Source organism: Moschus berezovskii, chromosome 11 (assembly GCF_049115385.1).
Source record: "Moschus berezovskii isolate FMDL1 chromosome 11, NW_MosBer_1.0, whole genome shotgun sequence".
In the NCBI taxonomy this organism is placed as follows: Eukaryota; Metazoa; Chordata; class Mammalia; order Artiodactyla; family Moschidae; genus Moschus; species Moschus berezovskii.
The window spans coordinates 101684596-101756684 of NC_142470.1; the positions used below are offsets into that span (position 1 = coordinate 101684596).

At 44.0% G+C, this 72089-nt stretch overlaps 1 protein-coding gene across 1 annotated transcript; it reads right to left on the minus strand.

Annotated features, from left to right (window-relative positions):
• Nucleotides 1-3707: 3707 nt before the first annotated feature.
• On the minus strand, nucleotides 3708-35094 carry IL36R (interleukin 36 receptor). The gene is made up of 11 exons (XM_088841601.1): nucleotides 34793-35094; nucleotides 34344-34412; nucleotides 33092-33323; nucleotides 29493-29688; nucleotides 25063-25222; nucleotides 22319-22393; nucleotides 20427-20556; nucleotides 19386-19522; nucleotides 12869-13012; nucleotides 8660-8821; nucleotides 3708-5682 (listed from the first exon to the last, which is right to left on the minus strand). Exons 2-11 carry the CDS (start codon nucleotides 34399-34401, stop codon nucleotides 5321-5323), a joined length of 1656 nt encoding a protein of 551 aa, XP_088697727.1. The 5' UTR covers nucleotides 34402-34412; nucleotides 34793-35094; the 3' UTR covers nucleotides 3708-5320.
• Nucleotides 35095-72089: the final 36995 nt, after the last annotated feature.

A 72089-nucleotide genomic window follows, 5' to 3' on the forward strand; every position in this document is an offset into this window, starting at 1 on the left:
CTCTCACCCCATCCAGCTCTCCTCTGTGGCAGAGCCCAGGCGGGTCTAAGAATCGCACCCCTAGCCCCTCCTGCAGCAGGAACCTGGAGGCAGTTAGAGAAGGGGAGACAGAGCACACAGTAGCATGAGCCATCCCGTGAAGCACCTTTGTGCCACCTGTTTCAGCTGACGCAAGCACGCCCCTGTCCCCCATGGCCCCATTCTGGACCTGCATTCAGAAAAGACGCGCTTTCTCCTCTTCCCAGGGGCTGGGAGCTGGGGGCTGGACGCCTCCTGATAAAGGCAAGAAAACCACCTGAGGTCCAGTCATCTGCTGGCGTCTCCCTGTGGCTTCCATTCTCCTGCTCTCCCGTCTCCTTCAGTAAAGTCGCTGTGGTCCTTGCAGATCAACATCTGCTGTGCTCCTAGGAATAGTCAGATCAGAGCATCAGAGGCGGGGGGGTGGCAGTTGTTAATAAGAGAGCCTCTGATCAAGACAGTTTAAAATGCAAACCCTCCCAAAGTAGTCGAGAAAGGCAGGGAAAACCAAACAACTGCTTGCCATATTAAAGCAGCTTGTTTATATCCTGCCAAAGTAGCAAAAAGCTAATTTTTTTGTTTTGTCAGACTGTTACTGAAAGGTTTGGGGTGGGTCTGACTGCTCGATACCCAGAAGCCGATAAACAGGCCAAGTTGATGGAAAGGAAAGTTTGCTTCATTTCAGATGCCAGCAACTTGGGGGTAAGGGCAGACATCTGTCCAAAAGCCAACTCCCCCACAGAACTTTTATAGGCTGGGGTTGAGAGAGGGGGCGGGCTACATGCAGAACCGCACAGTCAGCTTGATGGTCATCTTCTGATTGTCACTGGTGGCCTGACCAGTGTCATCTTGACTGTTTCAGGTACAGTTAATCTTCATCTCCAGGGTCCGTTGATCCCCATTTCTCTGAGGCCAGTTCTTGGGTTTGTGGCAGCTTATGTCCTCTGTACAATCTTTGCATCATGTCGTTAACTTCTCCCATCTGGTGTCTTAGTATCTATACAATAGCTCACAGGACACAGCTGAGAATATTATCTATAGCCCTTGACAAGAAACTAAAGGTCCTTGACTGTGCTGAACGACTGCATCATTATTATTTGATCTCCTCTGACTGTTTCCCCTTGTTTCTGCATTTCTCATTTCTCTGATGAAACTTATTCTTTGACTAAAGTTTTCCACGGACAAAGGGGAGGCAGAGGACCTGCTGGGGGAAGGATCATAAGGTCCTGCTCTGTTTCAAGAGTTTGAGTCAATGGTAGGCCAGAACCAACAGATTATTTAGGGGAAAGCAGACACATTCCTGAAAAACCTACCTAAACAGATTGACAAATGTGCAGGTTTTGGAATCTGTGTTTCCCTTTACAACTCACAGGCAGGAACTGTACTGGCTTTCTCCATTTTGTGGATTTGATTTTAAAAATAAGAAGAATAAAGAACCTCTGGGGAGAGGTAACTCACAAGGGCAAGAGCCAGGGCTCAAGGTCTGATTGCCCCTTCCTCTAGGAGGAAGAAGAGGAGGGTGAGGTTTCAGTTTCACTGCAACAAACACCAGCATCCCTTAAGGGCTGCCTGGGCTTGGCAGGGGAAGAGGGACAGAGGCACAGAGCTTCCATCCTCTGTCACTCGAGGGCCCCAGAAGAATTCCATTCCAGACCTGTGGCCTCCAGGGCTTCGTCCCAACGTCCTGCAACTCTGAGGGCTCCCCAACCCCCATCATTTATTCCAAATGTCATGGTCTCGTCATCTGTAGAGAAGTCTCTAAGAAGGAAACCAAGGAGGAATTTTCCACTTTCTGAACTTTGCACACACACACACCCCTGGATAAATCAACCACAGGAGTGAGCGTGGAAGGAAAGTTTATAACTGTGAAGTGGGGTGGAGTGCTGGGGAAAGGTCAGCTGCCTGGGGCCAGCAGGAAGCCTCTGAGTCACTGTTGTGGGCAGGGGGATGGAGGAGGCACCGAGGAACCGGCCCTGCCGCCCACTCCCTGTTGGTCAGACAGCTCCTCCTCAGACCTCGGAGCGTGCCAAGCACTTTCACGTGTGTATCTGCATCTCAGTCTTTTGGGGAAAGACCAGCCCTCTCTGGACCCTTTGTTTGACATGACTCAGCCTTGAGGCTGCCCTTTCTCGGGGACAGATACATGGTGTTCCTGGGGAGAGACCAAAGGAAGTGGGGTTTGTGGGCAACTCCGTCATTATAAGAATACACCAGAAGCGAGAAGGGCGTAGCAGCTGTGTGTCACCTTGACTGAGCTCTTCACCTTTCACTGTCAGCGAGCAGGACCCCGGGGGCCTTCCCCCGTGCCTGCTGCTTGACCTCTTTGCTGAAGCACCTGGATGACAGTATTTGGTGCACATTTCCTGAGGGTTTTTGTAGATAAAAATCTCCCTCTTCAACAAATGGAAAATGTTAACTACTTGACGACCATGAGCACACAGCCCCAGGCGTCTTGGAGCCTAAGGACTGATAATGTTTTGTTTTTAAATATTTATTTTTCTGCTCCAGGTTTTAAGTTGCAGTGGCACATGGAATTCAGTTCCCTGACCAGGGCTTGAACCCTGGGCCCCTGCCCTGGGACTGATGATGCTTGTCCCTATGACATCACCTGCTGCCTCACCATTAGCCAATCAGAATCATTGGCTGACCACACATCTGTGACCCTCCTCTCTCATCAGGCTTTTAAAAGGGTTTTGTTGAAACCCTCTGGGAGTTCAGGGCTTCTTAGGGCGTGAGCCACCCATTTTCCTTGCACGGCCCTGAAATAAACCTTTCTCTGGCCCAGCCTCTGATGTTTCAGTTTGTTTGACCTCACTGTACACCAGGCATATGACCTTGTGTTAACATCACCCCTACCGCCTGACCAGCTTCTGTCCCCTGAGGTTCGCCCAGGTGACATGGGACACAGCTCCTTTCACCTCACCAAGCCCAGCTGCTGAAATGAGCGAATGAACCAGTGGTGGCCTTCAGCTCTCCTACAACCTGCCTTTTTGTCCACTTCCTTGGCACTTAAACTTTCTGTTTTATGCACGTTGAGTGTGAGCCCTTGTCAGCTGAGTTGCTTCTCTGGTGGCTCAGTGTTAAAGAATCCATCTGCAAGGCATGGTTCAATCCCTGAGTTAGGGAGAACCCCTGGAGTAGGAAATGGGAACCCGCTTCAGTATTCTTACCAGGGAAATCCCATGGACAGAGGACTGGAGGCTACAGTCCATGGGGTCGCAGAGTCGACATGACTGAGTGACTACATACACCCACACGCACACCTGCTGACAAATGAACATTCTCAGCCCTTACCGGCCAACCTACATTTCAGTGGCAAAGCCAGTCTAACTGAATTATTTGTCTTTTCGTGTTATTGCTTTGCTATGATTTCATTAAAAAATGAGTGGAAATTTAAAATGAAGGTTCTGCAACTGCTAGTAATAAAATAGAGAATGATTTGAGAATTTTTGGGTATTCACAATGGGAAATATTTCACTTGAGGTTTACACTTTGTGATCTTTAGCGACTTAGAGATGTGTTCATTTGCTGAGATAAAATATTAAAGGATGCCCCCAAACTAGTGAAAATGCACATGTTAAGGATTGCCCACAGGCCGACCCCCTCCAGCCTCTATGATGCTTCATTAGGGACATACTCTAGTCTGCTTGGCTGCCGTAACAAAATACTATAGGCTGGGAGGCTTATAAGCAACAGAAAATTTATTTCTCAGTGTTCTAGAAGCTGGGAGTCTTAGACCAGGGTGCCAGCATGGCCGGGTTGGGGTGTCCCCTTTCCAGGTGGCAGATTATATTCTCACATGGCAGAAGGGGCAAGGGAGCTGTCTGGTGTCTCTTTTACAAGAGCACTGATTCTACCCACCAAGGCTCCTCCCTCAGGACACAGTCACCTCTCAAATGCCCCACCTCCTAAAACTATGATGCCAGGAGTTGCTGATTTTCAATCGCTCAGTCATGTCCGAGTCTTTACAAGCTCATGGACTGCAGCACCCCAGACTTCCCTGTCCTTCATTATCTCCTAGAGCTTGCTCAAACCCATGTCCATCGAGTCGGTGATGCCATCCAACCAGGTTGTCCTCTGTTGCCCCCTTCTCCTCCTGCCCTCAATCTTTCCCAGCATCATTTCCAATGAGTTGGTTCTTCTCATCAGGTGGCCAAAGTACTGGAGCTTCAGCTTTAGCATCAGTCCTTCCAATGAATATTCAGGGTTGGTTTCCTTTAGGATGGACTGGTTTAATGTCCTTGCCATCCAAGGGACTCTCAAGAGTCTTCTCCAACACCGCAGTTCAGGTGTTAGCATTCAAATATATGATTTTGGGGGACAGGAACTCTCCGAGCACAGCAGCCACCTTTGCAGGCTGCTGTTATCAACCCCAGAATAAGAGCTGGACTGTATCTAAGCTCCTCCATGTCGGGGTTTGAAAGTACTGATAAGACTATAGCCTATTTTAATGTCGACGATCCTTCTGAGTTGTTCAATCATGAACTGACCTGTGAAGAAGGCACGCTGGCTGGATGACTTTGCCTGCTCAAAAAAGAACTCCATCATCTTGGTGTGGTGACTGTGTCTACCACGGGTGGCTCAGAATTCTGGCTGCCAGAGGCCAACTGGGAAAAATAAGGTCCTTCTGACTTGTTTTGGTTGGACAGGCAAAGCAGGAGGCCTACCATCAGGGGGGTTTCATGGGCAACCAGAGTTGGTCCCCACAGGTCTAGGTGACTTCCAAGTTGCTTCCAGTGTCAAGGTGCCCAGACTGCAGTGTCACAACTGTTTATTTGCACGAGAGGAGTGAGAGGGGCTGAGAGACGCGGTCAATGCTCCCTGAGGACAGGGTCCTGGCACGCTGGTCAGGCATGACCTCTGCCAGCCCTCCCCAAGCCCACAGTATCCTCCTGTGGATCTGACCAGCCAGGTTCCCGTCTCCAGCCCCACAGGGGTCACACCATGTGCCAAACCTCCTGACAGCTGAACCACGACTCTCAAACCCTCCATGGCTCCTCCCCAGGGGCTCAAAGGCTAATCCTCCTTTTTCACAAGTCTTCATGAGTGTTCAGAGCCAGTCAGTTAATGAGGGGTTCTCGAGAGGTGCTGTCTTCCCCTAAAGAAGTAGTTCTGAGCAAAGGCAGCAGATAAACCCAGGTCTTTCCATAAGGACACAACAAGAAACAGTAAGCTTCAAGCAAACAGCCCAGATGCAATGCTTCCTTGTCTAACTGTGCACAACCCTTGGGATGATATTCTTTCCATCAGGGGAGGTGAACCCTGTGCGTGCCTCCCACTTGCTGGCTGTGAGGTCAAAGGGCTAGTGCTTCAGCAGCTGGACAGGAGGAGAAGGTGGCCACCTCTTGGGAGGCATGCGATATCTCACTTTTTTCCAGAACTCGGTCTTCGCGCACTGGGACTGTTCTGTGAGGTCGCCACTCCACTGGATGGCCCCATGCTTCTGTTTGATATACTGAATGGACTCCGGCAAGGCCGTGTAGTCCTTGACCTTCCCCAGTTCAATCAGGATGACCTTTATCCCGTCCTGGATGAGGGCACTGTAGACTGCAATTTGTTCTTCTGACAGATTCTTTAATAGGTCAAAGCTTAGCTCGTCGGGATCGATAATGATGATCAATCTTCTGCACAGCCTAATATTTTCATCAATGACATTGACCACAGCTGGAAATTAAGAAAGAAGATGTAAAACAGCTCACAATGGAAACAGCCCCACAGGGACTTCCCTGGTGGTCCCGTGATTAAAAGTCTGCTTTGCAATGAGGGGACATGGGTTCAATGCCTGGTCGGGGAACTAAGATCCTAAATGCCTGGAGCAACGAGGTCCATGAGCCACAACTCGAGAGTCTGTGCGCTTTAACACATGGCCAAAAAGCCAAATCAATGCATTTTAAAAATAATGATAAAATAATAAATGGAAAAAAAAGCCACTGGTTATGAACTACGCAGAACAAGGATCTTATTATGTCTAAACTTTTCTTTTTTTTTAAGGTTTCTGTCTTTTTTATTTTCCCAAAACAGCATTCCTATGGGAAGTACAGGGCTTCTAGAATTTTCTCCACCTGAATAAATAAATTTTTAGTAAAGTGTTTTCTTTATTGACTAAGATCCATAATATCTAGAATCCACTGTCTGAATTAACTATTCTGGTGAAAAGTCTATTATTGTCTGTTTTATAGTAAACCATTGGGATCTTTAAATTTTTCTGGATTAATGCAAAACTTATTAAGCTCATAGTATATAATTTACTTGCATATGTATAAATATTCAGTATTTGTTATAATTCCCATTTTTATCATGTCTAACTTTGTATATTAAAACTTAGCTAAGGAAAGTTATGACCAACCTTGATAATATATTAAAAAGCAGAGACATTACTTTGCCAACCAAGGTCCATCTAGTCAAGGCTATGGTTTTTCCTGTGGTCATGTATGGATGTGAGAGTTGGACTGTGAAGAAAGCTGATCGCCGAAGAATTGATGCTTTTGAACTGTGGTGCTGGAGAAGACTCTTGAGAGTCCCTTGGACTGCAAGGAGATCCAACCAGTCCATTCTAAGGGAGATCGATCCTGGGTGTTCATTGGAAGGACTGATGCTAAAGCTGAAACTGCAATACTTTGGCCATCTCATGCGATGAGTTGACTCACTGGAAAAGACTCTGATGCTGGGAAAGGTTGGGGGCGGGAGGAGAAGGGGACGACCGAGAATGAGATGGCTGGATGGCATCACCGACTCTGTGGACATGAGTTTGAGTGAACTCCGGGAGTTGGTGATGGACAGGGAGGCCTGGCGTGCTGTGATTCATGGGGTCGCGGAGAGTTGGACACGACTGAGCGACTGAACTGAACTGAACTGAACTGAACGGTCTGGTATATATTGGAGGATAAATGCTTTTCTTTTTTTAAATAACAGACTTTTAAAGGATAAGACACATGTACTCAGTTCAAATGTACTAATCTTATTTGTGTTTCCCTTTTGTGATTCATGGCTATTTAAATGACCAGGACTTACAGGACTAACCGGAAACCAAATAACATACTCTGCTGACTTGGGGGAAGGGAGATAAACTTGGTGTCTTTTAGAAATAAAGACCAAGTTTTATATCATCCTTATCCTCAGGATATAAGAACAGCCTGCAGCCGCCCCAAGAGCACGTCCTTCTTCTTTTGGTTTAATATTTCTAGTGTCCACAACATTGCCTGGCACATAGCAGGGCTCAATAAATACTTGTTGAAGGAGTGAGTGAATGAACCATTATGGAAACACACGCTCTTCTGCATGTTTGTAACAAGCCCTGCATCACACTTTCACTTCTTCATGGAGAAGGATTTCATAACTTGGTGTGATAAGCTATGGATAGGAGCAGCCTACAAAACCAAGGGACTTGGAAACCTTGTATTTATTTATTTAAATTCTATTATATATCTTTGGCTGTGCTAGGTCTTTATTGCTGCACGGGTTCTTCTCTAGTTGCAGCAAGTGGGGGCTACTGTCTAGTTGCGGGGCATGGGCTTCTCATTTCGGGGGCTTCCCTTATTGCGGAGCACGGGCACTGGGGCACAGGCTCAGTGGTTGTGGCACATGGGCATAGCTGCTCGGTGGCATCTGGAATCTTCCCCGACCAGGGACTGAACTGTGTCTCCTACATTGGCAGGTGGATTCTTTTACCCCTCAGCCAACAGGGAAGCCCTGTTAATTTTTTATCAATTTATTTATTTATTTGGCTGTGCCAGGTCTTAGCTGTGGCACATCGGATATTTGATATTTGTTCTCACATGCAGGAGAGACAAACTATTTGATCCTAAAGGAAATCAACCCTGAATATTCATCGAAAAGACTGTTGCTGAAGCTGAAGCTCCAATACTCTGGCCACCTGATGTGAAGAGCCAACTCATTAGAAAAGACCCTGATGCTGGGAAAGATTGAAGGCAAAAGGAGAAAAGGGCAGCGGAGGATGAGATGGTTAGATGGCATCACCGACTCAGTGGACATACATCTGAGCAAACTCTGAAAGATAGTGGAGGATGGAGGACCCTGGTGTGATACAGCCCGTGGGGCCACAGAGCTGAACACAACTTACTGGCTGAATGACAACAACGAGGGGAGGGCTGGAGGGGACTGAAGCTCATAAAAACCAGCTTTAAACATGTGCTAATTCACATATTCAAACCAGCAGAAAATACTCAGTGATTAGTCTCAAGGATTCCACAGCCAATGACCAGTTGTCTGTTTTGGGTTTCTTGGTCAAGGCTAGGTTTCTGATTGACCGACTGGTCATACAAATGGGCCAGCCATATCCGTATCTAACCAAGAATCACAGTTATCCTGTCACAGGAATGAACCTAAAGAGAGAGGAGAGATTGATCCTAACCTCTTCAGTTTGGCGGCTGTGGGCAGAGGGGATGAAGGGTTCCCTGCGGAAGGCAAGCATACTTCCCACCATTTGTAAAGTGAAGGAAGAGAGAGGTCCCTTTCCATTTCCTTTTTTTGATTGAGTCTCAGCATGAGGGATCTTAGTTCCTGGACCAGGGATCTAACCCATGCCCCCTTGCAGTGGAAGTAAGGGATTCTAACCACTAGGGAATTCTTGTTCCTTTTCATTTTCTTAATTTCTTATTTTTATACCTCACTGAAAACATACCTTGTCCAGGAAACTCATCCCTGCCAAATATAAATAACTTGTATCCACACTGCTTCTCCAGCACCTCAGGAAGAATTTTCAACACCAGTGTGTCCACATCATGACTCTGACTTTCTCTCTGAGGCTTGGGATATAAAACATAAGCATCGTACAGCTTCCCATCTGAAAAGGAAACGGGGCAAGCTCATGAAATTATTCCTACCAAATTGTGTGTGTGTGAGTCGCTCAGTCGTGTCCAACTCTTTGTGATCCCATGGACTATAGCCCACCAGCCTCTTCTGTCCATGGAATTCTCCAGGCAATACTGGAGTGGGTTGCCATTTTCTCCTCCAGGGAATCATCCTGACCCAGGGATAAAACCCCTGTCTCCTGCATCAGCAGGCAGGTTCTTTACCACTGAGCCACCTGGGATGCCTCCCTAATGCAAGCAGCTCCTCAAAGACATAAAATATTGATAGATGACTAATGAGAACCTACTGTATGGCACAGGGAACTCAACTCAATGCTCTGTGGTGACCTTAACGGGAAGGAAATCCAAAAATCTCCTTGCAGGAGGCCCTTTGGTCCTGTCACTCAGCAAAGCTATATTTCAATTTAACCTTTACATCAGGTGCCTCCATCCTTAACTCATCTCTGTCTGAAGCACATCTTTCAGATCTTTTGATCACATAATACCTTGCTTAACCTGTTGACTCCTTTCTTAGATTAAAGGAGCTAAAATGAAGAATAAATAATTCGAGATGACCAGATCTCTTCCCCAGCTTCCCCTTCAGTCAGCTCACAAGCTGATTGTGTGAACAAGAGAGTTTCTAAAGAAAGATCCCAAGGAGTCCTCTGCCTGCAGTGGGAGATGGCAACCAGCCTGGCCCCCATCTCAATGATTAACTAAAATTACTTCTCCTTTTCCCTTTAAAAACATTCATGGCCAAGCAGAATCTTAGGAGGTAGTTCTGGGACATTAGTCCACCCTCTCCCAGGTTGCCGGCCTCCTGAACAAAGTAGCCTTTCGTTTTCCAACCAATCCCAATCTCTCGAGCTTTTGAGAGGTGAGCAGTTGGACCTGAGTTTGGTAACATGTATGCTACTAGGGCTTCTCTGGTGGCTGAGACAGTAAAGAATCTGCCTGCAGTGCAGCAGACCCAGGTTCAATCCCTAGATTGGGAAGACCCCCTGGAGAAGGGAATGGCTACCCACTCCAGTATTCTTGCCTGGAGAATTCTAAGGACAGAGGAGCCTGGAGGGCTACAGTCCCTGGGGTCACAAAGAGTCAGACATGACTGAGCAATTAACACAATAACACGCTACCAGTCACAAGTCCAGAGTGTTATCTTTACTCCTGACCACCCAGCTATAAACTGGAGATTCCCATGACCCCCGCCTTGGGTTCGATTATTTTGCTAGAATAACTCACAGACTCAGAGAAACATGCTACCATTTATAGCTAGATCACTGATTTATTATAAAAGGATTTTTAAAGGATGTGAATCAAAAGGCAGATGAGAAGATGCACAGGGCAAGGGATGCAGAGGCTCAATGCCCTCTCCAGGGCCCCGTTCTCCCTAGACTCTACCTGGTCACCAGCCCAGAAGCTCTCCAAACCCTGTCCTTTAGTGTTTGTATGGAGGTTTTGTTACATAGACTCGTTTGATGAAATTAGGAAAAGGAAGCTTCACAAAGTTCATCCCTGAGTCATTATGGGCAACTGGGTCAGACTGTATTTTCCAAAAATAGCCCCAGAAGTATTTCCAGTCCCACAGGCTCTTTCCAAACTTCGCCACACCCATAAAGAGGAGGATTCAATGTCCCCTCCCTTAGCATTGGGTAAGACTTTGCAGCTGCTTTGATGCATGAACGTGGTAGAACTGACACTAGAAATCCAACGTCTGAGTCATTTTAAAAACTATGTGGGTGAGAGGGGAGGACTTCCCTGGTGGTCCAGTGGTTAAGAATCTGCCTGCTGATGCAGGAGACATGGGTTCAATCCCTGGTCCAGGAATATTCCACGTGCTGTGGGGCACCTACACCTGTGTGCCTTGGGCCACAGCTACTGCGCCCCTGCTCCCTTACAACAGAAGCCACGGCAGTGAGAAGCCTGCGCACTGCCGTGCTCACTCCAGCATCTTGCTGGGAAAATCCCACAGACAGAGGGGCCTGGTGGGCTAGAGTTCATGGGGTTGCAAAGAATCAGACACAACTGAAATGACTGAGCAGGCATGCATAAAATATTGATGGATAACTAATGAGAACCTACTGTACCACACAGGGGCCTCTACTCAATGCTCTGTGGTGACCTAAATGGGAAGGAAATCTGAAAAAGCGGGGATGTCTGTATACGTATAGCTGATTAGCTTTGCTGTGCAGTAGAAACTAACACAACGTTGTGAGCAACTATACGCCAAAAAAAAATTTTTATTTTAATAGACAACACATAGAACTTATGGACTTTAGCCAAGACTGTCCAGAACTACTTAATAAAACTGTGAATTAGACACACCTCACTATGAATCACTTCTGCAGCTTGACTAATCTGGTTGGAATAAACTTATCAGGAGAAGGACACACTTTCTCTTCTTCACTGGTATTTGCTGCCGCTGACTCCGCATGTTCCCAAATAACCAGAGAATGTCCTCAAAGGACACAAAGCTGAGAACAGCATCTGGGTTCACCTCAAGAGTCTCATCACTCACTGACTGTTGAAGTCACACTCAGAGGGGAATCAGCGAGTGAGCTGGAGGAAATGTAGTCACAAAGGACGCACGCACTTTGCTGACTTAGAGAAGAGAACCCCTGGCTGACTGTCGGTTCCCGCCTCAAGTCCTCAGCCCACTGGCTCCGATCGTGGTCAGCAGCCTGGTCTGAGCAGAGGGCGGGGCTCCCTGAGTCGCTTGTCTGTCCAGCTTCCGCCGCTCGGGATGAGACGCCACACAATCCCTTTTCCTCTTCTTGCTACATCTGACTTCACCCACGGCAGCTTCCCCATGCACTCTGCACTCACGCTCCCTGGAATCCCAGTGAGTCAGAGAGACGGAGCTCTGGGGGACACCCCAACAGCCCCCTGTCCGTCAGGGCATGAAGCAGCTCTATGTCAGGAAGGACAAACAGCTGTGCTGCCCTGAAGCCTCTTCTCAAACGGATGCAGGAGGATCACGGGCAGAGATGGGCTGATCACGGAACAGGCTCTCCAGGGACCACAGCCCAGCTTAGCCCAGCCCACTGCCCACAGCACTAAAAGAGTTTCAGGGCAGACATAGAGAACAGACTTGTGCACAGTGCCGGGGAAGGAGAGGGTGGGATGAACATGGAAACATATACGTTACCATGTGTAAAACAGATAGCCAGTGGGAAACTGCTGTGTGACACAGGAAGCTCAACCCAGTGCCCTATGACAACCTCGAGGGATGGAATGGAGTAAGAGGTGGGAGGGAGGTTCATGAGGGAGGGGATGTATGTCTCCCTATGGCTGATTCATGCTAATGTATGGCAGAAAACAACACAATATTGTAAAGCAATTAACCGCCAATGAAAAATAATTTTTTAAAAAAATCTTAAGAAAAAAGAGCTTCAGGTTGACTGGTCACACACAGCCAATTTCCACAAGTGAATTTTACTATCGAAAAAGAATTCATTGTTTCCCAGGTTGTTCAATGGCTGCTGATTTTAAATTCTGAAATTTCATTTAAACTCCAAGTTAGGACACCTATGCTTTATCAAACATGTGTAAAAGCATGTGTTTTTTTCTATGCAAAGGCAAACACTTCGTGTGAATATCACCCTTCTGTGCAACAAGGATTCTTAACGCGTGCCTGGACCCCCCACTCCCCTGAGTTCCCATCAGCATTGCAAGTCTGTGGACCTGAAAGTGATGCCCCTGTGGATCTCCATGCAGAATGCTGCACAGGCAGACCTCTCTTAGCCATGTTTGCCTTTTTCTATCCAATTAAGAGATATTAAAGCAGATTTAATGATGATGAAGCTGAAGCTCCAATATTTTGGCCACTTGACGGCCCTGATGCTGGGAAAGATTGAAGGCAAAAGGAGAAGCAGGCAGTAGAGGATGAGATGGTTGGATGGCATCACCGACTCAATGGACATAAGTTTGAGCAAACTCTGGGAGACAGCGAAGAACAGGGAAGCCTGGCGTGCTGCAGTCCATGCGGTTGCAAAGAATCGGACATTACTTGGCAACTGAACAACAGCAAGTACACTCACCTTCTATGGGCCCTGCAGAATGGAAGGAACTTCGATACCAAAGTACAATGTCAATCTTAAAAATGTTGTAGATACACAGGGCAGACACCACTGCACCAGTCAAGATGAGAAGCCCTCCTATCAAGTAAGCTCGAAAATCTGGAACTACAAATGACAGCAAAAATGAATTAATAATACTACAAAGAGTCAATTATACACATATGGATCCCATTACACATGCCAAATAGAAATGTATTAAATGTTAATGAGAATAACACAAAGACTTCTTTACAGTTAAATAATAGGTTTTTGTTGTTGCTGTTTAGTCACTTGTCATGCCTGACTCTCTGCGACCCATGGGCTTGACTGTAGCCCACCAGGCTCCGCTGTCCATGGCATTTCCCAGGCAAGGACACTGGAGTGAGTTGCCATTTCCTCCTCCAGAGGATCTTCCCAAGTGAGGGATCAAGCCCAGGTCTCCTGCATTGGCAGGAAGATTCTTTACCACTGAGCCACCTGGGAAGCCCCAAAATCTCTTCACAGTTAAATAACAGGTGTGGGGAGTAGATTAATTTGGTATTGGCCATGAATCTGAGGAAGAAATGTGCTCTTGGGAACTCAAAGAGGGAAACTCTGTAGACACCTAGCTCCAGATGGTAGATGCGATACGGCTCTGGCTGCAGAAGACTGCCCACCTGTCAAAGCACACCTGGCCAGCTAACTCCTTACTCGTCGCTAGACTCTCCAGAGGCAGAGCCTGAGCACATTTATTGGCAACGTTCTCCAGGTGATTCTGTGGCACAATTTTTTTTTTAAATAGAAAATGATTTTTTTTTAATGTGAACTATCTTTAAAGTTGTTATTGAATTTGTTACAGCATTACTTCTGTTTTATGCGTTGGTTCTTTGGCTGCAAGGCAAGTGGGATTTTAGCTCCCCAACCAGGGGTAGAACCCCCACGTCCTGTGCTAGAAGGCAAAGTCTTAGCCACTGACCGCCAGGGACATCCCCTGTTGCACATTCTTCATTATTATTTTCTCTTTCAGCTGCTATTGACAAACTTTACTTATTGCTTTTTAATTTAACTTTTTATTTTACATTGGAGCATAGTTGATCATTGGGCTTCCCAGGTGAAAAACAGGAAAACCTGACGTGCTGCCATTCATGGGGTCAGAAAGAGTCAGACACCCCTTAGCAGCTGAACCACAACAGGTGGCGCTAGTGGGAAAGGATCTGCCTGCCAATGCAGAAGACACAAGTGACACGGGTTCGATCCTGGGTGGGAAATGCCCTGGGGCAGGAAATGGCAGCCCACTCTAGTAATCTTGCCTGGAAAATCCCATGGACAGAAAAGCCTGGTCATTTACCGTCCATGAGGCAGCAGAGAGTCAGGCAACACTGAGCACGTCTCTCTCTCCCTACAGCTGATGAACAATGCTGTATTAGCTTCAGGTGTACAGCAAAAGGATTCGGCTACACACACACACGTATCTACCCTTCTTCATATTCTCTCCCCATTTAGGTTGCTACGTAATGTTGAGCACACTCTTGATTCTGTTATATTACTGTTATAATCACCTTCCCAGTGACTCAGAATTGAGCAGCAGGACCCCCATCGTGGGGCTTCCCAGGTGGCACTAGTGGTAAAGAACTCGCCTGCAATGCAGGAGACATAAGAGATGCGAGTTCGATCCCTGGTCGGGAAGATCCCCTGTAGAAGGACATGGTAACCCACTCCAGTATTCTTGCCTGAAGAATCCCACAGACAGAGGAGCCTGATCGGCTACAGTCCACAGGGTAGCACAGAGCCGGACACGACTGAAGTGACTTAGCATGCATGCACACGCCCCCACCATAGATAAAGAACCACCAGTTGCCACCCCTGGAAGCCATCCCCATGGCTGCACAAGACTGGCCAAGGGCCCAACTCCAGCCTCATCTGCCCTGTTCGCCAGCAGCAGCCAGGGCGGCACCTGTCTGCAAGACACCAGCTCAGGAAGGTTGTTTACACCTGGTTGTGTTTAGTGAGCAACTTGCTGAGCAATTAAGGTAAAAAGCAGTGGGCAGATGTCCAAGGAGCAGAACCAGTTTCTCTGGAACTCCAAGTGCCTGAAAACATGCTTCCACATATCTGAGAAGAGGAACAGCCCACAGCTTTCTGCCTTACCATGGCCCAAAGCTATGCTGCCAAAGAAGGAGGCTCCAAGAGGGAAAGAATCAGAAAAGAGGAATTAGGAGAGGGGAAGGGAAATTCTGTCCATTCTTAGAATCCGCCGCATGTCCACCACTTCCTTCACCCTCCCTGGGCGTCTGAGCCCCACTGGACAGTGTGCGTGGGCAGGGAGTAGGGGGCAGTGCTTACTAAAGAGCCAATCACAGCCTGCCACACCATGTGGCAAACGTTTTGAAAGAAATCCTTATGCACACTTGTATGTCTTCAAATACATGGCACAATAAAGCATGATAAATAAAAACACCTTCTGTACCCTAAACTCAATCCACTGATGAAGTCCCAGCCCCGCCAAGTGGAGCTGCTCTGCACTCTGGTGCTATTGGTCCTGACCTCTCGTCTGAGCCTCTAGCTCCTAACTATTCGATGGAGTCTCCTCCACCTCCCTCCCACCACCCCCGATTTTTTCACCCTTTACCAGCTCTTGGACCAACGGTACCACCTGTCTCTTTAGGAACACTGCGTCTGGGGACCTGTACATGTCAGGGATACTGGCATTATAAACGATCATGATAAAGAGATCATGCCCACAATATTTATTAGATTCAAAACGCCCCCGGTTAAGTAGATAGGAGTGATGGCCTGAAATTCTTGGGTTGATCATTCACTGCATTCAGGAGTGTTGACTCCCTCTGCTCTATAAATGAGCTAAAAGACGATGACATTCAAAACAGGAAACTAATGAATAAGTTCAAAGGGAGTATTGGCTTTAAAACTGAAATAAGTGGGAAACTCTGTTGAGACATCAGGTATCCGAGTGAAAACTCTATTTAAACTGGGCTCTCTCATTTGGGTCCACATGGCCGCCACCAGCATTAAGCTGAGGTTGTAAGCCAAGAACAAGTGATTAAAATAAATTTATATAAGGGCACACCCAATCCAAACAACGCTCTAGAGATAGATCCTGCTTCTGAGAAATGAAATCAGATTCACACCAATAGGTGTCTTCAAGAAAAATCAGGAAGCCTAATGGAGAAGCTGTGATCTTACTTCTGCTTTCAAGTAAACCAAGATGAGGCATAACTTTAAGTTCCTAAGAATTTAGGGAAAACAAAACAGACTGCAACTGTCCAGAAATACATTGCATGTGAGATGTGAAATAAGCATTAACGGGAACAGTGATGAATTCAGTAAGTGTAGGGTTCTTCAGTTCAGTTCAGTCCCTCAGTCGTGTCCGACTCTTTGCAACCCCATGAATCACAGCATGCCAGGCCTCCCTGTCCATCACCAACTCCCGGAGTTCACTCAAGTTCATGTCCATCGAGTCGGTGATGCCATCCAGCCATCTCACTCTCTGTTGTCCCCTTCTCCTCCTGCCCCCAATCCCTCCCAGCATCAGAGTCTTTTCCAGTGAGTCAACTCTTCGCATGAGGTGGCCAAAGTACTGCAGTTTCAGCTTCAGCATCAGTCCCTCCAATGAACACCCAGGATTGATCTCCTTTAGAATGGACTGGTTGGATCTCCTTGCAGTCCAAGGGACTCTCAAGAGTCTTCTCCAGCACCACAGTTCAAAAGCATCAATCCTTTGTTGATCAGCTTTCTTCACAGTCCAACTCTCACATCCATACATGACCACTCGAAAAACCATAGCCTTGACTAGATGGACCTTGGTTGGCAAAGTAATGTCTCTGCTTTTTAATATACTATCTAGGTTGGTCATAACTTTCTTCCAAGGAGTAAGCGTCTTTTAATTTCCTGGCTGCAATCAGCATCTGCAGTGATTTTGGAGCCCAAAAAAATAAAATCGGACACTGTTTCCACTGTTTCCCCATCTATTTCCCATGAAGTGATGGGACCAGATGCCATGATCTTTGTTTTCTGAATGTTGAGCTTGAAGCCAAACTTTTCACTCTCCTCACTTTCATCAAGAGGCTTTTTAGTTCCTCTTCACTCTCTGCCATAAGGGTGGTGTCATCTGCATATCTGAGGTTATTCTCACGGCAATCTTGATTCCAGCTTGTGCTTCTTCCAGTCCAGCGTTTCTCATGATGTACTCTGCATATAAGTTAAATAAGCAGGATGACAATATACAACCTTGACGTACTCCTTTTCCTATTTGGAACCAGTCTGTTGTTCCATGTCCAATTCTAACTGTTGCTTCCTGACCTGCATACAGGTTTCTCAAGAGGCAGGTGAGGTGGTCTGGTATTCCCATCTCTTTCAGAATGTTCCACAGTTTATTGTGATCCACACAGTCAGAGGCTTTGGCATAGTCAATGAAGCAGAAATAGATGTTTTTCTGGAACTCTCTTGCTTTCTCCATGATCCAGCGGATGTTGGCAATTTTATCTCTGGTTCCTCTGCCTTTTCTAAAGCCTGCTTGAACATCTGGAAGTTCACGGCTCACATATTGCTGAGGCCTGGCTTGGAGAATTTTGAGCATGACTTTACTAGCGTGTGAGATGAGTGCAATTGTGCAGTAGTTTGAGCATTCTTTGGCATTGCCTTTCTTTGGGATTGGAATGAAGACTGACCTTTTCCAGTCCTGTGGCCACTGCTGAGTTTTCCAAATTTGCTGGCATATTGAATGAAGCACTTTCACAGCATCATCTTTCAGGATTTGAAATAGCTCAACTGGAATTCCATCACCACCACTAGCTTTGTTCATAGTGATGCTTTCTAAGGCCCACTTGACTTCATATTGAAAGATGTCTGGCTCTAGGTGAGTGATCACGCCATCGTGATTATCTTGGTCGTGAAGATTTTTTTTGTACAGTTCTTCTGTGTATTCTTGCCACCTCGTCTTAATATTTTCTGCTTCTGTTAGGTCCATACCATTTCTGTCCTTTATCGAGCCCATCTTTGCAAGAAATGTTCCCTTGGAATCTCTAATTTTCTTAAAGAGATCTCTTGTTTTTCCTATTCTGTTGTTTTCCTCTATTTCTTTGCCTTGATTGCTGAGGAAGGCTTTCTTATCTCTCCTTGCTATTCTTTGGAACTCTGCATTCAGATGCTTATATCTTTCCTTTTCTCCTTTGCTTTTCGCCTCTCTTCTTTTCACAGCTATTTGTAAGGCCTCCTCAGACAGCCATTTTGCTTTTTGAGTTTCTTTTCCATGGGGATGGTCTCAGTCCCTGTCTCCTGTACGATGTCACGAACCTCCGTCCAGAGTTCATCAGGCACTCTGTCTATCAGATCTAGTCCCTTAAATCTATTTCTCACTCCCACTGTATAATCATAAGGGATTTGATTTAGGTCATATCTGAACGGTCTAGTGTTAACTAACCTAAAACAAAGCAGACAGAGGACACTTTCCTTCTCCTGGATGATCAAGCAGGAGTTCACCGCTAGCACCATTCATTTGTTTTGAGCCTCACAATCCTTCTGAACACAGTGCTTCCATGTAGTCAGTATCTATAAGTCAGTATTGACACAGAAATCTCACTGCTCATCCTCAGTCTAGTTGAGGCCGATTTCAATCATAGCCATTTCAGGTCTTGTGCGAGCTCCAAGGTTCAGTCAGATTCCCCTCTTTCCTCTGGGCTGGACTCTGAGGTACACTGTCCAGCAATTCTACTCCTGATGATGAATGCTTCTACACGAGTACTGTTGGCAAATCAAAGCCTTCTCTCTTGTGTGAGGTGATCCAAAAACTAGAGTTGATATTAATAGAATTATTTAAAAAAAAAAAGCTGTCTTGGTAAACCTCAAGCCAGTCTCCTACCAGGTACTTCAAACCCTTCCCCTGACTTTTCTCCAGATGCTGTCATCCTTCACTATCTACTCTCTGGTTCCATCGCCTCCATTAGGCAATGAGCACACTCTGTACAGTGCTGAGTGCACTATCTGCACACACACATGGAGGCAAAGTCCAGGCTCCAAGCAGCTAATGATGTTAGCAATTCACCCCTGCTGATGACACAGAGAAGAGAAGGGTCCTTCCTGCTCGAATACCTGAATTTAGCCTCTAGCGATAATTTTACAAAGCTACATGATAACAACATACACTGGCATTTTATATCACATGACTTCTAATAAACAACCAAAAAGCTGAAAATCACAATCACATGATTTTAAAAGTTGAGCAAATCAGGTGTAATAAAGAAATACCTCTGCTTCCTGCAGTGTTGATGCATAAAATCTCAATGTATGTTCAGAAGGAGCTTTCTAAGGACACTGCAGTGAAAAAACAGCCTGAACCCAAGAGCATATTCAGAGAGGGTATCAGTTTTTAATTAGATTTCATATTGAGCTTCCTTACTCAAAACCACTCTGCTATCTCACAGCAAGCATTTAATGCTCTTTCCTGTGTGTTCCCTTGCCGTCATCTGGACCTCTCTGAGCAGTGCACACCCCAGCAGGACATTACCTGGGAGCTTTAGTATAAAGTAAGCAGCAGACACTCCAGCATGACACATGAAAGGGTGACCATAATCTTCCATTTTCACTTCCAAGAAGGTTATGTTCACTGTGTAAAAAATATGTTCTGGAAAAATAGTATAGTTTCTATAAAAGAAAAGAGCCCATCATTAATACGTACATGAGCTGTCTTTACCTACCAGGTTTTTATGAACTTTTGTCTGGAGAATGAAGTTCTTTCTTGGAGTACACTTGGAACAGTTATTTTATCCTGAGAATACCCCGCTAGCTCAATGAGGCAATGGATTATATAGCTCCAAATGTAATGTGCATTTTCTTTCAGACAGTGACATAAAAGTGTGCTCCTTCTCATTAGAGGCCCCGTCCTCAGCCCTAAGGGGTCCTCCCCTGTCCCTCTCCACCCATTCTAGCTTATCTAAACTGCAACACCCAACACACATCTGTCCTCTGACTTCATTCGCCTTCTTCTCTACCACTCAACTTAAACCATCATCAGTTGGGTTTGTACCACTCCATTAGCTAATGATCACACACCATCTCCCCCAAGAATCCCCATGCCACTGTCCACTTCACTGTCTAAGCCTTGAAGGCCCATGGCTCATGATATAACTAAGTAGGAATGAGACTGATTATAAGGCCTAGCTGAGGATGCTTGCAGCCATACTTGATTGTTTTGCCTCCTTTCTCTAAGATGGAAGCAGGATTGGTAGCATGAGCATCATTTTTAAAAATTATTTTTACTACTGATTGATTGATTGGCAGCACTGTGGGACACGAGGGATCTTAGTTCCCTGACCAGGGATGGACCCCGTGCCCCCTTTGGTGGAAGCTTGGAGTCTTAACCACTGGACAACCAGCAAAGTCTCTGAGCATCTTCTCTGACCCAGACACTTGGTTTCTGAAACATACCACCAAAAGGAGTGAGGGAGAGGCTGCGAGAGTCACCTAATAAGCAGTACCAGCACCAATGTTATTTAGATGGAGAAATTCTTGCTAGGTTTTAGAGAAGCCAGGAAAGCAAGACACCCACTCAATTCCTTCCTGAATGCGCTTGGATTCCCCGTAGTAGTCATCCACCAGGGTATTGTTGACCCTCCAGCAGCGTGGGTTTGTGTTGTCCCGCGTGTCTGTGATGTTGCAGTTGACAATGAGCGTGGAGCCTGTACAATCAAATTCAGAAACACTCAGTGAGATCCCAACCAAGGTGACCTGCTTCACAAAGACACCTTGCTTCTGAACCTTGGCTAGCTTTCAATTACCAAAAATATCCTCCCTGAGGTCAACATCCATCTACTTTATTCTCTCCCTGGACAGAGATGAGGAGGACATGAGGCCGTGCAGGATGTGTACTGCACAGGGACAAGAATAAACGGCCAAACATCACCAGGTTGGGACCAGTGTTTGTCACAACGTCAGGGGCACAAACACTACTTCTACTCTTAGCAAAATTAGCCAAGAACATTACACTTTAAAAAGTGTTTCACACATGTTGTGGTCTTCATCTCTAAAACACTCCTACAGAGCAGAAAAGGAGTGGTGCTATTATCCCCATCTTACAGATGAGAACCTTGAGGTCCAGATAGATCAAGTGACTTGCTCAAGGTCACACATTAGAGGAAGGAACGAGACGTGAGCTCTGGTTTTCTAATTCCAAATCCAGTCAGATTGAGCACATTCCGTTTCATTTCTAATTTCAAAATTTTTTAATTTTTATTTTATTTTAATTTATTTTTTTAATTTTTATTTTATTTTAATTTAATTTTTTAATTTTAATTTTATTTTAATTTAATTTTTTAATTTTTATTTTTAAATAATGAATTCCTAGTTCAAGTTTTCTAAATGACTTTTTGGTATCTATGCAGTAAGTGTATCATTTTTTTTTTCTCCTTAAGCTTGTTTATGCAAAAGATGAATTATCTAATATTAAACAAGTTTGCATTGCTCCATGTAACCCCAGTTTTGCCCTTTATGTACACTGTTAAAATAAATTTGCCTGCAATTTGCTTTACATTTTTCATCTGTGTTTATGAATGATTTGGTCTGGAATTTTCCTTTGTAATAATGTCCTTGTTGGGTTTGGGTGTCAAGGTTTTCCTGACCCTATGAAATGAGATAAGGATTATTTCCTCTTTTTCTTCTCTTTTAAACAATTTGTTGAAAATTGGTATTAATTCTTTATTAAATGTTTTTTAGAATTCACCAGGAAAGCCAAATAAACCCAGATTTCTGTTTGTGGGAAGATTTTAAATTAATTTATATGACTGTCTCGCTCTTCGAAGGCTTATCTTTTCTCTCTTAATTATCTAAGCACAATGACTAGAATTTTCAAAGACAGGAGAGGGGAACAAAGTTAACTGAGAGTTAATAACAGGTATGCTTACCTTGTCTAGGTGTTTATGAAATCCACAAGAGTATTCACATGGTGAGTGATTTGTAAACAAATATCCTAATTGTTATTATTCTTATTGAACTTTCTTTGAAAATTCAAAAGAACTAAAGAACTCCCCTTAAAACATGTGGGTCCAGAGACTTTTAAGCAGATGGGCTTCTCTGGTGACTCAGATGGTAAACAATGTGCCTGCAGTGCAAGAGACCTCGGTTTGATTCCTGGGTTGGGAAGATCCCCTGGTGAAGGGAATGGCAAACCACTCCAGTATTCTTGCCTGGAGAATCCCAAGGACAGAGGAACCTGGTGGGCTATAGTCCATGGGGTCACAAGGACTCAGATATGACTGAGAGCACACACACATCTGATTTCCTATTTTGCTTTATAAGCTTTCTCATCTCTGTCTTTAATGTTTGAGTTTCTCTGCATTTGAGAGATTCAGTTTGCTTGCTTCCTCTCCCTTTTTTATTCTGCCCCGTTCCTGCCCCAACCCTTCAGCCCTTAGTAATTTCAGAGTCTCCGATAAGTTTACTCACCAAGTTTTACTTCAATTGAATTGTTTTTTGGATAAATGATCTTAGGGATTCTTCCTCCATTTGCCACTTTTTCTGCTAAAAAATCATAACACATGAGATTGTGTCAGAAACATACTCAACTACTTGAATGCAATCATACTATAAAACATGGTACCAAGCAGACTTCCAATAAACATTGGTCAAGAAAAAACAAAACTCATGGTGCGACAAAATATCACTCCATAAATGCATATTTTTCAACCAGGTTATAATTGAATTGCTAAGGGAAAAATCTGAAGGCTGGGCTACCAAGAGAAGCCATGTCACTGTTATATATATGACATAAATATAAACGGACGAGATTGTGTGATAAATTCTCACTGCCTGGCCATCCAATATACTTCCCAAGCAGCGGCAGTAAGTGAAGCTCTGACCTGAGTCCTAGACAGAGAGAAATAGTAACCCTAGCGGTCTATCGCCAATTCCATTCTTCCATTCTCCAAGTCTGCCCTTCTGTACTCTTCACGCCCTCCGTCTCCTGTTGCCCTTCCCCTCTCCCTCTCGTTATAACTGTCTTCCTCGTGTTGACTCCCCAGTGCTCTGACTCTCTCCATGTCTTCCCTTCTCCATTTGTCTACCAATATTTAGCGATTGGGTGTCCCAGGTGGCTCAGTGGTAAAGAATTCACCTGCTGAGGTAGGACACATGGGCTCGATCCAGGTCCAGGAAAATCCCACATGCCATGGAGCAACTAAGGCAGGGCATCACAACCGCTGGGCCTGTGCTCTCGCAGCCGTAACTACCAAAGCCTGCACATCCTAGAGCCTGTGCTCCGCAACAAGAGAAGCCACTGCAATGAGAAGCCTGCACACCACACCTACAGAGTCGTCCCACTCCCCACAACTGGAGAAAAGCCCACGCAGCAACGAAGCCCCAGCACAGCCAAAATTAAATAAGTGAAAAAATTACCCATCTCATTTGTGAACCATCTGATTCATCTCTGCCTCTTTTCCGCTCAGACTTCAGGGCTCCATCAGAGCAGCGGCCACGGGTCTTATCATCATGATCTCCCTGACCGGCACAGGACCTGACCTTGATAACCTTATGGACCCCAGTAAAGGGTCCATACATGACTGCCTGAAGAACAGTCTCCTACCATTTGCAGCAAAGTGCAGATGATCACACCCAGAAGATGCTACAGCAGCTTCCTAAGTGGTCTCCAGATCTCAAGACCCTCTTCAACTCCTGCTTGAACCATCTCAGAACTGATCTCGTCCATCACGAGTGCAGCCTTGGGGCTCTGCACTTGCATGCATTCAAGGACTCCTCAGTGGCAACTTGGTAAAGCCAGTGTATAATTGGCCCCCTTGACCTTGCGCCTCTTTAACTCCACGACCTCAACTCCCATCACTCCTCAGCTCACACTTCTATATGCCCTAACAAGATTACTCTTAAAGCCAACATGAACTATGATGGTACACATTTCTATGCATTGTCTGAGGCTCTTTTCTCTGCCTTCCTCCCTCTTCTTTACTTCTGTAAATCCTGCTTATCCTTCAAACTTCAGTTGAGAAGATGCTTCTTCTTGGAAGCCTTCCAAGACCATTTATTTATTTGCCACCCATACATCTACTTTTTATTTTTTCCTGCTCCCCCAGACCCTGTCTATAACTCTCTCTGTCTTAACATAATGTTAAGACAATCCATTTATATCTTTAGCTCTACTACAACTGGGCTGATAGCTCCTCAGTAGAAGAAAGAATTTAAAAATTTTTCTTATTATCACATTTTAACAAGTTTTGGCACATAATAGGTTACAAGTAAACGTTTATTGCAAAGATGTGACATATAGATGATTGGACTCAACGATTCCTTAAGGTATTCTTCATTTGCCTTTGAAATTTCACCTTATAAAGAACTCCCAATGTAATACTAAAGCATAAGAGTAGTCAATCATTCAGTTCATCAATAGATTTGTGTGTAGTCTAAGTCAGGCTCTGGAGTACGTGTCAGGAATTCAGTGCTGAATAAGACAAGGATGGTGCCTTGTTCTGGGGAGACATATTGTTGCTGTTGTTGAGCTGCTGTCATGTCCCACTCTTTAAGACCCTGTGGACTGCAGCATACCAGCCTTCCCTGTCCGTCACTATCTCTCTGAGTTTGCTCAAACTCATGTTCATTGAGTCGGTGACGCCATCCATACATCTGATCCTCTGCTGCCCCCTTCTCCTCTTGCTTTCAATCTTTCCCAGCAACAGGGTCTTTTCTAATGAGTTGGTTCTTCACATCATGTGGCCAAAGTATTGAAGCTTCAGCATCAGTCCTTCCAATGAATATTTAGGGTTTGTTTCCTTAAGGATTGACTGGTTTGATCTTCTTATTGTCCAAGAGACTCTCAAGAGTGTTCTTCAGCACCACAGCTCGAAAGCATCAAAACTTTGGCACTCTGCCTTCTCCACGGTCCAACTCTCACCTTTACTGAATATCTATACTTTTTCAGGCACCCCATGAGCTTCTCTATAGACACAGTCTCACTTAATTTTCATGCATAAACCAGGAGTTTTGAGTCTTCTATCTTTTCAGGTGAGAAAATTAAACTGCTTATGCCCTTTCACCCCACTATTCCTAACTTCTGAAACTAATAAAGACATATTTGAGAGCCTGTTAATCCTCAGGAAGATCAGGATGGGGAAACCCTTCTGCCCAAAACCACTCATCTCGAGCAAACCCAAGAGCAGTCAAGGTGAAGGGTAACGAGTACTTACTGAGAGTCACAGAGATGCTATTGAAAACAGTGTGCTGTTTCTTTGCATGTGTGAGGCTGGCTTGACATTCATAGTTCCCTCTGTCCTCCACTGAGACATTCTTCACTAAAAGCTTTTTTCCCCGAGAAATAAACCGTTCTCCTTCTATCTCTATACAGTCCTAAAAAAAACAACAACAACAAACAACACTTTAGTATCTTAGTCCATGAACCATGGGGAGACAAGAAATCTATGTGATCTCTAGACCTTAGGTAATTTATAATCTAATTGAAGACATATATATTTATATAATGACGTAGCTCAGTCGTGTCTGACTCTTTCTGAACCCATGGACTGTATAGCCTACCAGGCTTCTCTGTCCATGGAATTTTCCAGGCAAGAGTACTGGAGTGGGTTGCCATTTCCTTCTCCAGGGATCTTCCCAACACAGGGATCAAACCTGGGTCTCCTGCCTTGGAGGCAGACAGACATTTTATTGTCTGAGCCACCAGAGAAGCTCAGACTTCTCTGAGCTTATACTAATACATAAATACAAATGTATATTTATATAAGATATCAGACTTTATTTTGGGGGGCTCCAAAATCACTGTGGATGCTGACTGCAGCCATTAAATTAAAAGACGCTTACTCCTTGGAAGGAAAGTTATGACCAACCTAGATAGCATATTAAAAAGCAGAGACATTACTTTACCAAAAAAGGTCCATCTAGTCAAGGCTATGGTTTTTCCAGTGGTCATGTATGGATGTGAGGGTTGGACTGTGAAGAAAGCTGAATGCCGAAGAACCGATGCTTTTGAACTGTGGTGTTGGAGAAGACTCTTGAGAGTCCCTTGGACTGCAAGGAGATCCAACCAGTCCATTCTGAAGGAGATCAGTCCTGGGTGTTCTTTGGAAGGACTGATGCTAAAGCTGAAGCTCCAATACTTTGGCCACCTCATGTGACAAGTTGACTCACTGGAAAAGGCTCTGATGCTGGGGGGGTTGGGGGCAGAAGGAGAAGGGGACGACAGAGAATGAGATGGCTGGATGGCATCACCAACTCGATGGACATGAGTTTGAGTGAACTCTGAGAGTTGGTGATGGACAGGGAGGCCTGGCGTGCTGTGATTCATGGGGTTGCAAAGAGTCGGACACCACTGAGCGACTGAACTGAACTGAATTGAACTGAAGATACATATATATCATCTCCTGGAGAAGGAAATGGCAACCCACTCCAGTATTCTTGCCTGAAAAATTCCATGGACTGAGAAGCCTGGTGAGTTACAGTCCATGAGGTCACAAAGAGTTGGACATGATTGAGCACACCAGTATATATATATATATAACATATATCCCCAGAAAATTTGACAAATAGTATTCTATAGGCTAGAGTGAGTGCTATAAATATGAGTTGAGAGAAGAGAAGCCTGTGTAGACAGGAAGGAAGACTTCATGGGGAAGGATTACACCTGCTCCATAAAGGAGTTCGGCAGGAGGATGTGATCAAGCAAGAATGTCCTCCACCCACAAGAGCCCAAGCCCACCAATGCACTGCTATCCAATGGCACCAAGTAAGGCTGCAAGCCCAGGTGAGTAAGGAATGCCCCCTCATTCCATCCATTCTACCTCACATGCTATCTTGATGATCCGCACTTCCTAACTCAATTTCTCAAACAGCCTAAAGAGCAACATGGCACAGAACTCAAGTCCTTCTGATTAATTCACCAAGTGAGGACTTGACTGAAAAAAACAGGCATCAACAAATTAATGGATAAAGGAGATCTGAGGTATATATCTGCACCTATATATCTATGTTTCAATATTAGTCATAAAAAAGAATGAAATAATGCCATCTGAAGCAACATGGATGGACCTAGAGATTATCATACTGAGTGAAGTGAGTCAGACAGAGAAAGACAAATATCATAGGTATGACTTATATATGGAATCTAAAACACGATACAACTACTTATTTACAAAAACAGACTCAAGATATATGACTGTCAAAGGAAGCGATGGAGGAATAAAGTAGGAGTTTGGGACTAGCAGATATAAACTACCACATAAAAAGCAAACAACAAAGACCTACCGTACAGCATTGGGAACTAGAGTCAACATTTTGTAAGAAACCATAATGGAAAAGAAAGAATAAAATAAAAGGCAGGGAAAAGGACATTCATTGCCACATTGCTGTGAGAGAAGAAAACAGAGACAGACTAAATGAATGTAAAACATATAACAGAGATGACCAACAAAGGTGAAGACTGGTTCTTTGAAAGGAGTAACAGAACTGATAAATCTCTTACGAGACTGAATAAGACAGAGAGTGTGTGTGGGACAGACAGACATACAAAGAAACACATTGTAGTAGGGAGTAAAGGTAAACCTTACCATGGAAGGAGACATTAAAAGCAGAGCATTGACATTGTTTAGCATTTTCATGCGGAGAAGGCAATGGCAAGCCACTCCAGTACTCTTGCCTAGAAAATCCCACAGATGGAGGAGCCTGGTGGGCTGCAGTCCGTGGGGTCGCTAAGGGTCGGACACGACTGAGCGACTTCACTTTCACTTTTCACTTTCACACATTGGAGAAGGAAATGGCAACCCACTCCAGTGTTCTTGCCTGGAGAATCCCAGGGACGGGGGAGCCTGGTGGGCTTCCGTCTATGGGGTCACACAGAGTCGGACACGACTGAAGTGACTTAGCAGCAGCAGCAGCAGCATTTTCATGCCAGAGCATCTGTAACACTTAATGAAAAGAACAACTTCCTAGAAAACAAAATCTTACCAAAACCCATTCAAGAATAAGCAAGAAATTTGCACAATCCTATGATCACTAAATAAACGGAGTCAGTAGATGGAAACATTTCCACAGAGAGAACTTATGATCCAGATGGATGTACTGGCAAGGACTAACAGGCAGAGCTGGGGAAAAACTAGTTCAAATACTAAATACTATACTGGCTTGTGCTCCTGCTTGCCAAGGATTATGCCTTATACATTATTATCTGCTGAAACGGTCAGGAAAGGCGAAAGTCTGAAGGTAAAAACACAAGGTGTAGAAGGGTGAGAATATGATGCCCCATTTCCATAAAAAAAGGACGGACTAGGACATATGGCGACCTCCTCAAAAAGGACTTATGCCAGCATGCTGAGCCCCCCAGGACGGCTGCTACCAGTATGCTTGTGTGGAATTACCCAGGATGATGCAAAGCCTACAAGGAACCAATGATAGCAGCCAATCATTGGAAGGACTGATGCTAAAGCTGAAAGTCCAACACTTTGGCCACCTCATGCGAAGAGTTGACTCACTGGAAAAGACTCTGATGCTGGGAGGGATTGGGGGTGAGAGGAGAAGGGGACGACAGACAATGAGATGGCTGGATGGCATCACCGACTCGATGGACATGAGTTTGAGTGAACTCCGGGAGCTAGTGATGGACAGGGAGGCCTGGTGTGCTGTGATTCATGGGGTCGCAAAGAGTCAGACACGACTGAGCAACTGAACTGAACTGAACTGAACTGAATGGGCCCAGGAAATATTGATCAGAACTGCGAAGGAGACTTTCCAGGGCATGCCTTCCTATACTTTGTGATTCTTGAATCCTGTGTGTGGACTGTGCATTCAAAAAAACCACTATCCATTCAGTGAAACTACTTAATTAATCCTAATGAAAAAGAATAATGAAGGATAGTCTGAAAAGCAAGAATAACTGGGGGAGGGGTGGATACAAATAAGCAATTACAAAGCTCTAATAACTGTAAATTAGAAATAAGTAATTTGCAGGGTTAAATTATCAATTGCAATTAAGTCACAAATCTCTCTCTTTAGCAATTTCACTTTAAAAGGTACAACACAGGGCTTCCCTGGTGGCTCAGACAGTAAAGAATCCGCCTGCAAAGTGGGAGACCTGGGTTCCATCCCTGGGTTGGGAAGATCCCCCGGAAGAGGGCACAGCAATCCACTCCAGTATTCTTTCTTGGAAAATCCCCATGGACAGAGGAGCCTGGTGGCTACAGTCCATGGGGTCAAAAAGAGTCAGACATGACTTAGCGACTAAGTACAGCACAACACAGGGCTTCCCTGGTGGCTCAGTGGTAAAGAATCCGCCTGCCAATGCAGGAGACATGGGTTCAATCCCTGGTCTGGGAAGATCCCACATGCCATAGAGCAACTAAGCCAGAGCACCACAAGTACTGAGCCCACACACCCCAGAGCCCATGCTCTGCAGCGAGAGAAGCCACTGCAATGAGAAGCCAAAGGGCCACACTGAGAGCACATCCCCCTGCAGCCACAGCTAGAGGAAAGCCCACGCAGCAGCAAAGACCCAGTACAGCCAACGAATATCATTATTAAAAAAAGAAAAAAGTAACTTTAAAAAAACAAAAACAAAAAATGAGGTTTTAAAGAACAGGAAGGAAAATATCATTAGGAATTTTTTTTATTTTACCTTATACCACTTTACTGAATCCAAATAAAAATTGTTCGGGAAGTTGAGATGACATATAAGGATGTCATCTCTTCCAACCTGCAGGATCTGCTTGTACTCGTGAGGCACGTTCAGTTGACTATTTCCGGAAGCACCACACCAATGTTTTTCAAACACAGTGAGGTTGACTTGCATTCTGGGACAGATGCCCGTGTCACTGTAAGAAAACAACAGATTGTAACTTCAGAAACTCAAACAGTCATAGAACCAAATGATTCCATCCATCTCCCAAAATTTCCTGATCCTCTTCCAGGCACAGTGCCCAACTCTTTACCTCAACAAGACAACATATAGCTCACAAGTCATTCATTACAAAAGGAAAAAAAAGTATTTGGACTGTGGAAACATGGGAGGACATCTTATCCAAATAATCAAAATGAACATCCCCAAGAACAAGCGTGTAACAAGAGGTACCTCTGAGTGTGCTGTCTAAAAAGAATGCAAACCAGCTCCATAGCGTTCCAGCCAAGGAGGCTCAGCCTGAACGACTGAGGAAGAAATGTCTGGCAAACTCAAATTAAGAGATACAATACAAAATAATTGCCTGTACTCCTTAAGAATGTCAACGTCACACTCTCTCTCTCTCTCACACACACACAGCAGGCTGAAGATCTGTTTCCAATGAAAAGAGATTAAAAATAAACAGCAAGTCCATTCTATTCATCTGAGTCTCTATTCCTGCCCCACAAATAGATTCATCAGTACCATTTTTCTGGATTCCATATGCATGCATTAATATACAATATTCATTTTTCTTTTTCTGACTTCACTCTGGACATAGAGGGGGAGGAGAGGGTGGGACGAATCCAAGGAGTAACATTGACATATTCACACTGCTGCTGCTGCTGCTGTTGCTAAGTCGCTTCAGTTGTGTGGACTCTGTGCACCCTATACACGGCAGCCCATCAGGGTCCTCCATCCATGGGATTTTCCAGGCAAGAGTACTGGAGTGGGGTGCCATTGCCTTCTCCGGACATATACACACTACCATGTGCAAAATAGACAGCCAGCATGAAGCAGCTCTCTAGCACCAGGAGCTCAGCTCAGGGCTCCGTGATGATCAAGAGTGCTGGGGTGTGGGACTGTGGAAGCGAGGCTCACCAGGACAGGACACACGTGTACTTTTAGCTGATCCACACTGTTGTACAGCAGAAACAAGCACAGTGTGTGTGCATGCTCAGTTGCTTCAGTCATGTCTGACTCTTTGTGACCCCACAGACTACAGACCCCACAGACTACACCCCGCCAGGCTCCTCTGTCCATGGGATTCTACAGGCAAGAATACCGGAGCGGATTGCCATGCTCTCCTCTTGGGGATCTTCCCTACCCAGGGATCGAACCTTTGTCTGCCTGTGTCATCTCCTGCATTGTGGGTGGATTCTTTACCCACTGAGCCAGCAGGGAAGCCCACCAACACAACACTGTAAACCAGTCATCCTCCAATTAAAAAAAAAAATTGACAGCTAAATGCAATGCAATGATCCTGAATTGGATCCTCTACAGGAAAAGTAAGAAAAACATTTATAAAAGTCATCCTGTAGAAGATAGATAAAACTACTATATGAATCAGGGAGTAGATAAAAGTATTGTGTTGGTTAAATTTCCTGCATGTGATAACTATTTGGTGACGATATAAGAGAATATTCTTGTTGAGAGAAAATACATATTGAAATGAGAGAAATACATCAGGGTCCCTGATGTCTCAGAAGGTAAAGAATCTGCCTGTAATGCAGGAGACCAGGATTTGATCCCTGGGTCAGAAAGATCCCCTGGAAAAGGGAATGGCAGCCCACTCTAGTATTCTTGCCAGAGGAGCCTAACAGGTTACAGTCCATGGGGTCACAAAGAGTCAGACACGACTGAGCAAATAAAACTTTCACTTTTTATATGCATATGTATAACTGAATCACTTTGCTCTATACCTGAAACTAACACAACAGTGTGAATCAGTTATACTCCAACAAAAATAAAGAAAAATAAAGCTCCAATTACAGTAGAAAATGAATAAATCCAGACTGGACAACCAGACAGATTCATGTGACATAAGATCTCCAACTCCAGTTAATTAATAACCTAGAGGAAACAGGAAATCAGACCCCATAAGACATGGGTGGCTGATCTGCAGAGAGTGAAATTGTGGGGATGGGGCTACTGGCACTTGCAAGTGTGTCACCGAGTAACGGTGTACTCTGAGTCAATCACACAGAAATGAGGAAGGCACGTAGTCATCTGGAAACACAGATAGGGACCTAGAGACCCTAGGGACCGTGAGAGAGGAAGGATGCAGCTGCATTTCTGGGGTACTTCACACGGGATCTGGGGTAATTTTTACTTCAGTCCTATCTGACTGGCCTGATTTCCACTTTACAGATAAGAAAGACAAGGCTCGTAGAGGTCGAATAATTCATGCAGGTCATGCCCGTTGCCAAAGGAGGATAACAAAATGGGACCCTCAACCAGAATTAGGTCTGCAGATGCGTTTTAATTAGGACACACACACAAAGCTTATTGGAAAGTTAACCACATACACACTCATTCTATAATTTCCAGGTTACCTTGACAATTTGGAAGATGTCCTTGAACTGAATGAGTGTGTGTGTTAGTCTCTAAGTTGTGTCTGACTCTTTGCAACCCCAAGGACTATAGCCTGCCAGCCTCCACTGTCCATGGGATCCTCCAGGCAAGAATACTAGAGTGGGTTGCCATTCCCTTCTCCAAGGGATCTTCCCAGCCCAGGGATCTGGGTCTCCTGCATTGCAAGTGGCTTCTTTATTGCCTGTGCCATCACTGAACTGAAGAGATTGCCAATTTCGGTGAGGCATATGTTTTCCTGTTCACTGCAGTCCCCGCAAGACCTATGTCACTCACTCACGTTACTTCCTAGCTCAAGCCTTAGCGTGAGGTCTGGAACACACCTGATGCTTGGACACTGTTAAATTCCTACAACAGATTCCTTACAAAAAAGGGCTTGAAGGAGGCATATACCTGTCTGGATGAGCTGCCAGTCACAAAAACTTTTATTTCAAGAAAGAAGGCAGCAATCATATTGCAATAAATAGGTTTTGTAAGCTGGGCTGACCTTGGGCAGCATTTCAATGAGAAAAGATGCATTTCCTATTTCAACAGTTGATTTACAAATCTCTTCTGTTTAAAAGCCTGTTCATTGAAACCATCTCACAACAATCACAAAAACTATATTCTTCTCATTGAGTTTTCTACATCGATTAAGAGTTTATCAAGAATTTTTCTAAAAGAATTATACCCATATGTATATACACATATATACACATGGGGTTCCCCAGTAGCTCAGTGGTAAGGAATCTGTCTGCCAATGCAGGAGACTTGGTTCAAACCCTGGGTCAGGAAGATCTCCTGGAGAAGGAGATGGCTACCCACTGCAATATTCTTGCCTAGGAAATCCCATGGACAGAGGGGTCTTGTGGGCTACAGTTCATGGAGTTACAAAAGAGTCATACACAACTTAGCGACTACACAACAACAGCATATACACACATACATGTGTGAGTAAGAGAGAGTTCTGTTTTGAATGAGGAACTTACTTCGTGTGACATTGGTAGATCCCAGAGTCCTCCCCTTTCACGGGGAGAAACAAAATCCAATTTCGGTCCTGGTGAATTCTAGACTGTGTGTTTTTGGGTATTGGGATTTGGCTAGGATATTTATACCATGTTGCATCTACTTTCCCCGATGTTGGCAGAGGGTAGATGCAATTAAAAGCTGTAGGCTGGTCTACTGATGCCGTCTCTTGCAGAGTCAAGTCCTCGCAAGCATCTAGGGAAGGAAAGGGAAACAGTAGTCACCACTGAGTGCTGGTGTTGGTTATTATTTGTTTGAACAAACACCTCAATTTTCTTGCTGATTTGAAATTTTATTTAAAAGTTTTCTCATCATGAGAGTTTCCCAAAAACAGTCTGCTGATGTGGAAGTATAACCCAAACTCCTTCCAACTGTCCCTAAGAGGGAATTTACTGAGTCCAGTCCTCCCCCTATTCCCAAATCATCTTTCCCATTTGGAATGATTTTCTCTTTCCCTTCTATTCAGCTGGTAAAGAATCCACCTGCAATGTGGGAGACCTGGGTTCAATCCCTGGGTTGGGAAGCTCCCTGGAGAAGGGAAAGGCTACCCACTCCAGTATTCTGGCCTGGAGAAGTCCATGGACTTATTAGTTCATGGGGTCGCAAAGAGTAGGACAGGACTGAGCAACTTCCACTTTCTTCACACTTTCTTCTATTCTAAGACCCTAATTCCTTCATCCTCCTCCTTCAGAGAAAACATTTCTATTCTGAGCCCCATTTGACCTGTTTTTCTTCAGCACTGCCTTCCAGTTAATTCAATCTGTCCCAAATAAAACCTGTAAGTATTTTGTCCCACAAAGGATTGTTTAAAAATTCCCTCACATTAAAGTTCCTTTCTAACACATTGCTTAGTTTTTCTTAGAAGTAATTAGTTCCATTGCTAGTTTCTTTGCTTTTTACCTTGATTTAAAACGTCCCTTTGACATATAAAACATAATCTCTTTGTGCGTTTTAACTCGAGTCTTGACTTGCAACTTTGCCCAACTCCTCCCCGCTTCAAGTCACTTCAAAGCTCAAAGGTGACGTTCCGCGCAGGGCATCAGACACTGGGAGCTGAAGCCTGCAGCTTCCCCATCCCGCGGGATTCTGCCTGGACTACTGGGGCAAGTCACCGTGCGCGATGCTCCAGGGTTCGAGAGGAGCTCGCACAGAGCGGCGGGGAGGTGGGAGGGAGGGCAGCCGCTGAGACCCGAACTAAGAACTACCCGGACGTACCTGCTCTGATAAAGCGCGGAAGAGCGACGGACACGACACAGAGGAGCAAGGACAGCATTCCCCTATCAGCTGCGAGAAAGAAAGAGGATGGTATGGGAAGGGGCGCAGCGGGCACGGCGCGCGCTTCTCTGACACAGAGCCTGGGTAGTGAGACCTCTGAATCTCAGAGAGCCCAGCCGGGCCACCCACCTTCCCTTCTTCACCCGGAGCCCCCCGTGTACCCGGACGTGTCCCCCAAGACTGCTCCCTCCCCGGCCCCGTTCTCTCTCTGAGCGCCCATCTCCAGAATCCGGCATCAGTGGAAGCCTCCAAGCCCCGGGAGGCGCCGTGGGGGCCTCGGGGCGGGTCCCTTCTTCCAGGCAGCCCAGTCCTCCCTTGGGGGCTCAGCGACATCCCCTCTGTCACCCAGCCCTCGGCCCCTGCGCCCATGGTGGTGCCCGGGTTCACACCCGCGCGTCGCGCGAAGACTCCCCTGCGGGCGCTTGACCTGGGGACCCTCTGTGCCCGGCAGTCTGCAGGAAAACTCCAAACACCCGCTCACTCCGGAGAAGCCAGCTTAGGCCTCCGTGGCAAAGGCCGGCAGGAACAAGGGCAGGAAGACGCACGAGCAGCGGACGGGTGCGCCACACCTTCGTCCAGAGACGGAGTTGTCTCCCCCACGGTCGCCCAGCCGGGCAGGGGCCGCCCCGGAGTCCGGATCGCCGCCCCCCGCCCCAGTCGAGCGCATTTTTGCCACCTCCTTCCCTGAGCGCCTTTCCAGTGCCTGGCGCCCCGCCCGCGCTGCTCGCCGCCCACCTCAACTGGGTGTGTACCTGCCCGACTGGATGGGCGCGCGGGATCGCATAGAAAGTGCAGACTGACAGCCGGGATTGAGCCTGTGGTGGCATTTCCATACCGGGCTAGTTGCTCACCACCGTGGGCGGGGCAGGCCTGCCTTCCCAGTGGGAGCTTAAGGAGGAAGCTGCCATCACAATAGGAAGTGCCTTGGAAGGGTTTTGGCCCGATTGTCTGGCAGCTAAAAAGTGCTCCATACACAGTAGTGCTAGTCGCTCAGTCGTGCTCTCTGTGACCCCACGGACTGTAGCCCGCCAGGTTCCTCTGTCCGTGGGATTCTCCAGGCAAGAACACTGGAGTGGGTAGCCATTCTCTTCTCCAGGGGATCTTCCTGAGCCAGGGACCAAACCCAGGTCTCCAGCATTACAGGTGGATCCTTCACCGTCTGAGACACCAGGGAACAATCCCCATCCCCAGAAAAGTCTGCTGAAATCTATTCTAAATTATCCCAGCAGATGCAGATTCCTTCCTTTCCGAGCTCCATTTGAGCAATTATTTCATGCATTGGCCTGTACTGGATGCTCCCAAAGTGGAAGCCAACTCAGGTGGCTTTTAAGCAATATCATTTATTAATATCTGCCTGAGTCATGTTGGTTAACTTCTGTAAAGCAGACGTCCCACTGTTGCCTAGTTCAAGCTGAGCTGATAGGTGCAGGACAGGTGAATGAACCTGAGAGACAAGGTGTTGAGACGAGGAGTACAGCTTTGGAAAGCTGACTGACTGAGAAAACGGCAGACGAATGTGTCGAAATAATCATCTTGTTCCGGGTCTGGATGCCAGGTTCCTTTATGGCTCAGAAATGGGCAGGAGACGTCAGGAAACAAAGCAAAAAGGACATTAATCTTGCACATACCTCGTAGAATGACCTGCCTCAAGCAGGGGTGTGTGTTTATTTCTTCCTTCCTGCCATCGATAGGTGGACAGAATCCTGATAAAAGGCACTTTAGCAGTCAGGGAGATGGGCAGGGGAAGAGCCAACTCATTGGAAAACATCTTGATGCTGGGAAGGATTGAGGGCAGGAGGAAAACTGGGCAACAGAGGACAAAATAGTTGGATGGCTTCATCTACTCAATGGACATGAGTTTGAGCAAACTCTGTGATGTGATATATATCATCAATATATATTTATGGATATTTATGTATAATTATGTGTACCAAAAGCAATGGAAAACTAGTCAAAGAAACAGTTCCAAGATGGAGTCAGACTTGGCTTTTCCCTGCAACACCTCTGGAATTCTAGATACCCCAAGCAAGTAGACTGCTCCAGTCTGCAACTTCCAACTAAGATGATGTGCGGATGAGATGGTTAGATAGCATCATCGACTCAATGGACATGAGTCTGAGCAAACTCCAGGAGACAGTGAAGGACAGGGAGGCCTGGTGTGCTATAGTCCATGGGGTTGCAAAGAGTCGGATACAACTTAGTGACTGAACAACAACAAATAATGATATCCACAGGGACTCATTGCCCTGATTATCAGGAGATACCCAGACACATCCCTGAGGGCTCTGAGACATAGAAAAAATATATAAAATATAATCTCCTTTCAGAACTGGGGTGGTCCTTTTGACATTCCAGTGAGACAAATGCCATAGTAGCAAGGTGAGATGCCAGCAAAGCTTTCTGTGATAAACTGGGAGCCGGCAGTTTGCAGGTGTCTACATTCTTTAAAAATGATTGAGGATTCCAAAGTGCTTTTAGTTATGTCTGTCGGTATTTACTATGTTAGAAATTAAGATGGTGGGTGTTTTAAACATTTATTTTCTTATTAAAGATTTCATGTGGACCATTTTTTAAAAGCCTACTGAACCTGTTATAATATTGTTTCCGTCTTATTTTTTGTTATTTTGGCTTCAAGGTATGTGGGATACCAGCCCCTCAACCAGGCGCCTTCCTGCCTTGGAAGGCAAAGTGTCCCTTCTTATTTTAAATAATGACAGTAAACTATCTATGTATTAATATAAATACCACATATTTTATGGAAAATAACTACTTTCCAAAACAGACAGACATATTGAGAACAGTGGTATTATTCTACATAACACTACATGCCATACTTAGAGTTTGGAAATGTCTAACTTAACAAGAGAGTTCTCATATCCAGTCTCTTATGATGTAACATGTCATATAGCCTCTGAGAAAGTCCACTGTCCACAAGTCAGAGAACAAGCATAAAAAGACAAAGTCTTAACATTACAATGCAAATGACTTTGACTTCAGAGATCTTTTTAAAGGCTCTTGGGGATGCCCTAGGGTTCTCTACTCCAAGGTTCCCTAGGTAAGTCAGAAGTGGAGTTCTTTATTACTTTTCCCCTGGCATCAGCATTAAGTGAGGTTCCTCTGTATTAAGAGCAAAGAGTCGGACACAACTTAGCGACTAAACAGAAAACAACAACACATTATCATTTTAAGCAGCTGACACCAAAATTATATACCCTCCTCTCCCTTCACTCTTCCAAACCTCAGAATTTGAAAAAGATTCATTCTTGATTAAATAAATTTGTTCTTTTATTTGTACAGATCAAGAGATATAATTAAGAACATATATTTTGAGATTCCATCTCAGATACTGACAAAAACTTTCTGTAGTAAGGAAAATCTTTGAATTCTATTACAAGTTAATCACTAAAAGGATGTTGCCTGTAAGCTTTAATTAGACATAATAGCCCATCTCTGAGAAGCCTGCCTTCCAGGTAATGATCATTAAGCCGAAGGACCTCTGATTAGCTCCCAGGAGAGAGCCAGATGAGGTTCACCTCTGACTGACTGCAGAGAGGAAGAACTCCACAGGTCCCCTCCAGAGGCTGAGGTGTGTGTGACCTGAGTCAAACCAGGAAGTGTCTGACTTATTTCTGCCCTCCCCACCATGCCTCCCTGCCCCGCCCCCCCTTAGTATAAAAGAAGCCAGACTTCTAACTCAGGCAAGATGGCTCCCTGAGGGGGTGGCAGTTCAGTTCAGTCACTCAGTTGTGTCCGACTCTTTGCAACCCCATGAATCACAGCATGCCAGGCCTCCCTGTCCATCATCAACTCCCGGAGTTCACTCAAACCCACCTCCATCGAGTCGGTGATGCCATCCAGCCATCTCATCCTATCCTCTGTCGTCCCCGTCTCCTCCCGCCCCCAATCCCTCCCAGCATCAGAGTCTTTTCCAGTGAGTCAACTCGTCGCATGAGGTGGCCAAAGTATTGGAGCTTCAGCTTTAGCATCAGTCCTTCCAATGAACACCCAGGACTGATCTCCTTTAGAATGGACTGGTTGGATCTCCTTGCAGTCCAAGGGACTCTCAAGAGTCTTCTCCAGCACCACAGTTCAAAAGCATCAATTCTTCGGCAATCAGCTTTCTTCACAGTCCAACTCTCACATCCATACATGACCACGGGAAAAACCATAGCCTTGACTAGACGGACCTTTGTTGGCAAAGTAACGTCTCTGCTTTTTAATATGCTATCTAGGTTGGTCATAACTTTCCTTCCAAGGAGTAAGCGTCTTTTAATTTCATGGCTGCAATCAGCATCCGCAGTGATTTTGGAGCCCCCCCCAAAAAAAAAGTCTGACACTGTTTCCACTGTTTCCCCATCTATTTCCCATGAAGTGATGGGACCAGATGCCATGATCTTAGTTTCCTGAATGTTGAACTTCAAGCCAACTTTTTCACTTTCCTCTTTTACTTTCATCAAGAGGCTTTTAGTTCCTCTTCACTTTCTGCCATAAGGGTGGTGTCATCTGCATATCTGAAGTTATTGATATTTCTCCTGGCAATCTTGATTCTAGCTTGTGCTCCTTCCAGCCCAGTGTTCCTCATATAAGTTAAATAAGCAGGGTGACAATATACAGCCTTGATGTACTCCTTTTCCTATTTGGAACCAGTCTGTTGTTCCATGTCCAGTTCTAACTGTTGCTTCCTGACCTGCATACAGGTTTCTCAAGAGACAGGTCAGGTGGTCTGGTATTCCCATCTCTTTCACAATTTTCCACAGTTTGTTGTGATCCACAGTCAAAGGCTTTGGCATAGTCAATGAAGCAGAAATAGATGTTTTTCTGGAACTCTCTTGCTTTTTCCATAGTCCAGCAGATGTTGGCAATTTGATCTCTGGTTCCTCTGCCTTTTCTAAAACCAGCTTGAACATCTGGAAGTTCACGGTTCACATATTGCTGAAGCCTGGCTTGGAGAATTTTGAGCATGACTTTACTAGCGTGTGAGATGAGTGCAATTGTGTGGTAGTTTGAGCATTCTTTGGCATTGCCTTTCTTTGGGATTGGAATGAAGACTGACCTCTTCCAAGTCCTGTGGCCACTGCTGAGTTTTCCAAATTTTGGCATATTGAGGGGGTGGCAGTCTGTTATATTTTTGGTCTGCTGGCTTTCTCAATAAAGTCCTTATTCCTTGCCCCAGCAACTCGTATCTGGGCTTACTGGTCTCTTATGTGGCAAGGAGTAGAAAATTAGACTTGGTAACAAGTTTTGATGAAACCTGCCAGGATCCTTTGGGCTAATGGCCAGCCAACCCTGGTTGGGGAATATTCGGGAAAGGCACTGACAGTTGCCAGGACCACTTGACTAAGGAACTTTCCTTCAGAGTTCTGGCTGCCTCAGCACAGGGCAGCTGAAGCAAGGAATCAACATTTAGGAGCTGAAGAGCTTCCCCCATAGATAAGGTATTCCCTCTGGTGTGTACAGTCAGAAACTTTATTTCCTCTTGTTTGGGGCTTTTATGTTTTTTCTTCTGTGGAATAAGCCAGTTTGTTTTCTGTTTGTTTTGTGAGTGGAGCACCCATTAGAGGGAAGAATCGCTAGGCATTTTTTTACCCAATTTCTGTGTCTATCCAGCCCCCATTCCTCATGTGCTTAGGACTGCCCCTCCTTTTAAAAAATTTATTTATTTGGCTGTGCTGGGTCTTTGTTGCATCGAGGGCTTTCTCTAGTGGTGAGCAGGGGCTACCCTCTAGTCGTGGTATGCAGGCTTCTCCTTGCAGCTTTTCATGCTGCGAAGCGCAGGCACTAGGGTACACAGGCTCAGTAACTGTAAAGAAGGAAAGGATCAGGTTGCCCTGACTGGAGTGACACCTTTTAAAAGAAAAGGAACTCCATCTCACACTCTCAGTGAACTTTGGACTATACATCTGGGAGACCATGGAGATAAAACACCAAAAACCAGCAGGCCTCCTGGGCACTTGGAAACCAGACCAGGCTGACCCCTAGACCTCCCAGAGCCGAAAGGAATGCAGCGACCTCTATGTAATCATTCACTATCTGTAATCTTAATAATACCCATTGATGTAAGTTAGACTGCTTGACCAAGAATGTAAATTTATGGCTGTTACCTGATTGTATCTTGTACTAACATTGTCCAGAGTGGGCTTTAGAGAATTTGGGGGTTGTGGGTTTGGGTATGTATGCTTTGGGTATAAAAGGTTGTCACAAAAATCAGTTAGGGTCCCTGGCTAAAGAGGAAACTCTGCCTCGGACCGGCTGGTGTACTAAACTGCACTCCACTATCCACACTGTCCTTCTGAGTGAGTTTGCTTCAAGGGCATTTGGCTGTAAAAGTTGTGGCTCCTGGGCTCCAAAGCACAGGCTCAGTCATTGCTCTGCACAGACTTAGTTGTGCCACGGCATGTGGGATCTTCCAGCACCAGGGATTGAACTTGTGTCTCCTGCATCGGGAGGTGGATTCTGAACCCACTGAGCCAGCAGGGAAGCCCAGGACTATCCCTTCTCATAGGAATCAATTAGAAAATCCAGTGTTATTTCCTGGGGCACAGAACTCGGCCTGGTATTGCCATCTAAGACCCAGCAGGGCCCCCAGTTTGAGTCAGAAACCACTCCCAAGGTAGGCAATTTCTCTTATATATTCAGCTTGTGCTGCTTGTCTACTAAGTTGCTTCAGTCATGTCTGATTTTCTGCGACCCTGTGGACTGTAGCCCACAAGGCTGCTCTGTGCATGGGATTCTCCAGGTGAGAGTACTTGAGGGGGCTGCCATGCCCTCCTCCAGGGGATCTTCTTAACCCAGGGATTGAACCTGCATCTCTTATGTTTCCTTCATTGGCAGGTGGGTTCTTTACCACTCGCCCCACAATCAGCTTTTAGGGGACCTAAAACCCACCAGCCAGGTGGGTTTTTAGACTCCTTTAATTGGAAAGATTGCAACCCTCCTTACAGAGAGGATCTGTTCTACCTGAAGCCCTCTTGGCAGCACCCACAGCTGAACCACACTGGGACCCCGGTGAGCGAGGAAGGCCCTTATCAGAGCACTCCCAAAGGTGCACATTGACGGGCCTTTGAAAAAGGGAATGAAAGCAAAGCAACTTGAACAAAATTCAAGAAATTCATAATAAATACTCCTTTGAATTCTTGGAAAATCTTTATTGGGCCTGCAGACATACCAATGTAGGTCCCAAGGCCCCTGAAAATATTAGAATGGTAAATTTGGCCTTTTTTGAAGAGGCGGGGTGCAAAGTGCCTCATATTAGGAGAAGAATTGCTGAAATGGGTGCATTTGGAATGAACCTAATGCACTTTCTGAATTGGTAGATGTTGCTTTCAAAGTGTTCAGTTTTGGAGAACAAACACAGAAGATGAATATGCAAAACAAAATGCCATTTTTTTGGCAGTGGCATTGGATTCCTGGAAGGCAAGTAACCCAAAGAAGTTAAGCCACTATTGGGGAAGGAACAATGCCCTACTGTCAGGAGGAATAACATTGGAACACAAAATGTTGTTGTTCAGTCACTAAGTCATGTCCAACTCTTTGCGACCCCATGGACTGTAGCACGCCAGGTTTCCCTGTCCATCACCAACTCCCCAACTTGCTCAAACTCATGTTCATTGAGTCAGTGATGCCATCCAACCATCTCACCCTCTGTCGTCCCCTTCCCCTCCTGCTTTCAATCTTTCCCAGCATCAGGGTCTTTTTCAATGAGTCAGCTCTTCACATCAGGTGGCCAAAGTATTGAAGCTTCAGCATCAGTCCTTCCAATGAATATTCAGGGTTGATTTCCTTTAGGGTTGACTGGTTTGATCTCCTTGTAGTCCAAGGAAAACAGGTTGCACTAAGCTAAAACTTAAGAGGAAAACTTTTTCTAAATGCACAATGTAAATGTTGTTAATTAAGTTTTATTTGGAGCAAAATGAGGATTCTATGGTCCAAGGGATGGCATCTCAGAGAGTTCTGAGAAACTGCTCCAAAGATGCAGGGGAATGTCAGTATATATGTGATTTTGGTGAAGAAGAAGTGCATGCAGTCTGCACATATATTTTCACACAAGGTTTCTACTAGTCAAGAGGAACAATCATCACCATGAAGGCTTTTAGTGTTTTTCTAAATAAGAGGGGCTTCCCTGGTGGCTCAGTCAGTAAAGAACCTGCCTGCCAATGCAGGAGACTCAGGTTTGATCCCTGGGTGGGGAAGAGCCCTTGGAGAAGGAGATGGAAACCCCCTCCAGTATCCTTGCCTTGGGAATCCAATGGACACAGGAACCTGGCTGGCTACAGTCCATGGGGTTGCAAAGAGTCGGACATGACTGAGCAACTAAGCAACAACAGGAATGAGGAGTTTGGACTCCCCTTCCTCACGCAAGCATGGAATGCTGCATCTCTGCTCTCTGCCCTGAACTCCTTTCAGGGAGCACTGAAAATCAGTAACTACAGCAGCACCTGATTTAATCCTTGTAGAGGAAGATGGCAAGTGTCAATTTGTAGTTGACACAGCAAAAGAGGAGAGCCTCTATCATGGTAGAAAGAAGGGAACACTTGGTAGAAAGAAGAGTGCACAGGGAGTCCAGGGGTTCCCACGGACCTGAGGTGCCTAATCCCCCACAGGAACCCAGGTGAAAGCTGACAGTGGGAATGAGCTGGTGAACTTTCTGATAGACATCACCCTGAAGTTTTTCACCAGAACATGGTTTCAGCCTGCACATGGTGCTCATGAATACCCCAACCAAGGAGACACAGCTTGGAGGTCGATGAAAAGACCAGAAGGGTGTGTAGGCTTGTATGCAGTCTTCTCAGTGTCTGGTGATCTTTTTTCTTTAGATACTATCTTGTTAACACAGTTTGTTCATGAGATTACTGAATGGGGATCTAGAAGTAATACAGCTATTAATAGCAGGATTCAGTTCAGTTAAGTTCTGTCGCTCAGTCGTGTCCGACTCCTTGCGACCCCATGAATCACAGCACGCCAGGCCTCCCTGTCCATCACCAACTCCCAGAGTTCACTCAAAGTCACGTCCATCGAGTCAGTGATGCCATCCAGCCATCTCATTCTTCGTCGTCCCCTTCTCCTCCTGCCCCCAATCCCTCCCAGCATCGGAGTCTTTTCCAGTGAGTCAACTCACTGGACCAATAGCCTGATGTTAATCACAAGAATCCTGTAACTCTTGTAATTCAGTCATTCGTGTGCCTCCTTCATGAGGATTCAGTACGACTGTGGTGCTGTTATCCCTCTGATAGGAACTCTAACTCTGTGTAAAGCCCCAAAGTTCTGTTACTTATTTTTATTTTATATTGTATTATATTTCATTTACAGTGTTGTGTTTGTTTCAGGTGTATAGCAAAGTGATACAGTCATATATATATATATATATATATATGAATTAACAAAAGCAGTTCCCGTCTTTTGATGGGGTGCTCATGGTTTATAACATAAATGGCATTATTTTGAGAGAGGGATAACTTGGGTATGGCATTGGGTTTTTTTTTTCTTTTTCTTTTTGCAGCCTGAGGCAGTTGTAAAATAACTTAATGTAGCTTTTTACAACTGTGTATTCTATAGTATTTTTTCATTTGGTGAAATTTTAACTGTTAATGTTTTTGGCATTGTGCTTTGTACCATTTATTAAATAAAACTTTTTTTAAAATTTGGCTAAATTTTTTCTTGTTGCCTTGATTGAGCTTGAGTAACTTTAGAGGAAAATTCATATTTATGGTCAAGATCACAGCGTGTATCACTAATTGGCCAGGTGAGGGAAACCCACCTAGTAATGTCAATAGTCTCTGAAAGAGACAATAATTTCCTTCCTCTAGAATAAATGTATTAAAAGCCAACCAATAAGGGCCATGAAGTGGAAAAATCCACCAAAGTAGCCCAAGAATATTGGGTATAGGTGTGTGTATTAGTGGCTCAGTTGTGTTCAACTCTATGATCCCATGGACTGTAGCCCACCAGCCTCTTCTATCCATGGAATTCTCCAGGCAAGAATCCCAGAGTGGGTAGGTATTCCCTTCTCCAGGGGATCTTTCCAACCCAGGGATTGAACCCAGGTCTCTCACATTGCAGGCAGATTCTTTACCGTCTGAGCCATCAGGGAATACCACTGTGTATAGGTAACTGACCATAAACCAAGCAATTGGGTTAACTTAACTCTGCATATCGGAGAAGGCAATGGCACCCTACTCCAGTACTATTGCCTGGAAAATCCCATGGATGGAGGAACCTGGTAGGCTGCAGTCCATGGGGTCGAGAAGTCGGATACCACTGAGTGACTTCACTTTCACTTTTCACTTTCATGCATTGGAGAAGGAAATGGCAACCCACTCCAGTGTTCTTGCCTGGAGAATCCCAGGGACGGGGGAACCTGGTAGGCTGCCGTCTATGGGATCACACAGAGTCGGACACAACTGACATGACTTAGCAGCAGCAGCAATCCTCTATATAGACAAGTGCAGTGCCCTTTCTAAGTGGAAATATTAATCCAAGAGTCAATTCCCATTGCTTTTGCTGTACAGGAGATAGTTCAGAGTATCTAATAAAGGTCCTTCCATCTTAATTGGAGACAGGCCTTTTAATTACGCATGATCTTCTGGTTATAGGTCATGGGGCATCTGATCTCTATCCAATGATTACTTAAATAAGCATCAGAAACAAACTCAGAGTATCCTTTTAATAAATTAATTAAGCATTGAAACAATATAACATAACAGCAAGGAACTATCTGGGAACTGAGCCTTAGTCAATACACCTCAATTAACAAAAGTAGAATTTAATATCTTCTGAAACATTCTTTTTCTAAAATTACACTCCCTTCTACCAAATACAGCCAAATAAAGATTAAGGTGTTTTTTTTTTTTCCTCAAAATGAACTCTGGTTCTTTATCACATAGGCTCTTTTTTTGTTTTATTTTTTTAAACGTACTCTCTCTTAGTTCCTTGAGTCAGTCAACGCTAGTTTCAGATATTTAAAGGGGTTACCTACCAGAAATGGGGAAAAGAGGCCAAGAAATTTGACAGGGACTTAGCATGTATTCTGGGGGTTATGACCTCATAGTTATCCTATAGGTTCCTTTAATCTGGCCCTGCCAGAAATTTCCATTAAGAATCTTGATATTAAACCTTTTATTTTTTATTGAAGTATAGTTTATTTACAATACTGTGTTAGTTTCAGGTGTTCAGCAAAGTGATTCAGTTATACACTTCTATATCTACTCTTTTTCAGATTCTTTTCCCTTATCAGTTCAGTTCAGTTGCTCAGTCGGGTCCGACGCTTTGAAACCCAATGAACCGCAGCATGCCAGGCCTCCCTGACCATCACCAACTCCCGGAGTCCACCCAAACCCATGTCCAAGTCGGTGACGCCATCCAACCATCTCATCCTCTGTCGTCCCCTTCTCATCCTGCCCTCAATCTTTCCCAGCATCAGGGTCTTTTCCAATGAGTCAGCTCTTCACATCAGGTGGCCAAAGTATTGGAGTTTCAGCTTCAACATCAGTCCTTCTAATGAACACCCAGGACTGATCTCCTTTAGAATGGACTGGTTGGATATCCTTGCAGTCCAAGGGACTCTCAAGAGGCTTCTCCAGCACCACAGTTCAAAAGCATCAATTCTTCGGCATTCAGCTTTCTTCACAGTCCAACTCTCACATCCATACATGACCATGGGAAAACCACAGCCTTGATTAGATTGGCCTTTGTTGGCAGAGTAATGTCTCTGCTTTTTGATATGCTGTCTAGGTTGGTCATAACTTTCCTTCCAAGGAGTAAGCATCTTTTAATTTCATGGCTGCAATCACCATCTGCAGTGATTTTGGAGCCCAGAAAAATAAAGTCAGCCACTGTTTCCCTTATAGCAGGGTTCCCTGTGCTATACTTGAGGTCCTTGTAATCTATTTTATTCATAGCAATGTGTACTTGTTAAGCCCAAATTCTTAATTTACCCCTTCTCGCTTTCCCCTTTGTTAACTGGAAGTTGGTTTTCTATGTGAGTATTTTTCTGCTTTGTACATAGGTTCATTTGCATAATTTCTTTCTCTTCAACATATAAATGATATCATATGATATTTTTCTTTGTCTGGCTTCACTTCTCTAGGTCCATCCATGTTGCTGCAAATGGCGTTGTTTCATTCTTCTCTATGGCTGAGTAGTATTCTATTGTATCTGTGTACCACAGCTTTATCCATTTGTCTGTCGATGGATATTTAGGTTGTTTGCATGCCTTGCCTATTGTAAACAGTGCTACTGTGAACACTGGGTTGATGTATCTTTTTGAGTTAGAATTTTTGTCTTTCCTGGCTGTATATATGCCCACAAGTGGGATTGTAGGATCATATGATAGCTCTAATATTTTAAAGGAATTTTCATACTCTTCTCCCTAGGGGTGTACCATTTCTCCAGGCCTTTCTCTCCCCTTCTGGAGCCCCATTATTGCACCAATAATGCAAACACTGTGTACTTGATGTTATTCCATAAGTCTTTTAAACTGTCCTCATTTTCTTTCATTCTTTTTCTTTTCCATTCCATGGCAATGATATCCACTGCTCTGTCTTCTCACTTAACAGTTCTTCTGCCTAGTTTTTCTGCTATTGATTTCTTCTCATGTATTTTCATTTCAGTAATTGTAGCCTTCAGCTCTGCTGGGTGGTTCTTTATAATTTCTAACTCTTTTTTAAAAGTTCCTTTAATTTCTCTTGCTGTTTCTCCATTCTATTCCTGAGTTCTTGGATCATCTTTACAATCATTGCTCTGAACCCTTTCTCAGGTAAATTGCCTTCTCCACTTATTCTCCTGGGGTTTTATTTTTTTCCATCTTGTAAAACATTGGGTTTCCCTGGTGGCTCAGTCAGTAAAGAATCCCCTTTAATGCAGGAGACTTGGGTTCAATGCCTGGGTCAGAAAGATCCCCTCAAGAAGCGTATGATAACCCACTGTAGGATTCTTGCCTGGAGAATCCCATGGACAGAGGAGCCTGGAGGCTACAGTCCATGGGGTCACAAAAGTTGGACATGACTTAGTGACTAAACCACCACTGAGATGTATTCCTTTGCTGTCTCATTTTGTGTGAATTTCTGTGTGTATTTTTATGGAAGGTTAGTTATGTTTCTCAACCTTGGAGAAGTGGCCTCTGTAGGAATGTCCTATTGCCCCCTCAGTAACACCTCCCTCTCATGACCCAGGTGCCAGCTGGTCCCAGGGCAGGTTCTGATCTGTCAGCAGACTCATATCTGCAGGCTGTGGGACTGTAATTTTCTTGCTTCTGGTATCTGTACCCTAGTGCATGAGACTGTCTAGAGGCTTGTTTGGGTGTCCTGGTGGGAGGGTGCTGGTACTGGCCCACCCGTGGGTAGAGTTGGGTCTCGGCACTCTGGTGTGTAGGGTCCTGTCAGGTGGTGCATCTAGAGGTGGGTCCTGTGGGCTCAGGAAGACTTCAGGCCTGTCTGCTGATGGGTAGGGCTGGGTTCCCTCCCTGTTGGTTGCTTGGCCTGAGGCATTGAGTCACTGGAGCCTACAGGATGTTGGTGGGGTCAGGTCTTGGTGCCAAAATGCAGGTGTCCAGGAGAGCTTATGCTGATGAATGCTCCCTGATACTTCTGCCCCCAGTGTCCTTTCCCCAGAATGAGACACAGTGACCCCCACCCCCCACACACATCCTCAGGAGACCCTGCAGATGAGCAGGTAAGCATGGCCCAGCCCTCTAGGAAGTCTTCTGCCTTGGGTCGTGGGTACTCTCCATGAGGGTAGTATCTGTTTCCCCCAGTCCCATGGAGCACCCGCTGTCAAGCTCTGCTGGCCTTCAAATCAAATGCTCTGGGGGCTTCTCCTCCCAATGCCAGACACCCAGGCTGGTGTAGGCCTCAGAACTCTCACTTGTGTGGGAGAACCTCTGCAAAATAATTATGCTCCAGTTTATGAGTCGCTGACCCATGTAGTATGAGATATGATTACCTAGTCAGTGTACCACCTCCTTCCATCTCATTGTGGTTTCTTCCTTGTCTTTGGGAGTAGAATATCTTGTTTGCAGCAGAGGATGACAGAGGATGAGATGGTTAGATAGCATCACTGACTCAGTGGATGTGAACTTGAGCAAACTCCGGAAGATAGTGAAGAACAGAGAAGCTTAGCATGCTGCCGTCCATGGTGTCACAGAGTGTGACTCAGCTTAGGTGACTGAATAGCAACAACTTGTTTGCTAGGTTCCAATTTGCTTTATTGATGGTTGAGCAGTTGTGGTTTTGCTGTGCTCATAAGAGGAGGTGAGCTCAAGGTCTGCTACTACATTATCATCTTCCCAGAATTCTCGTGTGAACCCACTGGAGAGCTTGTCTAGTGAAGGGAAAACACTGGATCACTGGGTAGACACATCTTCAACTGTATTAGATGATCCTTAGCTTTGTCCACACTAGTATCATTTAGAGCAGAGGTCCCCAGCCTCCGGAGTCTAATGCCTGATGATCTGAGGTGGGGCTGATGTAATAATAAGAGAGATAAAGTGCACAATAAATGTAATATGCTTGAAACATCCTGAAACCATCTCTCCCACCTCAGTCCATGGAAAATTTGTTTTCCATGAAACCAGTCTCTGCTGCCAAAAAGAGTTAGGGACCACTGCTTTACAGTGTATAAGCATTCTTTGCTTCATGTTCCTATCAACATTTGGTAATTTTGGTGGGAACATCTGGCACATTTTACAATGTGCCAGGTTTTTCCAGTCCAGCGATATAAAAGCTATCATGTGGTTTCATTTTACATTCTCTAACTATTAGGAAGGTGGGATATCCTTCCCGTTGCTCATCCTGTGTCCTCTGTGTGAAATTCCTTCTTTCTCATGTTTCCTTTCATTTTTTTTTTCCATTTTACCCACCTGATTGTTTGTCTTCCTCTCTTTGATTTTTAGTGAGTGAGTGAAGTTGCTTAGTCGTGTCTGACTCTTTTGCAATACCATGAACTAATCCCATGGACTGTAACCCACCAGGCTTCTCTGTCCATGGGATTCTCCAGGCAAGAATACTGGTGTGGGTTGCCACTTCCTTCTCCAGGGGATCTTCCTGACCCAGGGATTGAACACACGTCTCCTGCACTGGCAGGCAGATGCTTTACCACTGAGCCACCTGAGAAGTCAGACTTTTACTCTGAGTAAATGAATCTCAGGCTTACCTTGTGACTCAACTGGTAGAGAATCTGCCTGCAATGTGGGAGACCTGGGTTCGATCCGTGGGTTGGGAAGATTCCCTGGAGAAGGGAAAGGCTACCCACTCCAGTATTCCATCCTGGAGAATTTTATGAACTGTATAGTACATAGGGTCACAAAGAGTTGGATGCAACTGAAAAGCTCCAGCAAGACAGTGGCGCTAGTGTGGTGGCTGTGTGGCGCTGGAGTGGCTGTGAGGAGGTACCCCACATCCAAGGCAAAGGAGAAGCCCCAGCAAGATGGTAAGAGGGGCGAATTCGCATTTAGAATCAAACCCCATTCCCGCCAGAGACACTCAGAGGCTCAAACAACCCTGTGCAGACCAGGACCCAGAGGCTGAGCCAGAGCTGTGTGGGCATCTCCTGCAGGGTGCGGGTCAGCAGTGGACTGCCGCAGGGGTGGGGCTCTGGCTGCAGCAGACCTGGGTATGGCATAAGCCCTCTTGGAGGAGGTCGCCATTAACCCCACCATAGCGCCGCCAGAACTTACACAGGACTGGGAAACAGACCCTTATTGGGTACAAACAGAACCTTGACTGCACCAGGACCCAGGAGAAAAGAGCAGTGACCCCGCATGAGGCTGACCCAGACTTGTCCGGGAGTGTCCAGGAGTCTCTGGTGGAGGCGTGAGTCAGTGGTGGCCTGTTGCAGGGTGGGGGCGCTGAGTGCAGCAGTGCATCACGGGACCTTCTGAAGGAGGTTGCCATTATCTTCATTACCTCAACCACAGTTCAATTCAGTTCAGTCGCTCAGTTGCGTCTGACTCTTTGTGACCCCATGAATCACAGCACACCAGGCCTCCCTGTCCATCACCAACTCCCAGAGTTCACTCAAACTCACGTCCATTGAGTCAGTGATGCCATCCAGCCATCTCATAGTCTGTCGTCCCCTTCTCTCCTGCCCTCAATCTTTCCCATCATCAAGGTCTTTTCCAACGAGTCAGCGCTTCGCATCAGGTGGCCAAAGTGTTGGAGTTTCAGCTGCAACATCAGTCCCTCCAATGAACACTCAGGACTGATCTCCTTTAAGATAGACTGGTTGAATCTCCTTTCAGTTCAAGGGACTCTCAAGAGTCTTCTCCAACACCACAGTTCAAAAGCATCAATTCTCCGGCGATCAACTTTCTTCACAGTCCAACTCTTACATCCATACGTGACCACTGGAAAAACCAAAGCCTTGACTACATGGACCTTTGTTGGCAAAGTAATGTCTCTGCTTTTTAATATGCTGTCTACGTTGATCATAACATTCCTTCCAAGGAGTAAGCATCTTTTAATTTCATGGCTGCAATCACCGTCTGCAGTTTGGCCCCAGGTAAATAACAGAAGGATTTGATTTACGTCATATCTGAATGGTCTAGTGGTTTTCCCTACTTTCTTCAATTTAAGTCTGAATTTGGCAATAAGGAGTTCATTATCTGAACCACAGTCAGCTCCTGGTCTTGTTTTTGCTAACTGTATACAGCTTCTCCATCTTTGGCTGCAAAGCATATAATCAATCTGATTTCGGTGTTGACCATCTGGTGATGTCCATGTGTAGAGTCTTCTCTTGTGTTGGTGGAAGAGGGTGTTTGCTATGACCAGTGCGTTCTCTTGGCAAAACTCTATTAGCCTTTGCCCTGCTTCATTCCGTGCTCCAAGGCCAAATTTGCCTGTTACTCCAGGTGTTTCTTGACTTCCTACTTTTGCATTCCAGTCCCCTATAATGAAAAGGACATCTTTTTTGGGTGTTAGTTCTAAAAGGACTTACTTGTAGGTCTTCATAGAACCATTCAACTTTGGCTTCTTCAGAGTTACAGCTTGGGGCATAGGCTTGGATTACTGTAATATTGAATGGTTTGCCTTGGAAATGAACAGAGATCATTCTGTCGTTTTTAAGATTGCATCCAAGTACTGCATTTCAGACTCTTTTGTTGACCATGATGGCTACTCCATTTCTTCTAAGGGATTCCTGCCCATAGTAGTAGATATAGTGGTCATCTGAGTTAAATTCACCCATTCCAGTCCATTTTAGTTCACTGATTCCTAGAATGTCTACGTTCACTCTTGCCATCTCCTGTTTGACCACTTCCAATTTGCCTTGATTCATTGACCTAACATTCCAGGTTCCTATGCAATACTGCTCTTTACAGCATTGGACCTTGCTTCTATCATCAGTCACATCCACAACTGGGTATTGGTTTCACTTTGGCTCCATCCCTTCATTCCTTCTAGAGTTATTTCTCCACTGATCTCCAGTAGCATACTGGGTACCTACCGACCTGGGGAATTCCTCATTCAGTATCCCATCATTTTGCCTTTTGATACTGTTCATGGGGTTCTCAAGGCAAGTATACTGAAATGGTTTGCCATTACCTTCTCCAGTGGACCACATTCGGCTGTGGTCCATGTGATCAGATCGACTAGTTTTCTGTGATTATGATTTCAGTGTGTCTGTACTCAGATACCCCCTCGCAATACCTACTGTCTTATTTGGGTTTCTCTTACCTTGGTAGTGGGATATCTCTTCATAGCTGCTCCAGCAAAGTGCAGTGAAAAGGTTTACTTGAAGCTCAACATTCAGATAACAAAGATCATGACATCTGGTCCCATCACTTCATGGGAAATAGAGGGGAAACAGTGGAAACAGTGTCAGACTTTATTTTGGGGGGCTCCAAAATCACTGCAGATGCTGATTGCAGCCATGAAATTAAAAGACGCTTACTCCTTGGAAGGAAAGTTATGACCAACCTAGATAGCATATTAAAAAGCAGAGACATTACTTTGCCAACCAAGGTCCATCTAGTCAAGGCTATGGTTTTTCCCGTGTTCATGTATGGATGTGAGAGTTGGACTGTGAAGAAAGCGGATCGCCGAAGAATTGATGCTTTTGAACTGCGGTGCTGGAGAAGACTCTTGAGAGTCCCTTGGACTGCAAGGAGATCCAACCAGTCCATTCTAAAGGAGATCAATCCTGGGTGTTCATTGGAAGGACTGATGCTAAAGCTGAAACTCCAATACTTTGGCCACCTCATGCGACGAGTTGACTCACTGGAAAAGACTCAGATGCTGGGAAGGATTGGGGGCGGGAGGAGAAGGGGACGACAGAGGATGAGATGGCTGGATGGCATCACCGACTCGATGGACATGAGTTTGAGTGAACTCCGGGACTTGGTGATGGATAGGGAGGTCTGGCGTGCTGTGATTCATGGGGTCGCAAAGAGTCAGACACGACTGAGTGACTAAACTGAACTGAACTGAAATAACAGAGAGGGAACACAGCTCCACCTATCAACAGATTATCGGATTAAAGATTTACTGAGCATGGCCCTGTCTATCAGAACAAGATCCAATTTCGTCCTCAGTCAGTCTCTTCCATCAGGAAAATTCTATAAACCTCTTAGCCTTCTCCATCAGAGGGCAGACAGAATGAAAGCCACAATCACAGAAAACTAAGCAACCTGATCACATGGTCTACAGCCTTGTCTAACTCAATGAAACTATGAGCCATGCCATATATGGCCACCCAAGATAGATCATGGTGGAGAGCTCTGACAAAATATGGTCCACTGGAGAAGGGAATGGCAAAACACTTCTGTATTCTTGCCTTAAGAACCCCATGAACAGTATGAAAAGGCAAAAAGATAGGCACTGAAAGATGAACTCCCCAGTTTGGTAGATGCCCAATATGTTCCTGGAGATCAGTAGATAAATAACTTCAGAAAGAATGAAGAGATGGAGCCAAAGCATAAACAACACCCAGTTTTGAATGTGACTGGTGATAAAGTCTGATGCTGTAGAGAGTAATATTGCATAGGAACCTGGAATGTTAGGTCCATGAATCAAGGCAAATTGGAAGTGGTCAAACAGGAGATGGCAAGAGTGAACGTCAACATTCTAGGAATCAGTGAACTAAAATGGACTGGAATAGGTGAATTTAACTCAGATGACCTTTATATCTACTATTGTGGGCAAGAATCCCTTAGAAGAAATGGAGTAGCCATCAGAGTCAACAAAAGAGTCCGAAATTCAGTATTTGGATGCAATCTCAAAAACAACAGAATGATTTCTGTTCATTTCCATGGCAAACCATTCAATATCACAGTAATCCAGATCTATGCCCCAATCAGTAATGCTGAAGAAGCTGAAGTTGAACAGTTCCATGAAGACCTACAAGACTTTCTAGAACCAACACGCAAAAAGATGTCCTTTTCATTATAGGGGACTGGAATGCAAAAGTAGGAAGTAAAGAAACACCTGGAGTGACAGGAAAATTTGGCCTTGGAGTACAAAATGAAGCAAGGCAAAGGCTAGTAGAGTTTTGCCAAGAGAGCACACAGGTCATAGCAATCACCCTCTTCCAACCACACAAGAGAAGACTCCACACGTGGATATCACCAGATGGTCAACACCAAAATCAAATTGATTATATTCTTTGCAGCCAAAGATGGAGAAGCTCTATAAGGTCAGCAAAACTGGGAGCTGACTGTGGCTCAGATCATGAACTCCTTATTGCTAAATTCAGACTTAAATTGAAAAAGTAGGGAAAACCACTAGACCATCAGGCATGACCTAAATCAATTCCCTTACGATTATACAGTGGAAGTAACAAATAGATTCAAGGGATTAGATCTGATAGAGTGCCTGAAGAACTATGGACAGAGGTTCATGACATTGTATAGGAGACAGGGATCAAGACCATCCCCAAGAAAAAGAAATGCAAAAAAGCAAAATGGCTGCCTAAGGAGGCCTTACAAATAGCTGTGAAAAGAAGAGAAAAGCAAAGGAGAAAAGGAAAGATACACCCATTTGAATGCAGAGTTCCAAAGAATAGCAAGGAGAAACAAGAAATCCTTCCTGTGATCAGTGCAAAGAAATAGAGGAAAACAATAGAATGGGAAAGACTAGAGATCTCTTCAAGAAAATTAGAGATACAAAGGAAACATTTCATGCAAAGATGGGCACAATAAAGGACAGAAATTGTATGGACCTAACAGAAGCATGGCGTGCTGTGATTCATGGGGTCGCGGAGAGTCGGACACGACTGAGCGACTGAACTGAACTGAACAGAAGCAGAAGATATTAAGAAGAGGTGGCAAGAATACACAGAAGAACTGTACAAAAAAGATCTTCATGACCAAGATAATCACGATGGTGTGATCACTCACCTAGAGCCAGACATCCTGGAATGCAAAGCCAAGTGGGCTTTAGGAAGCATCACTACGAACAAAGCTAGTGGAGGTGATGGAATTCCAGTTGAGCTATTTCAAATCCTAAAAGCTGTGAAAGTGCTTCACTCAATATGCCAGTGAATTTGGAAAACTCAGCAGTGGCCACAGGACTGGAAAAGGTCAGTCTTCATTCCAATCCCAAAGAAAGGCAATGCCAAAGAATGCTCAAACTACCACACAATTATACTCATCTCACACGCTAATAAAGTAATGCTCAAAATTCTCCAAGCTAGGCTTCAACAGTATGTGAACCGTGAACTTCCAGATGTTCAAGCTGGATTTAGAAAAGGCAGAGGAACCAGTGATCAAATTGCCAACATCCACTGGATCATGGAATAAGCAAGAGAATTCCAGAAAAACATCTATTTCTGCTTTATTGACTATTCCAAAGCCTTTCACTGTGTGGATCACAACAAACTGTGGAAATTTCTTCAAGATATGGGAATACCAGACCACCTGACCTGCCTCTTGAGAAATCTGTATGCAGACAACAGACTGGTTCCAAATTGGGAAAGGAGTACTCAAGGCTGTATATCATCACCCTGCTTATTTAACTTACATGCAGAATACATCATATGAAATAGTGGACTGGATGAAGCACAAGCTGGAATCAAGATTGCTGGGAGAAATATCAGATATGCAGATGACACCAGCCTTATGGCAGAAAGTGAAGAAGAACTAAAGAGCTTCTTGATGAAAGTGAAAGAGGAGGTTGAAAAGGTTGGCTTAAAGCTCAATATTCAGAAAACTAACATCATGGCATCTGGTCCCATCACTTCATGGCAAATAGATGGGGAAACAGTGGAAACAGTGACAGACTTTATATTTTTGGGCTCCAAAATCACTGAAGATGGTGATTGCAACCATGAAATTAAAAGACGCTTACTCCTTGGAAGGAAAGTATGACCAACCTAGACATCATATTAAAAAGCAGAGACATTACTTTGCCAACAAAGGTCCATCTAGTCAAAGCTAAGGTTTTTCCAGTGGTCATGTATGGATGTGAGAGTTGGACTAAAAAAAAAGCTGAGCATGGAAGAATTGATGCTTTCAAACCGTGGTGTTGGAGAAGACTCATTAAAGTCCCTTGGACTTCAAGGAGATCCAACTAGTCAATCCTAAAGGAAATCAATCCTGAATATTCATTGTAAGGACTGATCCTGAAGCTGAAGCATCAATACTTTGACCACCTGATGTGAAGAGCTGACTCATTGAAAAAGACCCTGATGCTGGGAAACATTGAGAGCAGGAGTAGAAGGCGATGACAGAGGATGAGATGGTTGGATGGCATCACCGACTCAATGGACATGGATTTGAGCAAACTCCGGGAGCTGGTGATGGACAGGGAGGCCTAGCATGCTGCAGTCCATGGAGTTGCAAAGAGTTGGACACGAGTGAGTGACTGAACTGAAGTGAACTGAAATGAATCTCCCCACTGTTTGAGCCTGAAGCAAGTCAACAGGATCCTGTTAGTCTTTCTGATTCAGGTGGTCCAAGCTCAGCTTCCCTTGTAGCTCAGCTGGTAAAGAATCCACCTGCAATGTGGGAGTCCTGGGTTCAAACCCTGGGTTGGGAAGATCCCCTGCAGAAGGGAAAGGCTACCCACTCCAGTATTCTGGCCTAGAGAATCCATGGACTGTAGTCCATGGGGTCGCAGAGAGTCAGTCAGGACTGATGGACTTTCACTTTTCATACCAAAAATGTCCTTCTCAGGTGTTTCCCCATGAACATTTTTTTCATGCATTGTCTTTTTTCCCTATCTTTTAAATTCTTGCTGCTCTCATGATTCACTTGTGCGTTTTATTTTAGTAAAAATAAAATTCCCCTTTGAATCTCAGATCCTTCTCTTTCCCACCTGCTACCCTCTCTGGGGCCTCCACATTAAGTCAAACTCAACACACACACACAAAGATTCTTGCCTCAACATTAAAAAGATTTCCTTCTGACAAAATCACCTATGGAAATCTCTGATTTCCTAACTGTATGCTATTTATAATTCAGTTCAGTTCAGTTCAGTTCAGTCGCTCAGTCGTGTCCGACTTTCCGCGACCCCATGAATCACAGCACGCCAGGCCTCCCTGTCCATCACCAACTCCCGGAGTACACTCAAACTCATGTCCGCAGAGTCGGTGATGCCATCCAGCCATCTCATTCTCCGTCGTCCCCTTCTCCTCCCGCCCCCAACCTTTCCAGGCCTCAATTAATGTTTTGGAAACCTACTGTATCAAAAACACCAAGCCAGATCCCCAAACCTAGATCCAATAATCCTAAAATATACACGAAATTATATATGACCCAGAATTCCCAAAGCAATCGTGACAACCAAAAACAAAGCAAGAAACATTACCCTCACAGGCATCACACAATACATTGTAATCTACAGGACTCAAAACAAAGATGTCCTGCTCAAAAACAAATGTGTAAAACAAATATTCTGCTAAAATTGGGTTCAGTTCAGTTCAGTCGCTCAGTCATGTCCGACTCTTTGCAACCCCATGAATCACAGCACACCAGGCCTCCCTGTCCATCACCAACTCCCGAAGTTCACTCAAACTCATGTCCATCAAGTCGGTGATGCCATCCAGCCATCTCATTCTCTGTCGTCCCCTTCTCCTCCCGCCCCCAGTCCTTCCCAGCATCAGAGTCTTGTCCAGTGAGTCAACTCATGGCATGAGGTGGCCAAAGTATTGGAGTTTCAGCTTTAGCATCAGTCCTTCCAATGAACACCCAGGATTGATCTCCTTTAGAATGGACTCATTGGAGACTCTATTATCATTTTAGGGCTTTCCAGGTAGTCTAGCAGGTAAAGAATCCACCTGCAATGAAGGAGACCCCAGTTCAATTCCTGGGTTGGGAAAATCCCCTGGAGAAGGGATAGGTTACCCACTCCAGTATTCTTGGGCTTCCCTGGTGGCTCAGCTAGTAAAGAATCCACCTGCAATGTGGGAGACCTGGATTCGATCCTTGGGTTGGAAAGATCCCCTGGAGAAGGGAAAGGCTACCCACTCCAGTATTCTGGCCTGGAGAATCCCCATGGATTATTGCCCTCCAGACTCCTCTGTCCATGGGGTCACAAAGAGTTGGACATGGCTGAAGCAACTTAGCAGGCATACACCAACAGTGTAGAGGGGTTCCCACGCCCTCTCCAGCATTTATTATTTGTGCACATTTATTATTGTGCACATTTGTGCATATTATTTCATGTCCACATTTATTATTTGTGTAGACTTTTTCATGGTGGCCATTCTAATGGGTGTGAGGTGTTACAAATCAAAACCACGTTATGGTTTTGGTTGGCATTTCTCCAATCAGTATTGATGTGGAGCATCTTTTCATGTGCCTTTTGTCCAGCTGTAGGTCTTTGGAGATATATGTTGTTACATCTTCTGCCCAACTTTTGATTCAGTTATTTGTGATTTTTGCATTTGAGCTGAATGAGCTGAAGATGAGTGCCGTGTCAGTCACATCATTTCCAGACATCTCCTGCCATTCCATAGATACTTTTTCATTTTGTTTATGGCTTCCTTTGCTGTGCAAAAAGCTCGTGAGTTGATTAGGTCACATTTGTTTATTTTGTTGTATTTTTTTTTTTTCCTATTGGGAGAACTGATCTAAGAAAAAATGGTGACAATTGCTGTCAGAGAATGTTTTGCCTATGTTTTTCTCTATGAGTACATGGTATGATGTCTCCTGTTTAAGTCCTCAAGCTGTTTTGGGTTGCTTTTCACTGAAGGGTGTGCATGTGCTTCTACTTTCAGCGATTAACTGCGGCTGGCCAGCACCACTTGCTGAGGAACCTGTCTTTTCCCCTTTGTGTGTTCCTCCTTCCTCTGTCAAACATTGGCCATGGGGATAGACCATAGGTGTGTGGGATGGGGACTGGGGTTTCTGTCCTTTTCCATTGTTTTATACGTCTGTTTTTGAGCCAGGACCTCTTTGCTTTGAATTCTGTAACTTACAATGTATTGTGTGATGTCTGTGAGGGTTATGTCTCCTGTTTTGTTCTTCATTGTCAGGACTGCTTTGGCAGTTCTGGGTCATGTATTATTGGTTCTAGTTCTGTGGAAAATTTCATGGGTAATTTGACAGGGATTGCATTAAATCTGTAGATTGCTTTGGGTAGTATAGTCATTGTGAAAATATTACTACTATCAATCCAAAAGCATGTGATATCTTTCCATTTCTTTGAGTCCTCTTCAATTTTACTTTTAGCGTATATGGCTCTCAGCATGTAAGTCTTTCATCTCCTTAGTCAGGTTTATTCCTAAGTATTTTATTTTGATGTGATTTTATTTTTTATTTTAGCACCTTTTTATTTTGGTACAGTATGCATAACAAAACATTTATCGTCTTAATCATTAAAAACTTTTTCTTTTATATTGAAGTAGAGTTAATTTACAATGTAGTGTTAATTTCATTTGTACAGCCTAGTGATGTGCTTATATATAAATTCTTTTTTTTTCAGATTCTTTGCTCAAATAGAATGTACAGAGTATTAAGTAGAGTTCCCTGTGCTATACAGTAGGTCCTTGTTGATTATATATTTTGTATATAGTAGTGTGTATATGTTCTGAAACTTCTCATTCATTCTCTCCCACCACTTTTCCCCTTTGGTAAAGATAAGTTGGGCTTCCCTGGTGGCTCAGAGGTTAACGTGTCTGCCTCCGATGCGGGAGACCCGGGTTCGATCCCTGGGTCGGGAAGATCCCCTGGAGAAGGAAATGGTAACCCACTCCAGTATTCTTGCCTGGAGAATCCCATGGATGGAGAAGCCTGGTAGGCTACAGTCCACGGGGTCACAAAGAGTCGGACACGACTGAGCGACGGAACGGAAAGGAAAGATAAGTTTGCTCAGTCTCAGAATCTGTGAGTGCGTTTCAGTTTTGTAAATAACTTCATTTAATTTTTAAGGAACTTTTGTACTGCAAGGAGATCCAACAAGTCCATTCTAAAGGAGATCAGTCCTGGGTGTTCATTGGAAGGACTGATGCTAAAGCTGAAACTCCAATACTTTGGCCACCTCATGCAAAGAGTTGACTCATTGGAAAAGAGTCTGATGCTGGGAGGGATTGGGGGTGGGAGGAGACGGGGACGACAGAGAATGAGATGGCTGGATGGCATCACCGACTCGATGGACATGAGTTTGAGTGAACTTCGGGAGTTGGTGATGGACAGGGAGGTCTGGCGTGCTGTGATTCATGGGGTCGCGGAGAGTCAGACATGACTGAGTGACTGAACTGACTGATACTGTACTTCATAATGGCTGAATGAATGTACATTCTCACAACAGTATAGAAGAGTTCCTTTTTATCTATGACCTCTCCAGAATTTGTTTGTAGACACTTTAATTATGGAGATTCTGACACTTGGGTTCAGTTCAGTTTAGTCTCTCAGTCATGTCCCACTCTTTGAGACCTCATGGACTGCAGCACTCCAGGCTTCCCTGTACATCACCAACTCCTGGAGGTGCTCAAACTCATTTCCATCGAGTCAGTGATGCCATCCAACCATCTCATCCTCTGTCTTCCCCTTCTCCTCCTGCTTTCAATCTTTCCCAGCATCAGGGTCTTTTCCAATGAGTCAGTTCTTTGCATCAGGTGGCCAAAGTATTGGAGTTTCAGCTTCAGGATCAGTCCTTCCCAATGAATATTTAGGACTGATTTCCTTTAGGATCGACTGGTTCTCCTTGTAGTCCAAGGGACTCTCAAGAGTCTTCTCCAGCACCACAGTTCAAAAGCATCAATTCTTTGGCACTCAGCTTTCTTTATAGTCCAACTTTCACATCCATACATGACTAATGAAAAAACCATAGCTTTGACTAGACAAACTTTTGTTAGCAAAGTAATGTCTGTGCTTTTTAATATGCTGTCTAGGTTGGTCATAGCTCTTCTTCCAATGACTAAGCATCTTTTAATTTCGTGGCTGTAGTCACCAACTGTAGTGATTTTGGAGCCCAAAAATATCAAGTCTGTTACCATTGTTTCCCCATCTATTTGCCATGGAGTGATGGGACCAGATGCCATCATCTTAGTTTTCTGAATGTTGAGTTTTAAGCCAACTTTTCACTCTCCTCTTTCACTTTCATCAAGAGGCTCTTTAGTAATTCTTACTTTCTGCCATAAGGGTGGTGTAATCTGCATATTTGAGGTTATTGATATTTCTCCCAGCAATCTTGATTCCAGCTTGTGCTTCATCCATCCCAGTATTTTGTATGATGTATTCTGCATGTAAGTTAAATAAGCAGGGTGACGATATATAGCCTTGACATACCCCTTTCTCGATTTAGAGCCAGTCTGCTCCATGTCCAGTTCTAACTGTTGCTTCTTGACTGGCATACAGATTTCTCAGGAGGCAGGTCAGGTGGTCTGGTATTCCTATCTCTTGAAGAATTTTCCACAGTTTATTGTAATCCACACAGTCAAAGGCTTTGGCATAGACAATAAGCAGAAGTAGATGTTTTTCTGGAATTCTCTTGCTTTTCTGATGGATGTTGGCAATTTGGTCTTTGGTTCCTCTGCATTTTCTAAATCCAGCTTGAACATCTGGAAGTTCATGGTTCACATACTGTTGAAGCCTGGCTTGGAGAATTTTGAGCATTACATGGATACTTGGGTAGTAATCCCTGATTGTAAATTTTATTCACATTTCTCAAATATATATTAATGTTGGACATATTTATATGTGATCTTTAGCCAACTGTATGTCTTCTTCCTTCCCTCATTCCTCAGACAGTAAAGAATCGGCCTGTAATGCAGGAGGCCTGAGTTTGATCTCTGGGTTGAGAAGATCCCCTGGAGAAGGGAAAGTCTCCCTACTCCAGTATTCTTAAAGAGTCTGAAGAATTCCACAGACAGAGGAGTCTGGCGGGGTACAGTCCATACAGTCACAGAGAGTTAGACACAATTGAGTGATTAACACACAAACACACATACGTGTCTTCGTTGGAGAAATGTCTATGTAGATCTTCTGCCCATATTTTGGAATGGATTCAAAACGTTTTGTGAATACTGAGGTGAATGAGTTATATTTTGTGAATACTTAGGTGAATGAGCTATTTGTATATTTTGGAGATTACTCCCTAGTCTGTCCCATTGTTTGCAAATATTTTCTGCCATTTTGTGAGTTGTCTTTTCATTTTGTTTGTCCTTACCTTGCTGTACAAAAGCTCATGAGTAAGATTAGCTCTATACAGGCAGCAAAAACAAGACGAGGAGATGACTGTGACTCTGATCATGAACTCCTTATTGCCAAATTCAGACTTAAATTGAAGAAATTGGGGAAAACCACTAGACCATTCAGGTATGACCTAAATCAAACCCCTTACAATTATACAGTGGAAGTGAGAAATAGATTTAAGGGACTAGATCCGATAGACAGAGTGCCTGAAGAACTGGACAGAGGTTTGTGACATTGTACAGGAGACAGGGATCAAGACCATCCCCAAGAGAAAGAAATGCAAAAAAGCAAAATGGCTGTCTGAGGAGGCCTTACAAATAGTTGTGAAAAGAAGAGAAGTGAAAAGCAAAGGAGAAGAGGAAAGATACACCCATTTGAATGCAGAGTTCCAAAGAATAGCAAGGAGAGAAAACCTTCCTCAGTGATCAGTGCAAAGAAACAGAGGAAAACAATAGAATGGGAAAGACTAGAGATCTCTTCAAGAAAATTAGAGATACCAAGGGAACAGTTCATGCAAAGATGGGAACATTTCATGCAAAGATGGGCTTAATAAAGGACAGAAATGGTATGGACTTAACAGAAGCAGAAGATATTAAGAAGAGGTGGCAAGAATACACAGAAGAACTGTACAAAAAAGATCTTCACGACCCAGGTAATCACGATGGTATGATCACTCACCTAGAGCCAGACATCCTGGAATGCGAAGTCAAGTGGGCCTTAGGAAGCATCACTATGAACAAAGCTAGTGGAGGTGATGGAATTCCAGTTGAGCTATTTCAAATCCTAAAAGATGATGCTGTGAAAGTGCTTCACTCAATATGCCAGCAAATTTGGAAAACTCAGCAGTGGCTATAGGACTGGAAAAGGTCAGTTTTCATTCCAATCCCAAAGAAAGGCAATGCCAAAGAATGCTCAAACTACTGCACAATTGCACTCATCTCACACACTAGCAAAGTAATGCTCAAAATTCTCCAAGCCAGGCTTCAGCAATACGTGAACCGTGAACTTCCAGAAGTTCAAGCTGGATTTAGAAAAGGCAGAGGAACCAGATCAAACTGCCAACATCCATTGGATCATGGAAAAAGCAAGAGAGTTCCAGAAAAACATCTACTTCTGCTTTATTGACTATGCCAAAGCCTCTGACTCTGTGGATCACGACAAACTGTAGAAAATTCTTCAAGATACAGGAATACTAGACCACCTGACCTGCCTCTTGAGAAATCTGTATGCAGGTCAAGAAGCAACAGAACTGGATGTGGAACAACAGACTGGTTCCAAATAGGAAAAGAAGTACGTCAAGGCTGTATACTGTCACCCTGCTTAACTTGTATGCAGAGGACATCATGAGAAAGGCTGGGCTAGATGAAGCACAAGCTGGAATCAAGATTGCTGGAAGAAATATCAATAACCTCAGATACGCAGATGACACCACCCTTATGGCAGAAAGTGAAGAAGAACTAAAGAGCTTCTTGATGAAAGTGAAAGAGGAGAGTGAAAAGGTTGGCTTGATGCTCAACATTCAGAAAACGAAGATCATGGCATCTGGTCCCATCACTTCATGGGAAATAGATGGGGAAACAGTGGAAACAGTGTCAGACTTTTTGGGGGGGACTCCAAAATCACTGCAGATGCTGATTGCAGCCATGAAATTAAAAGACACTTACTCCTTGGAAGGAAAGTTATGACCAACCTAGATAGCATATTAAAAAGCAGAGACATTACTTTGCCAACCAAGGTCCGTCTAGTCAAGGCTATGGTTTTTCCCGTGGTCATGTATGGATGTGAGAGTTGGACTGTGAAGAAAGCTGATCATCGAAGAATTGATGCTTTTGAACTGTGGTGTTGGAGAAGACTCTTGAGAGTCCTTTGGACTGCAAGAAGATCCAACCAGTCCATACTAGAGGAGATCAATCCTGGGTGTTCATTGGAAGGACTGATGCTAAAGCTGAAACTCCAATACTTTGGCCACCTCATGCGACGAGTTGACTCACTGGAAAAAACTCTGATGCTGGGAAGGATTGGGGGCGGGAGGAGACGGGGACGACAGAGAATGAGATGGCTGGATGGCATCACCAACTCGATGGACATGAGTTTGAGTGAGCTCCGGGATTTGGTGATGGACAGGGAGGCCTGGCGTGCTGTGATTCATGGGGTCGCAAAGAGTCGGACACGACTGAGCGACTAAACTGAACTGAACTGAATGCATTAGGTTCTGTAGATTATCTGTTTTGTGAATGGTTGTGTGCATATGTTAATTCCAAACTCCTAATTCATCCCTTCCCACAACCTTTCCCCTTGGTAAAGATAAGTTTGTTTTCTCAGTCTCTAAATCTGTGTTTCTTTTTCATAAATAAGTTAATTTTTAAAAATATATCACCTTATTTTTTTTCTATGCTGGGTCTTCATTGTTGTGTGTGTCTTTAGTTGCAGTGATCAGTTTGGTGCATGGGCTTCTCGTTGCTGTGGCTTCTCTTGTGGCGGAGCACAGGCTCTGGGGTGTGCAGGCTTCAGTGCAGCACATGGGCTCAGTAGTTGAGGTTCCTAGGCTCTAGAGCACAGGCTCAATAGTTGTAGGGCACAGGCTTAGCTGCACCTTGGCATGTGGTATCTTCCTGGATCAGAAAGGTGTATAGAACAGTCTTTGGGACTCTGTGGGAGAGGGTGAGGGTGGGATGATTTGGGAGAATGGCATTAAACATGTATACTATCATATGTGAAACGAATCACCAGTCCAGGTTCGACACATGATACAGGATGCTCGGGGCTGGTGCACAGGGATGACCCAGAGGGAGGATAAGGGGAGGAGGGAGGTGGGAGGGGGATTCAAGAAGGGGAACTCATGTACACCCGGGGCGGATTCATGTCAATGTATGGCAAGACCAACCAATATAATATTGTAAAGTAATTAGCCTCCAATAAAACAAACAAACAAACAAAAAAAGGAATCAAACCATGTCTCCTACTTTGGCAGGGGATTCGTTATCGCTGAGCCACCAGGGAAGCCCTAAATTAATTAATTTTTAAGAAACCTCCATATTGTTTTCATAGTGGCTGAACAAATACATACTTTGACTAACTGTGTAAAAGAGCTCCTTTTGCTCCACAGACTCTCCAGAATTTATTTGGAGATATTTTAATTATGGAAATTCTGATACTTCTGTGGTGATCACTGATTGTAGATTTCATTAGCATTTCTGTAATAATTATCAATGTCTAACATATTTATATGTGCCTTTTGGCCATATGTCTTTGGAATAATGTCTATGTAGATCTTCTGACTATTATATTTTGGATGACTTTACTGTTTTTTTTTGTTTGTTTGTTTTTCTTTTTTATTTCTTTTTTATTTTTTTATTGGAGCCTAATTACTTTACAATAATATATTGGTTGGTTTTGCCATACATTGACACAAATCTACCCCGGTTGTACATGTGTTCCCTTTCTTGAACCCCCCTCCCACCTCCGTCCTCCCCATATCCTCCCTCCAGGTCATCCCCGTGCACCAGCCCCGAGCATCCTGTATCATGCGTCGAACCTGGACTGGTGATTCGTTTCACATATGATAATATACATGCTTCAATGCCATTCTACCAAATCATCCCACCCTCACCCTCTCCCACAGAGTCCCAAAGACTGTTCTATACACCTATGTCTCTTTTGCTGTCTCGTATACAGGGTTAAGGTTACCATCTTTCTAAATTCCATATATATGCATTAGTATACTGTATTGATGTTTTTCTTTCTGGCTTACTTCACTCTGTATAATAGGCTCCAATTTCATTCACCTCATTAGAACTGATTCAAATGCATTCTTTTTGATGGCTGAAAAATATTCCATTATGTATACGTACCAAAGCTTTCTTATCCATTCGTCTGCAGATGGACATCTAGGTTGCTTCCATGTCCTTGCTATTATAAACAGTGCTGCGATGAACATTGGAGTACATGTGTTTCTTTCAATTCTGGTTTCCTCGGTGTGTATGCCCAGGAGTGCGATTGCTGGATCATATGGCAGTTCTGTTTTCAGTTTTTTGAGGAATCTCCACACTGTTCTCCATAGTGGCTGTACTAGTTTGCATTCCCACCAACAGTGTAAGAGGGTTCCCTTTTCTCCACACCCTCTCCAGCATTTATTTCATGTAGACTTTTGGACAGCAGCCATTCTGACTGGTGTGAAATGGTATCTCATTGTGGTTTTGATTTGCATTTCTCTGATTATGAGGGATGTTGAGCATTTTTTCATGTGTTTGTTAGCCATCTTTATGTCTTCTTTGGAGAAATGTCTGTTTAGTTCTTTGGCCCATTTTTTGATTGGGTTGTTTATTTCTCTGGAATTGAGCTGTAGGAGCTGCTTGTATATTTTGGAGATTAATTCTTTGTCAGTTGTTTCATTTGTTATTATTTTCTCCCATTCTGAAGGCTGTCTTTTCACCTTGCTTATAGTTTCCTTTGTTGTGCAGAAGCTTTTGATTTTAATTAGGACTCATTCATTTATTTTTGCTTTTATTTCCAGTATTCTAGGAGGTGGGTCTTGGAGGATCCTGCTGTGATTTATGTCGGAGAGTGTTTTGCCTATGTTCTCCTCTAGAAGTTTTATAGTTTTTTTTAATATTGAGGTGTTTGTATATTTTGAGGAGTGGCCCCTAGTCTGGTCCGTCATTTGCAAATATTTTCTCCCATTCTATGGGTGGTCTTTTCATTTTGTTTATGGTTACCCTGCAGTGCAAAAGCTCCTGCATTTAGTTCAGTTCAGTTCAGTCGCTCAGTCGTGTCCAACTCTCCGCGACCCCATGAATCACAGCACTCCAGGCCTCCCTGTCCATCACCAACTCCCGGAGTTCACTCAAACTCATGTCCACAGAGTCAGTGATGCCATCCACCCATCTCATTCCCTGTCGTCCCCTTCTCCTCACGCCCCCAACCTTTCCCAGCATCAGAGTCTTTTCCAGTGAGTCAACTCGTCGCATGAGGTGGCCAAAGCATTGCAGTTTCAGCTTTAGCATCAGTCCTTCCAATGAACACCCAGGATTGATCTCCTTTAGAATGGACTGGTTGCATCTCCTTGCAGTATAAGGGACTCTCAAGAGTCTTCTCCAACACCACAGTTCAAAAGCATCGATTCTTCGGCGATCAGCTTTCTTCACAGTCCAACTCGCACACCCATACATGACCACGCGAAAAACCATTGCCTTGACTAGACGGACCTTGGTTGGCAAAGTAATGTCTCTGCTTTTTAATATACTATCAAGGTTGGTCATAACTTTCCTTCCAAGGAGCAAGCGTCTTTTAATTTCATGGCTGCAATCAGCATCTGCAGTGATTTTGGAGCCCAAAAAAATAAAGTCTGACACTGTTTCCACTGTTTTTCCATCTATTTCCCATGAAGTGATGGGACCAGATGCCATGATCTTCATTTTCTGAATGTTGAGCTTCAAGCCAAACTTTTCACTCTCCTCTTTCACTTTCATCAAGAGGCTTTTGAGTTCCTCTTCACTTTCTTCCATAAGGGTAGTATCATCTGCATATCTGAGGTTATTGATATTTCTCCCGGCAATCTTGATTCCAGCTTGTGCTTCTTCCAGCCCAGCGTTCCTCATGATGTACTCTGCATATAAGTTAAATAAGCAAGGTGACAATATACAACCTTGACGTACACCTTTTCCTTTGGTTAGGTAAGATTTATTTCTTTTTGATTTTATGGTTATTGCTTTGGGAGACTGGCCTAAGGAAACACTCATACATTTTATGTCAGAGAATGTTTTGTCTATGATTTCTTCTCAGACTTACATGGTGTGATGCCTTAAGCATTTTGATTTTATTTTTGTTTATGGCGTGATGTAATTTCTGTGTGATTTCCATGCAGCTGTCCAGCTTTCCCAATGCCACTTGTTGAGGAAATTATATTCTCCCCATTATATATTCTTGTTTCCTTTATGCCAGATTAACTGATTCTGGGTTTATTACTGGGCTGTCCCTTCTGTTTAATTGATCCATAGGTCTGTTTTTGTGCCAGTACCATATTATTTTGATGACTGTTGCTCTGTAGTATTGCCTGAAGTTTGGGGAGGGATTTGTTCCTTGTCCTCAGGATTTCTTCAGCAATACTGGGTCATTTATGATTTCATATAAATTTCAGTATTTTTTGTTCTAGCTCTGTATAAAAATGTCCATGACCATTTTGACAGAGATTGCTTTAAATCTGTAGATTTCTTGTGGTCGTATGGCCATTTTAACAATGTAATTCTTCTGCTAAAAAACATGTGATATTCCTCCATTTATTTAAATCTTTTTTCAAATTCCTTTATTAATATTTTGTAGTTCTAAGGATATAAGAATTTCACTTCTTTGTTTAGGTTGATTTCTAAATACTTTATTTAATCTTTTGCTACCATTTTGTTTTCACTTCAGTATTCAGTACTTCAAGTTTCTTTATTGTGATACAATATGTACAGCATAACATTGGCCATCTTATTTTTTAAGGTTTGCATTGATAATAAAATAGTGCCAATTTATAGTGCCTAAGGATTTATTTATACATATATCTATCATTTTTCTGTTTTACAAAATACCACACAGTAAGTTGAGAAAAGTTCCCTGTGGTCGTTGTTCATTATATATTTTGTATAGTGGTGTGCATGTTGTTGTTGTTCAGTTGCGCAGTTGTGTCCAACTCTTTGCGACCTCTTTGACTGCAATACACCAGGCTTCTCTGTCCTTAAGTATCTCCCTGAGCTTGCTGAAACTCATGTCCATTGAATCAGTGATGCCATCCAGCCGCCTCATCCTCTGTCACCCTCTTTTCCTCCTGCCTTCAATCTCGCCCAGAATCAGGGTCTTTTCCAAGGAGTCAGTTCTTCACCTCTGAGTCTTGATCTCAAAGTTTGCAACTATTTTCTCCCATGGGTTGGTTTTTACCATTTTCTTTCTGGATTTCCCTTGCTATGTAAAATGTCATAAGCTTGATTAGGTCCCATTTGTATATCTTGAGTTCATTTTTCACTGCCTTTAGAGACTGACCTATGATTTCTGTCAGAGAATGCTTAGCCTACTTTTTCCTCTAGGAGTTAATGGTTTGTTGCCTCTTATTTGAGTCTCCAAGCCAATTTTACTTCCTTTTTGGTGAATGGTGTGTGTGTGGGTTGTCATTTCAGTGACTGTGCTATGGCTGTACCACTTTCCCAAGATCACGTGATGAGGAGATGGTCTTCTTTCACTTGGGTTGGGTTGGCCAAATTGTTCCTTCAAGTTTTTCCATAGCATCATACAGAAATATCCAAATGATATTTGTGGCCAACTCAATCTATTCTTGCCTCCACTGTGGAAGATTAACTGCCCATGAGTGTGTGGCTTTAATCCTAGGGTCTCTGTTCTTCTCCACTGTCCCGTAGGTCTGCTTCTGTGCGGGACCTCCTTGTTTGAACACTGTAGCCCTGTAGTGTTGTGTGCAGCCTGGGAGGGTTATGCCTTCTGCTTTGTTCTTGGTTCTCAGGATTGCTGTGGCAATTCGGGGTCATATATATTTCCATGTAAATTTTAGGATCATTGGTTCTATTTCTGTGAAAAATGTGCTAGGGAATTTGATAGGGATTGCATGAAATCTGTAAATTTCTTTGGGTAGTATGACCATTTAAAAAATATTACTGGTATAAATTCAAAGCACGGGATATTTTGCCATTTCTTTGAGTCATCGATTTTCTATTTAGAGTTCTATGGTTCTCAGCATATAAACCTTTCATCTTCGTAGTCAGGTTTAATCCTAAGTATTTTATTTACATTAATCTGATTTTATTTTATATTTCTAAAATTTTCTTTGTTGTGATAACATGCATATTATAACATTTATCATCTTAATCACTAAAAAAATTGTTTTATGTTGGTGTAGAATTAATTTACAATGTTGTGTTAATTTCATCTGTACAGCTTAATGATGTGGTCATACAGAAATCTTTTTTTTTTTTTTCAGATTCTTTATCATCTAGGTTACACAGGGTATTGATTAGAGGTTGTTGTGCAAAAGTTCACAAGTTAGATTAGGTCACATTATTTTTCTTATATAATTTTATTTATCTATTTATTTATTGCTGTATTGGGTCTTCTTGCTAAGTGGGCTTTCTCTAGTTGCAGTGCATGGGCTTCTCACTGCAGTGGCTTCTCTCACTGCAGAGCATAGACTCTAGGGCTCGAGCTCCTCAGTAGTTTTGGTTCCCGGGCTCTGGAGCACAGGCTCAGTAGTTGTGGTTCAGGGGTTTTGTTGCTCTGCCCCATGTGGGATCTTCCTGAGCCAGGGATTGAACCTGTCTCTACTGTCTACTGCATTCGCAGGTGGATTCTCTACCACTGAGCAACCAGGGAAGCCCTGTTTTTCTTTTTATTGCTTTGGGAAACTAACCTAAGAAAATGCTGGTATGATTTGTGGTACAGAATGTTTTGCCTATGATTTCCTCTAAAATTTATATGGTGTGATCTCTGGATTTAAGCCCTTAAGTATTTTGAGTTCATTGTTGTGTATGGTGTGAGGGTGTGTTCTAATTTCATTGATTTTCATGTGACTGTCCAACTTTCCCAACACCACTTGCTGAGGAGACTGTCTTTCCCCCATTGTATATTCTTTCCTTTGTGGAAGATGGACTGTGGGTGTGTGGGTTTACTAACTGGGCTCTCTCTTTTGTTCCATGGATCTATAGGTCTGGTTTTGAGCCAGGACCATGTTGTTTTGATGACTGTTACTCTGTAGTATTGCCTGAAGTCTGGGGAGGGTTATACCTCAATTTGTTCTTATCCTCGGGATTTCTTTGGCAATACTGGGTCATTTATGGTCCATATAAATTTAATTATTAATGGTTCTAGCTCTTAAAAAAAAAATGTCCATGCATATGGTGATGAAGATTCCATTAAATCTGTAGATTTCTTGGGGTTGTGGCTATTTTAACAATTTAATGCTTCCAATAAAAGAGCATGTGATATTCTTCCCTTTCAAAAATTCTTATTAATATTTCATAGTGCTCAGGATATAAGTATTCTACTTCTTTTGTCAGGTTGGCTTCTATGTATTTAATATTTTGCTACCATTTTATTTCATTTCACTTTCATTCCAATTTTTTAAATGTGGTACAATATGCATAGCATAACATTTACCATCTTAATATGATTTGCATTGATAATAAAATACTGTTGATCTACAATGCTGTGTTGCTTTTACTTGTAGAGTGTAGGCATTTATTTATATATCTATTATTTTTCAATTTTTTTCAAATACAATATAGAGAGTATTGAGTTAAAGTTCCCTGTGGTCCTTATTGGAGAAGGCAATGGCAACCCACCCCAGTACTCTTGCCTGGAAAAGCCCATGGACATAAGAGCCTGGTAGGCTGCAGTCTATGGGGTCGCTAAGGGTCGGACACGACTGAGCGACTTCATTTTCACTTTTCACTTTCATGCATTGGAGAAGGAAATGGCAACCCACTCCAGTGTTCTTGCCTGGAGAATCCCAGGGACAGGGGAGCCTGGTGGGCTGCTGTCTGTGGGGTCGCACAGAGTCGGACACGACTGAAGCGACTTAGCAGCAGCAGCAGCAGTGGTCCTTATTAATTATGTATTTTGTAGAGAGTGCTCTGTATTAATTATACCCAGACTCCTAAATCATTCTTGCCCATCTCCTTTCCCTTTGGTAACCATAAATCTCTTTACTCATTCTTTGAGTCTGTTTCTCTTTGGTAGGCAAGTTCACTTATTTTTTAAGGACCATCCTTACTGTTCTCCATAGTAGCAGTACCACTTCATGTTCTCACCAACTGTGTAGAAGTGTTCCTTTTTCTCCACACTCAGTGCAACATTTCTTATTTGTAGATTTTTAATTCCGGAAATTCTGATTGTTGTGGGGATACCTCATTGTGGTTTTGATTTGAATTTTGTTAAAACATTACTGATGCTGAGCATTTAATCCTGTGCTTTTTGGTCATGTGTAGATTGACTCTAGAGAAATGCCTATGGATATCTTCTGCCAATTTTTTTATTCGGTTGCTAGTGATTTGTTTTATTTTTTAATTTTTATTTAATAAATGGTACAAAGCACAACGCCAAAAACATTAACAGTTAAAATTTCACCAAATGAAAAAAATACTATA

Excerpts from the sequence above, each read along its gene's own strand:
- IL36R (XM_088841601.1), bottom strand. The coding sequence starts at position 34,401 with ATGCTGTCCTTGCTCCTCTGTGTCGTGTCCGTCGCTCTTCCGCGCTTT. Across the intron at positions 8,822-12,868 it reads TTCTGCAGGGCCCATAGAAG|ATGGGAAGCTGTACGATGCT; the intron begins GTGAGTGTACTT and ends TTTCCTTTTCAG. Across the intron at positions 5,683-8,659 it reads GGATGAGTTTCCTGGACAAG|CTGTGGTCAATGTCATTGAT; the intron begins GTATGTTTTCAG and ends CTTAATTTCCAG.